This window comes from Plasmodium brasilianum, chromosome 13 (assembly GCF_023973825.1).
Source record: "Plasmodium brasilianum strain Bolivian I chromosome 13, whole genome shotgun sequence".
NCBI classification, from domain to species: domain Eukaryota; phylum Apicomplexa; class Aconoidasida; order Haemosporida; family Plasmodiidae; genus Plasmodium; species Plasmodium brasilianum.
Genome location: NC_090126.1, coordinates 1 through 50,620, shown reverse-complemented (window position 1 = coordinate 50,620; position 50,620 = coordinate 1). Strand labels below are relative to the sequence as shown.

Here is a 50,620-nt window from a genome sequence, read left to right as displayed (position 1 = left end):
GTTTTTTTTCTGATATAATAATATTTTTCAAAATATATATTTCTTTACATTTTTAAAAGAAGAAAAAAAAAAAAAAAAAAAAAAAGCTAATTTGTACATTTTTAAAATTTACACTAGATAAAAATAAATTTCATTTGGAATTAGATACAAATTTTACAATTGTAAAAATTATTATACAAAAATAGAATAATTATTATGGTACTTTTAAAAATATATACATAATTTCATAGACTTTTTAATAACTAAAAATTTTATTTTCTTAATATATAAAAATTTATATAAGAAAAAATTGTAGTTAAATAATAACGAATATACGATAAAATAAGAATATTTTTTCCTATCTTCATATTTTTTTTCTATTATTTTTACGGTAACAATAATCAATTTATTTAACTATAGAAGGTGAAGTAATACAAAAAAACATGTATAAAATAAGAATTATTTCTTAGAAGGAACACAGAAATTCATAATTATTGTATGAACATATATTAGTATATATTTTTTACGTACAGTTCTTTCTTTTGTATTAATGAAAAAATGTTATCACTGAATAAATAATGTTTGTTTTCATATCATCTTAATAATTTTCTTCGTATTATATTTTTTTTTTTTAAACTAATTTATAAAAAAAAATTTAATGTCTTTGCTATTAAATAATTAATTTAAATATTATGTACAATTATCATTTATTTTTATTCAATTCTATTTCTATAATAATCTATATTGAAATTGTTCTAAATTCTGAAATAATTTTGTGTTTGTGAAAAATAAATGAAGTATATATATAATAATTCATTTTATAAAATTTAAAATAAATTAAATAAATAAAAATAAAATATGAATGGCTTCTTTTATCATTTTCAATATATAAAACTATAGTTATTTTTTGTATTAGTTAATATATAATAAAAATAATAATGTATACAATGAAAAAAAATTTCAATTCCATCATTTTTATTAAAATCTTTATCTTTACTCTTTTATTTTGGATAATTCGTTATAACAATGATTTGGTATTATAATAATATTTCGCATAATACTTTATTTTTCGTTACTGATATTTTATTTTTAAAAATAACATTTTCATAGCATGGAAATATATGTTCTTATAAATAATATGTTTCCTTTTTTTTTTTTAGAAGAGCTGCAATGGGTTATTGGATGAGAAGTATAAGTTATATAGAGATTTATACTTAACAACTAATCGACAGTTAGCACATTATTCAGTGAATGGAAATATTGATGGACGATATAATAAAGTGCTAGATAAAGAACATATATCTAAAAATAAAAAAGACATATTATTACAAAGCAATGAATTAAAAGAAAGTGAACTAAATAGAGAAGAATGGCATAAAGTGCATAAAAGTAGTAATTCTTCGTTATCTAGTAGAGCGGATGTATTTTGTGAAAAAAAAATATTCAGCTTATTACATTCCATTGACAAAATAAAGAATAACGAAGAAATGAACGATTGGGAAAAGTATAAAGCCATAAATAGAAAGAAGATAAAATTATTATTAATTCCTGCCTCGTTTTTATTATTGGTATTATTAGTATATTCAAAATTAGGGACTATGTCAAAGGATATAGTTAATATGGGAAATACGTATTCTTATCTTGTCTTTATAATTTTTTTAGGATTTGCATTCGCAATATACTTATCTATTGTATTAGGCATTAATTATACCTGTAGAAAAATTAATAAATATAGAATTACAAAAAAATATAAGCAACAAATTTGTAATAATGGAACGGATAATTTATAAAAAAAACTTTTAAATTCTAAAAAATAGTTATGTAGCATTCTTAAGAATATTATGCTTACAAGAAGAGTATATGGAGTTAAATTATTTTTATAATACCACCTGAACATGCATATTTGTTTTTATATAAAATATAATAATGTGTATTCATAACCTTTATTGAATTTGATTGATTTATTTTATAAATTTGTATTTTAATATTTTCCTTGTATTTAATTTAATACATCGGCCATACGATATATATTATTTTAATTATATTTTTGTTTGTAAAATATATGTATGTTTCATAAAATTCATAAAGAAACTGCTTTTATTATAATTTTATTAATTTGGTAGGAAATTCATGTTATTACATTAGAATGTGCACTTATTTTGTTTCCATTTCCTTTATTCTTTTTAGTAAAATAGGATTATTTCGTCATTCAATTAAAAAAAGAATCTATGATATTTTTATAAATTAAATGTAGATGTCTTTTCTTAATAATATATAATAAATAAATAGTATTTATTTAATTTTTTAATAAAATTGTAATTTATATGTATTATAAAGTTTATTATGTTAAATATATTAATATATGTATTTGGAACAAAAAGTTTTTTAAAGTTTGTTTAAATTTTTTAAGGTTTTAAATTATTAGTTATAAATGTGTAACTGTATCATATTTTTTCAACGAATATGTTAGTTGTTTTTAGCAAATAATTTGCGGGAACATTAATAAACGTAACTAAATAAAAAATTAATATTCTAAATAATTTGATTCCATAAAATGTTATTTTAATTCAATGTATAAAAATTACTTGAATATATATTATAAAGAAGAATTATAAATATATATTCCCCTTCCATCTTTATTTTTTCTTAACTGCCACATATGAGAATACCAGTGAAAAAGGATTAAACGTTTATTAACTCTTCCTTTAGTAATGTATCTTATTTTGTTTCGTAATAATCATAATTTTTCTGTTTATGCTACTATGTAGTTTTGTATACAAGTGTGAAAAAAGTATTGTTATTAATGATTACATATATTTTAAAATGTGCAAAATTGAAGTTAAGTACTACTTACATTTTGGTACAAATGATTCTACTTTTTTTAATGGAATAAAAAGTAATAAATGTGAATGAACATAACTCTGATTTATACAAAAACGTGTCAATTAGTTATTATTAAATTGATACTTTATAATAGAATTGAATAAATGAAAAATGTATATATATAAAAGGTTTAATTAAAAAAGAGATAAATATAACATTTTGCATGCAGTGTATATATGAGTGCTTTAGGTGATTAGACGTAATATAACAATGTATCTCTTCATTAAATACAAATAAACGTAAAAGTTATATTTAGTACATTTTTGAGTTATTAGTTTTTTGTAGATTTATAACCTCATGTCCTATGAATTATATTTTATATATTGTTAAATTATTTATGTATGAATTTATGTGATAGAAAAAAGTGGAATTAACAAATGGATTATTGTGAATTGGAATATTTATATACATAATAATAAAATTTTAGATAAAGTAAGATTATTATATTTCCCCCTTAGTTAATATTAGACACCAGAGTATGCTATTAAAATATTTAATTTTATGCGTATAATGTATATATATTAATATGGTAAAATATAATATAAATTATTGTTTGTATCAGAAATAAGTATATTTAGCATAACGCATTTTTTCCAGGAATAATATTTGTGTTTATAGTTTTCATATGTATTTATTTTCAGCGGTCCAAAATATATTTGATAAAAGATAATAAATTGTAATATTTTGTTATCTGTTCTATTCCAAATATTTTATATTTTTATATATTGAAATATATAAAATAAATACATATTTGCAAATAAAATTGTATTTTTTTAATTTATTTTAAAGTATTTATTTTTAAAAAATATATTTATATATATTTTCTAGGAGTATTAAAAATTCCGCGTCCACTGTTTGTTTATCTAGTATGTAGACTTTCATTTTTAATTGTATATTATATATTTTAGTATTTTATCTATTTATACATTAACATGAATTTTTAAAGAATTAAAATTTGAACATCATTTTAAATTGTGTTATGGTAATTTAATATAATAATATTTATTGCTTCTGAGATTATAATAGTGGACATTTAATTTTGTGAATCCACTAATATATTTTTATATATCCTAGTAATAAATTAAAAAAAATAATATTATTTATGATAATAGTTATTGTGCATGCATCAGAATATAATACCATAAAAACTGATATACTTTTCTTATTATATTAAGAAATCAATAAAAATAGTTAATATACATAATGCACTTATTTTTTTATTGAATGTGGTGCATTATAAGAATGAATAACCATTGTATATTAATTTAGAACGCTTTTCTTTTTAGCATAATATCATATTTTTAAAAAAACAGAGTACTTGAAAAAAAAAATTAAAATATAATTAATTAAAATAAATAATGAATTAATTATAAAAGTATATGAACTAGCGCAATAATAGTAGACTATCGCAATCCCACATAATATATCGATATAATTACATTAAAGTACGTTTGAGAAATGGATTACTGGATTGAAGTTTCTGTTCGAACTTGTTACCTAGGGATTAATGTTTAGTAAAATATTTGATGAGGATGAAAATTACATGAACATAAAATGTTAAAAAATGTAAATACGTCAAATTAAAAAAAGGACAGGGCATAAACTATTGTAGTAGTACATATGGAAGTACTCGAAAATTCAAAAATGAGAAATTGGAATTTAAGTAAGGAAAATTATTAAAATTATACCTAGAAGTTACTGCAAAAGAGGAATTTTAAACGTATCTTAATTTAAGAAATGGTGAGTTAATAAATGAAAATATTAAAAGCAGCAATAACAATAAAAAAACAAAAAATTCGATGGAATAAATGAGTGGAAAGATATAAAAATTTTTCTGAAAAGTAGAAAAAAAACGTTGGTTATATAGTTTAAAAAATGTATGGAAAACAGAATATGCTTATATAAAAAACAATGAAAAATTAAAAGAGAATATCTTAGATGTAATTAGAAGTTTTCCATTCCTAGATGGGAAAAAAGCTTCTGGCATGCAATGGATATCAAATAAGGATATGATTGTGGAAAGATATTTGAAATAGGACTGATATAAGATATTGACAGAGGGATATCAAAATATGTTGGATAAAAATGAAAATGAAGAAAATAATGATGATTAACCATTAAAATATGTAAAAGAATTGTAGAATAAAGTAAGAGATGAAGAAATATATTAAAAAAAATTTAGAATAACTGTTTATATTTGTACATTTGATAGCACTAGAAGAATATGAAAAATAATATTATATAGAAAATAGTGTATTATACCTGAACAATTGCATGAATGAATCCTAGACAAAAGACAGCGTATATAAAGAATAACAGATAAAAGGAAATATTATTGGTTCTATTATTTACGCTTCGAAAAATAATAAAAACTAGGATATTCATTGTTATAAATATGAGATCTCTATTTATTAGGAAATAATAGATTCGATGGAATATTATACATATGTAAATTCTATATATATGGAGAATACCGTAGAGGAATCCTATAAAATATTAGAATAACACACAACAGTAATAGATAGGGAGTACATAAAATATTTTAGAATGCTATTAAAGAGAAATATGATTATACCCATAAGAAATATTTATTAAATATTATTACATAGGAATGGAATAAACAAAATTAATTACAAAATGAGTATTATAAAAGAAAAAAAAAGGTATAAAATATGAATATAAAAATTCATTTATTTAATATATTTATAATTATAAATAATTCTCTCTTTCAATAAGAACATGTATAAGAAAGTTTTAATAATACTTGTTTCAAAAGAATATACAAACATGATTATATATATATAAAATAACAAGTTAATATATATATATCAAACATTAAAATATTACTATATGAAATATTAAGCAATATATTTTGTTTTACTCCTTAATAAGGAATTTCTTTCAATGAAATCATACAATATAAATAAAGTATTACTAGTATTTTTAAAATGTATTTTTATTTTAATTTTTTTTTATACATGCTTTAGATTATTCGATAACATATTATTTGGTAGCGGACACCCACAATTATAAAGTTAAAATGTATATTAGGATTCTATATAAAAATTATTTTAATATATTTATGTTATTTATTAATATTATATTCGATTTTTTTTTTTATATATTTAATTTGTTTAAACATTATTTATTCAATTTAATATTTAAATATTTTAAATTCTATATATTTATATAAAAGAAAAAACATAAAACAAAATTTCAGATGTATCATCCATGAGTACGTTCTTTATTCTTAGAAGATAATATATATTCTTTTTTATTTCTAAATATATATTACCTAAATTGTGCGATAAAAATAATTTTGGGTAATTAGTATATATGATCATTATTTTAAATTATTTCTAAAAACATTTTTATGATATTATATGTCTTTAATTTGGATAATAATATATTCCTAGATCTATATATACAACTTTTTTATAGTAAGTACAACAGTCTATGTGAGAATTATAGAATATTAACTTATGATATATTGTTATTTTTCTGTAGTATATTATTATAGGTGTTAAAATATTTAAGTAATAAGATGTAAATCATATTTATACTGAAATTATTTATCTTATTTTTATTATTTTAATAAAATATTTTTGAAGCAATAAAATGTACTATTAAATTTCTCTACTTTTTTTTGTATTATATTATTATTTGTATTATGTTATATAGCTACTCGAGAAAAAAGGAAGAATATTCTGAAATTATTTTTTATAAATAAATATTTTAATTGTATAAAATAATAAATAATTTCAATGTAATTTTTCTCAAATTTTTTGTTATTTAACTTTATGATAGAACCATATGGTATCTTATTTTTGACAAGATAAAAATAGCAGTATTATTATTAATGTTTTCTAAAATAATATTGTACATATAAAATACATAAATATGAGCATTTTTTTAAGTTTTGTTTCATCCGTATTAGCGATTTATTTTAAAAAACGAAGGCTAAAAATTCATTAATCTCAAATAAAGTTAAATTTTATTGTTTTGCATTAAAGGATCTGACAGGAAAAAGATAATAAATATTATGTACAGTCATAAATATAGAAGTATTTTATATATTTAACAATTTTTCTTAAAAAAGTCGCATTAAAATGTTTTTTAAATACTAAAAAATTTTATTGTTTTTAAAAAGAAAAATATTTTAATAATACATAGCACACTTATTTTCATAAAGAAATTCGCAGAAATTCATAATATTTAAAATAAATATATGATAAGTGTATTTATTATAGAGTTTTACATATAAAAGTTATTTTCATTAAATTTTTATACATTTATCATCACATTTAATCATAGAATATTTTATACAATACATATATGCCTATATTTTTATGATATTTATTATATAATTAATATATATATATAATAAAAATGAAATGATGAAATATTTTATATATGGAGTGATATATATTTAAGCATCCAAATATAAAAATATTATTATTACAAAGCATATATATATATATATGTAAAAAAAGTTATTAAATATTACTACATTTAATATATTATTAACTTAATAAATATATAAGTAAAGAATTTACTTTCTAACTATCAATTTTTTATGTAGAAAAATTACATAATAAGCAAGAAATATATTCATAGCTCTTCAAGAATATAAGTAAATAATAGCATATGAATAAAAATTGCAAAAAATATAAAACTGTTTTAAAGCTATATTTAAAAATAATGTATATAATTTTAGTATTAATTCCTTTATTACATATAATGGGACATGTATTTATTCATTCTTATATTTCGATTAATCGTTTAAACATATCTATATGAAGCCATTTTCTCAACTTAATATATGTATGATATTATAAGGTAAAATGGCTAGCAATTGCGTCTTAAGTATTTTAAAGTGTCAATTAATTAATTATAAATATTGATTAATTTAGCATGTAATAATTATTTAATATTCATTGATTTTTTTTTTTTATTAATTATATTTTATTTTTTAATAGAACGATTATTAGAAAAGAATATCTGTCTGTTCAAGTATTCAGTTTTAATATTAATTTATAAACTGTTGAATTATTAAATATTTTCAATTAATATTAAAAGCCATGAAAGAAGTCAGAGAGCAAGAAAATTATGTCATATATATTATTAAAAAATTAAAAATTTAATTTATCTTATATGACAATAAAAGTAACCTCATTTAAATGTCGTATATTTCATATATATTAGACATTTAATCGTTTTTTCATAAAATATATAAAAAGCTGACATTGTTGATACTTCCGATTAATTAAATTCCATTAAATCATTGTTACGGTATATCTATATTTTTGTTCTAATTATTCTGCTTATAGCAAATTTTTTTAAAAATAATTTTTATAAGACATTAGTTAACTTAAAAAATTTTTTTATTATTTTATTCGTAACAAAGAAATTTAAAATAATATTTTTTAAAAGACGAATTTATGTATTTTATATTATATAATTTTATTATATTTTATCCAATAATCTAACTGAATTAACCAAACCATTTAAATAATATGAAAATAAAATATATGTAAATTTTTTCCAAGTAAATTATCTTTACAGCAAGTCTAATTGCAGTAATTATGTACCATTCAATGTTCTTTTAGAAACTATTCCATTTATATCATTTTAATATATTTACATAGAAAATTTACTAATTACATTTAAATTTTTTTTTCTCTTTATACATTTAATTATATGTTATAATTATATAATATATACAATTTATAAAATATATATGTGGCAGAAACAATAAAAAAGAATTATAATCTATCTTCTACTGAATATAAGGGATATTATTATATAAATAATAATTTTATTATCGAATAAGTTTTAGCGGAGGTAAATAATTTTGACATGATGATACAAGCTAACAAATTCTTTTTCTTCATTAAATTCTGCGCATTTTCCCTTCTAATATGGACATATCAGAATTTATATAAGGTAGGATAATTGCTATATTTAACAATTTCTATACTTTTTTTTGTAATCATACATTTTAATTTTAAAAATTAATATTTTATTCATGCAAAAATAGTTATATTTTTATTTAATATCAAATATTTGCTCATATTTTTAGACAAATACATATGGAATATCATATATTAAGAAAATTGATCTAAGTAATTCATTATATGTAAGATCAGACAGATTATTAAATGAAGAAAGAGGTTTACATTCCACCAATGGAAGCATACCTTTAAAAAAAATGTCTCAAAAAAACTTTAAAGTGTCATCTGATACATCAAATAATAATGATAACTATGAAGGACGGCATAGAAAATTAGAAGGAAAATCGTCAAAAAAGGAAAAAAACGTATCACCATCCATTATTAAACCTAAAAAAGGATTAGATGATACATATAATGTTAAAATGGTAAAAGCACTTGATAATGAAAACAAAGAAGTAAATAACCTTAAGTGTAAATTTGCGCAAAAGTTTCTAAGGCGTATTGTTATTATTCCAGTTATATTGTTCAGTATTGCTACATTGGTGTTAGTAATGCTAATAGGAAATCCGATTCCAGAAAATTATGCCAAATTATCCTTTCCAATATTTGTTTCAATATTTATTTTAACAGTATTAGTTACTTACTGTAAATTATTGAAAAATATGTACAAGGGTAATAATAAGTAAAATTACGTAAGAGCATTTCTAAACACATATAGAGAATAAAAAATAGGGTAATTCTTGTATATATATATATTGAATGCTTATATATTAGAATATAGTAATTTTATCTTTTTGATAATATATATATAAAAACTCTTAATAGTAATATGAGAATTATAGTATTTTTAACTTTAATCTAAATAAAATCTTTTAAAATTATTTATATTTTTCTTAATATGGATAGTTTGTTAATTTTTTTAGTGTTCGTCTTTATAATTTATTCTGTATAAGTGCTGTAAAAATATCTACATTTTTAATTTATTTATTTGTATGTGTATATAAATTACCAATAAACTATGTTTAAGTTATTATATTATATTTATATTATTATTACTTTTTTTACTGGGTTAGTAATTTAATATATTATTTTTTATTAGTTCATCTGTATCTCAATATGTATGTACATTATTTAGGTTATAACATTTTAGGTTTCATAATTTTTTTATATATGTGTATATATTTAGTGGACATTTATTGATGTTTGTCATATATTAATTAGAACGGCTATTTAGAGAAATATAACATGAAATTGCATAATATTTATAATTTCTTTAAATTCTAGTGAAAAGTTGATACTTTAAATACTTGTAAATTTTCATAAATTAAATGTATATAATATTATTATATTTATCTTGATGAATTTTATGTTTAATTTATTATAAAAATTTATTACTATAATAAAGCGAGGAAGATAATGTTTATTTCTTTGTGTTTTTTAAGGAATTTAATATATTTTATTAATTCACCTATTTTTTAAAATATTACAATTCTAAAATTATATAATTAATACAAAACAAATTGTGTACTAGTGTTTTTGCAATATTTTTTCTAACAAAACATTTAAGTTATGTTAAGCTATAAATTAATAAATTCCATATACAAATAAAAATGTAAAATAATTTGAATGGTAAACTAATTGGGTAATATCATTTACAGTTTAAATATATGTATACTAGAGGTATAGAAAAATTTGGATGAATAAAATTTTAAAATAATACATGATAGTAGGAGAAAAACACAATAGAATAATTCATTTCTTATTTTATATAATATTTTTATTATTATAAGTACATTTATATAATATATTTATAATTGCTTTGTTCCTTTCCATTTATGTTATAATAAATGTTAAATTAGAACACTCTGATTAACTATTAGTATATGTTTTTGGTTATCTAGAAATTATTACTAAAAAGAAAATATATATGCTTTATTATTATTATATGGTATCTAAGAAATATACTTCAAGTAAATTTATTAGAAAAAATAACATTTCACTGTAGGTGATATTCTAGTTAAATATTTATATAAAAAATTATTTATTCTTTAAGTTATAAATTATAAGTTGTTATAACAAAAACTATAAAAATATTAGATTTCCTAAAATTTTTATAACAAAAACTGTTTTGACTTGTTCCGATTATTAAATGAATATTATTAAAAATGTTATATCTATTTATTTCATTGTTAATATTTAATAAAAAATTATGTATTAATAAAAACTTTATATATTAATTTTTTGAACATTATAATAAAATATGTAAATATATATATGTTTTTAACATATAATTTAAATAAATATATAGGGGAATACTAAAATATCTTATTGCTTATATATTATCATTTAGTGGAATTTTTTAAAGATTGTTGTAAAATGCATTTATGTAACTAATTTACCTAATAATTTATACGAACTAATTTGAAAGTTATAATGAATATGTAATTTCTTTAAATTTTTAATATATTTTTATTGTCTTATTTTCATATTATTTTATTTTTTTACTTTTCAGAATTTAGGAGCAACTAAGAAAAAAAAAATAATTTGTATATTTGAACAAGATTATAAACTTGGTGGTACTACATAATAATTTGATTTATTAAACCCTTTAAAGGAAACACATATTAATATATATAATATTGGATATAAGCTTAATAATAATTGTAAACAGAGAAATATGATGCCTACATTAATTAGTTATAGTTTTAGTGATCATGAGTACCTTATTGTATTGAATGCATGGTTAAACGAAAAAATAAAAGGTTACATATATGCAGGATATAAATGTGAATATAAAATAAAATTATATGAGCTACACATTCAGATATTGTAGAAAAATTAGAAACGAATATAGATAGTGAGAAAAAGTGTACAAGAAGTGAAACTACTTATAACTGTTATATTTCAAATGAATTAGCAACTGCTTTTTCTGTTGGTTTTACTATACGGGGAATTCTTGTTATTACTTTTTTATTTTTTGTATAAGTTTATATAAGAATTATCGTTAATAAATATGAAACTTAAGAACAAAATTGCACTTTATTTTCATTAAAATATTATTGTTGTTATATATATATAAACATATTTCATTGCTTTTCGTTTTATATTATAATTCAGTCCCATGGGACACTGAATTCATAGTCACCTAAATAAAAAATAAAAAGAATAATAAAGGACATAATTCCCGAAGAATCACGTGAATTATTAAAAATATTTGCTGAAAATGGGATTTCACATTCAGAAGACGGAAGAATTAGGATAGGTTATCATTCTTCAGCAATTTAGTAATTTACTTGTAATGCTGAATTGGTAATTTATTTTTAAACTGATTTGAGAAAGGAAAAGATTAAATCTTGAAATATTTCATTAAGCTGTAAAATGAAAAATAAATAATATAATGAGAATATAAATAACACATAAATATTGAAAAAAGAATATTTACACTTATTAATATAAGACATTAATATTAATGATACATTGAACATAATATATTAGTAAAATTTATATTATATTATAGATTAAAAAAAAATATATGGTGAATATATCGTATATTATTTTATAAATTGAATATTTCCCTAACAAAGTGTTATAAGATGTAATTCTATTAATTATATTATTCTCTATAATATATAACTAATAAATTATAAGATAATTCTACTTACTTTAATTATAGGAAACACTATAATTTAAACTATCAGATGCCTTATTTGTTATTATAATTTTTTGATTCTAGCATTATTTCATTAAATATCAAAAGAAAAAATCATTTGTTGTAATAATTAATATGAACTGAAAATTCTATAATAATGTTTCTAAAATAATTTTAAATAAATAGGAAAAATATGTTATAAATCTTTATATTTCAGGATATATAATAATATAGTTACAAATTTAATTACAACATATATATTATATTACAAATATATGTACATAACATGTAATTTATTCTTTATAAATACAATAATTATTATAATAAATTATGTTGTATTTTTCAATTCTCTTTATATTTTACATATATTTCTTTCCTAAATAGTATTAATAAAAATAAGTAATAATATTTATATAAAGAAAGTATAAAAATGATAATGAATAATTCTGTTGCTTTCTTATAAATATTTTAAATGAACAAAATTTATTATCATTGTTGAAGTTATAAATTATATATACAACATAATGTTGTTGTTATTCCTTAATTATCTTAATATTTTTTAAATGTATAATTATAAATATTTTTATTTAGTCATATAGGGAACTGAAATTTTTACCAATATATTTGTGGAGAATAATATTTCATTACGTTTCAACTTGTACGAATACGTCATATTTATATATATATATATGATATACTTCAAAGAATGATATATATGAAATAGGCTAAAGAAAATAGAAAGGAAATATATATACAAAGAAAATTTATTATGTTATCCATTTGTTATAATATACATTTATTAATTATTTTTGAGGCATTAGTTTTAATTTTGTGCATTTCTTCTATATAATGAAACTGTACGTATATAGGAAATAAATTATGATGTTAGTGTTAACATTTCATTATTAATAAATCAGTTGTTACTTATATTACTTTAATTTTTATTTGTAGTATGTACTCATAGGAAAACACAAAACATATAATAATTATATAAATTTTATTGTAATAACAAAAAAATTTTATCCAAAATTATAGATGAATATTGTGTATTTATATACCTTATATTAATTAATTAAGTTTATTTAGTAAAAATAAATATATCCAAAAATTAGTTCTTTTTTTTAATATATAATATTTCAGATGAGATAAATTGTTAAGTATGAACAATAAACAAAAAAAAAGAAAAGAAATTAAATAAGAAAATAAAACATCTCATAATTGTTAAATATCTTGTGTATATTTAATGAAATAAAGAACTATATACAGATAGAAAAATAGGTAAACTTAAACAACTAGGAATTCATAGAATAGTCCGAGAATTTTGGACACATTTATAATATGAAAAATAAATATTGTTAAATATTGGTAAATAAAAATTACGTTAAAAAAGATTAAGTATAAAAATGGATAATAATGAAATTGATATAAAAAAGGAATACTGAAATTATAAATATGTCATATAATTTATAGATATTTAGAACACATGTAAGAATGAATAAAGAACTAATAGCAATTACTTATCTGCCTTATTTCCAAATACACATTATTATTTTTTTTGGATTTAAAAATATTAAATCAATTTTAGTTTTTTTTATCTTAAAAATAGTGAAAATATATATATAAATTATATTCTTAAGCGTAATTACCCTAAACTTGTTGTGTTAACAGGATATATAAATTTCTATGTTGATACACAATTTTTTAACTTGAGAACATTTAATAAATTTTAATATATTATATTAAAAATAAAAAATAACTTGAGTAATGAATGCTAAGTGATCTAAAAAATTATTAATTTTAAAAATTCAGAATAATAAAATCATATTATTATTAATAAAGGAAAAAAATTCCATATATTGTACAGAATATGCCCAACTATATTAAGTATTATACTTAGAATATATATAGCGTGTTTATTTTAAAAATATATTTAAAAAGGTAATATTTCAATGAAATAAATAATATAATTTAATTAATATTATCATAAATCACTATAAATTTATATTGTATATATATTTAATTTTTTTATTACTACAATATAGGAGGTAAAATATGTATATAACCCCTCATAAAAAAGTTATTGCTAGAAGCAAATATAAACCTTTTTCATTTCTTTACTCATTTTTTTTTCTTAACATTAAATACTATAATACTTTATTATAATCTATCCTTTCTGCAAAAAAGATTCTTATGAATATAAAAGTTTTATGCTTTAGGGTGTGGAATATTACTATGAAATAATCAAAATATTCTAGTGCAATATCAACTTCTAGAAGGAATTCTATGTAAAATATTAATATTATTATTTGTTATAATTATTTATTAATAAGAGAAAGAATATATATATATATAAATACTGTTCTATTATTCTTCTTTAGTCGTTTTTAAATAAATTCATTATATAAAAATTTATATTATATCTACGATACAATAAAACAAGAATAAATTATATGCCTATCATTATTAATTGAATAGAGATATAAATTATTGAACTAACGTTATTCCAATAATACTATATTTAATACTAGAATTCTTGTTTCTTTCTTTTTTTCTTTTTTTTATTATATTATATTAAAAAATTTTCTGATTACATATTTTTAATTAAAAAAAACGAAAACTGAGCTCTAATTGTTAAAAAACATTTCATTTACGAACAATATGAGTAAAGATTAGATATTATAATTTTCAAAAATTATACAGAAAAAAAAAAATAATAGTTTATTTACTTTTAAAATATATATGTTTTTATAGATTTGATAGGATGATATATATTATACTTTTTATATACATTATAGAAAATAAGAGAACAAAAGTAATATAATAAATGCATCAGAGAATAGTATTCAAAGTATCCTTTTTTTCATTAATCTTTTAACTTATTATATAATTATTAGAATTAATATTTTTTAACAATAATAACAAGTTTTGCCATAGCATTTTTAAAAAGTTAAAATTATTAATATAAAAATATCGTTAAAATTATATATTATCCTTTTGACATAGAGAATAATAAATTACCGATATTCTATATATTCTCTATAAACTCAATATATATAAATATTAATAAATTTTGTATTTTATTATTATTATTTTTTTCTTTAAAATAATTAATATAGAAATCATTTAATTATTATATTCAATAGTTAATTTGTTTATTTTGAATATTTATGAATAAATTCAAATTATTTTATTTTAATAAAAGTTTTTTAAAAATTAGATTAAGTTAAAAATTCCATAACATATTTTTATAGTTAAATTTCTTTTTGAACTTAGTAGAAAGCACTATAATTATTTACGTTTTACCACGTTATTATGAAAAAAAAAATAATAATAATTTATAAATTAAATATATTAACGTTTATCATTAGCTGCATATTATATTATTCTTAAAACTTTTCCTACTATATATGTTACAATTTTGAATGTATATATAATGAAACAAAGTGTTAAGTTACTTTTTTTTACTACAATTTCTCCCTTTATAATTTTAAGTTGGATATGTCATTTTTACAATTATATGGTGTGATAATATTGTTTATTGATGCTTGTATTATTTATATTTTTCATGTTTAATTTTTGCTAATGCTGATTTTTAGAATAATATTTTTTATTTATATGCATAATTTATATTTACCTTATGTTTTTAGAGTACTTTTAATAAATATTTAAATGAAAATTATAATCCCTACGAAAAAAAAGATATAAAAACTTATCGATTACTAGGAAAATGTAAACAGGATCATATATCGAGTATTGTAGGATTAAAAAGTGTTATACCAAATAACGAACATAAAGACAAAAAGAATATAAGTAATAGCCAAAAAAAGGATAAATATAAATATGTACAATTAGATGAAAGTTCGTTGAATAGTATGGGACACCAGAAACAAGCTAAGAAAAACAAATCATATATATTTGAAACAAAAGACTATTCTTATCTTGAAAAAAAAATATTCAAAGAACTAGATTTTTTGGATTTTCTTAAAAACAACAGAACGATTAGTGACAATCTGTACAAAAAAGTGGTACAAAAAAAATGCCAATTACGCATTTTTACACCTGTAATATTGTTAATTCTGTTATCAATATCACTTATATTAGATTTTTGCTGTGGTTATGGCTTAAGAAGGGGATTGTTTAAATTATTGAAATTTTCATTAGGTGATGAACCATTGGGTAAATTATACACATTTTTGAAGAACAATTTGGGTTCGTTTTTGAAGTTAACCACATCTTCAGGAAAGGAATTATATATAACACCCTTTTTTGAATTTATAATATACTTCTCATCGTTCGCTATATTGAGCATAACAGTAATATTTGGAATTTTTTATTACCATAAAAAAGTTAAAAAATATGAAAAAATTAAATATAAGAAAAGATAAAATGTATTTTAGTAAATATATTTTTTTATATAATGGAGTAATTAATAAAAGTTACGTCTGTATTACCTTTAGTTATACATGTATTAAGCATACTCTTAATTGCTTTTATTGCACACCTGAACATGTATATGTGGTATTTTTGATATAAAACAGCATAAATATATTTTCTGAGATTTTTTTTTGAATTTGAACATTTTAATGTTTGTAATTTTTATTGTAATATATTGTTTTGTCTTGCATAATTAACTTAGTTTTTTATACATATTTCTGTATTTAAAACGATATCCAAGAAAAATATTTGTCTATGTATGTTAAAATAAATATATGATAACACAATTTATATAGTACTATTGAATTGTAATAATTTACATTTTATATAAAATTTTTATTTTTTATTTTTTTATATTTTTCTAATCTAAAATGATCATTTTTTTTTGTTATTATAAAATATATTATTGGTTTTAAATTAGAAGTAAATATGTCTTTTTTTAGAATATAATGATTGGAGGGCAATATATTTTCTTGTAAGGATATATATATTTATTTACTTAAAATATAATATTTATTCTTTAATATAATTTTTTTTAGAAATGTATTTTGTAACATAATTTTAGGATAGAAATTTCTAACATATAATTTTTTTTTTTTTCAAGATATATATTTTAGGTTATTAATATATAATAAAGAAGTATACATAATAAATTTCTATTATTTTTAATCCTTTATGAATTTATATGTTCTATAACTTTAACTTTAAATTAATAGTTAAATTCATTATTTAATATTTTACTTAATTATTGTGTTAAATTCATTTAGGTAGTTTAATTTAAATATATATTATGATGAAAATTTGTAAGTAAATTAACTATTTATTTTTTTTAATTTACACATACATAAAAGATTAATATAATGAGTTAGAGTAAATCATATATTAAGAGATATTACATATTTCCTTTTTTCTTTATTTTTTTTATAATAATAACATTTTAAATATTTGATTATATCTATGAAAAGGTAAATTATCAATAAAGCAAATGAAAAAATAATTATTTTTTGTACATTAACATAATACTGTGTAGATATTACTTTTGAATATATTTCCTATTTTGTGCGTCCATATTTATATTAAGAGTTAATAGATTTTCAAAGGTGTACAGGTATATATAGTTTTTATTGACAGTTAATAGTTCATTTACATTTATAAGTTCATTGTTAGCACAAAATGGAAGTAAAAAAAAAGAACATGTTCGTTTCAAGAAATATATAAATAAATGATATTATATGTTTTATGAAATAAGTTTTAATAAGGCCTGTTTGATATGTTACATTATTTTTCGTAGATTAATTAAGTAAATAAATGTAATGTATAAGTATTAGTATACAAATGTTTTTCTCGTATGTTTATTTATCAAATTTTATTTTTCATGTTTCCAAGTTAAAGTTTTAGTTAAATATTAATATATGCTTAATTATCACAACTGCATATACTTAATAACGTATTGCTTATTCAGTAACATTATCCAGGAATATTAATTTTAATTTTTTTTTTTGGTAAAATATGCAAAAGATTTACATAAAATGAGACTAACATATATAGAAAAAACTTCACGAAAAGATGAAAACATGAGTAATAAATTTTTTAATAAAAGAGTTATGTATTTTTAGTATTTAATTTATTATTTTTTATTTAATACAATGTATTATTATAATTTCTTAAAATATGTTATTCCATGAAAAAAATACATATACGCTTGCATATATATATAAAATAATTATTTCATGATTATATGGTTTTCTTTTTTTCTAATTGAATTTCTATATTCAGAATAAATATTGTTAAAACAAAAGATAAAAGGATTGATGAACATAACTGTATTTTATTTATAAATAATACAATAACATAAATATAAAAATTATAATTTTCAAAAATAATTTCACAATAATAAAAAAACTAGTACTTCGCTTTCTTTAAATATATATTTTTTTGTAAATAAGATATTACATTGTATATTATATTTTTTTAATTATATTCAGAAAAAAAAAATTGTTTATAAATAAAAGAAAACTAAAATATGGGTTATAATTAACACAACACAAAATATTTTCTTTATTTTTTATTTTACGCTTTAAAAATTAATATTTATTAAGAATAAAATTTAGTTGTTCTAAAAAATGATGCTTGTAAAATTAGTATTACAAACAGGATAAATTCCTTAGTATCCTTAATAAACGTTTTAATATATAGAGGAGCGTATTATATATATATATTCTATACATTCTCTATTGCTTATAAAATGAATATTTCCATATAATAAAAAATATTTAATACTGCATTAAATAAAAAGTTAAATTATATATATTGTATATTTATGAATGAATTCAAATTCTTTTATTTTAATGATACAATTTGTTTTTATATAACATTTAGGTAAAAAATATATAATACATTATTATATATCTTTTTATATGTAGTTGTTTAATTGTACATTATAGTTGTATATATTTTATTAATATCTTACTAAAAAGCAAAAAGTATTAATAAAAAAAAATATTATGTTATTATTAATTTATTCATTAGTTTGTATTTTATAATATTATAGATATATAATATGGAACTAAAAATTAATCAAATCTTATTTATTATAATAACTACTTTTACTTTTTTTAAGAGGATTTTCCCTTTTAACCATGATAGGGTATGATAATATTAGTTATGTTATTGTATTATACATAATATCCGTGTTTTTTTTTTATTAATACAGTTTTTTAAAATTAAAATATTTGTTCATTTGAATAATAATCTTTTTTTTTAGTTAACGTTTAACAAAATTGTAGGTGAGAAATTTATGCAGTGTAGAATATTAGACAAAAGAAATTATCGATTACTAGCAAAATGTATAAAGGATAAAGATTCAAATAACATATATTTAAACGAATTTTTTCCAAATAATGATAAAAAAGAAAATAAATATATAACTAATAATAAAAAATGGAATAAAGAAAAAAACACGAAATCCAACAAAAGTTTATTAAATAAAGCTCAGTACTATACAGAAGTCATAGATTACAATAATGGAATATTTGATGGAAAACATTTTCATTTTGAAAAAAAATTAATAAGAAAAAAAGATTATGATGCTTTTCTAGAAAAAAAGAGGAGAATTAGAGATATATCTTTAAAAAAAATAAAATTTAAAAGTTACAGATTTGGAAGTGCCATATTTTTACTTTTTTTATTGTTGGGAATAGGTTTACCCATATTACAAGGATTTGAGCTATTAAAAAAAGCAGGAGAAGCAATTAAAGGTTTACCACTTATAAGTAGTGTGTGGTCACCTATAGAAACATGTTTAGGTTCGGCAAAAAATCATTTTTTTTTTATAGCATATAGCACAATTATCTTTATATTAGTTGTTATACTTGTAATAGTAATTCCTAAAATTTTAAGAAATAATGAAAAATATAACAGAATTAAGGCAATGTATGAGTAAAGTGCATAACATGAAACATGTTTTTTTATATGACTTATTTATATGAAACGTTATATGTAATATCTTTAGTTTATATACTTAATAAACATACATATTGTTTCTATAATTTTATTAATGTACATGGATTTATAACGTAATACTTATAATTAATACTCATAAATTATATTCTTTGTCTGTTGGTAAATTTGAATGCATTAATGATTGTCATTTTTTATTATAAATTATTGTTGAATCAAAATATAATAATATCATGTAATATATGTATTTGTGTATATAATTAGATTGTTATAAGAAACATATATATGTGAGTTAAAATTAATATATAATATTAATGAAGAAGTGTTAGAATTTCCGTTTTAAACGAAAAGTACTTCTATTGTATTTTATATTATTGAAGAATAATATAATTATCTGTAGACATACTTAAGAAATTATATGATGAACATTACATTAAAAATGAACATTTTTTTTTTGTATTTAATGTAATGTATATATTATGTTACAATGATTTATATATTTTTTACTCCAATGTAAACATTATATTTGCAATATAAATAATTTTTATTAGAAATATGGCATAACATATAAATTGTTATTAATAATTGTTGTAAGAAGTTTGATTTTGTTTAACGGTGTACTTAGGGAATTAGAAATGTATAATAAAATAATATTCTTATAAAATAATATTTCTTTGGTAATTAGGATTAATATTTTAATTTTGTCCAAGTTACTATTTTATTTTATTTAATAAGATTATGTATTCTATAAGTATATAATTAATTTATAAATAGAAAAAAGTGAACTTCATTATTTTAAGAATATGAAATATATTTTTATTCATATATAAAAAAAGAATATATGTTATAAGAAAAAAAAATTTTAATCTTTAACAAAATTTTTATTTTTTTAAATCCTATATTTTTATTATTTCATTGAAAGCAATTCTTTTGTTACTGAAATTATTTTTTTATAGAAAATAAATTATTGAAAATATGTTGAATTTGTAAGTGATCTGCGTAAATAGTTTATATAGATTAATTATGTTAAAAAAATTGCAAGATGACATTACATAAATTAATTAGGAACAAAATGTTACAATAATATTTTTATAATTTTATTAGTTATGTACATAATGATGTACAAAATGTATATATATATATATAATATATATGATATATGTAGTAAAATTAAAATCTATGATTAAATAAATATTATAAACTATATAGTATTTTTATATTTATTATAATCTGGAAGGGTCTGCTGAACTCTTTTTTCCGAATTAAATTTATGATTACTATAAAAAAATTGTTATGAAAAATAAAATTGAGTATCTCCTTATTGTAAAAATATTTTTATGTATTTTTTTAATATGAAAACTTTAATGTTTCTATAACGTGAAATAATTTCAACAATAAATATTGTTTGTTTAATTATTTTGAATGTGATATTACGCATAATCTGATAAATTCTATATTTAAAATAATAGCAAAAATGCAGATTTGTGGACAAATTTAAGATAACACACGGCTATGCAGAATCATTAAAATTAATACTTATTTTGAAATTACTAATATGATTATTAGAACTGAATCTGAAATTTTTACATGTAATAAAAAAAGAGTCTGATTTTTTAAAATTTAATACGTATAATAATTTATATATAATGAGTTCCATGGAGTTCAAAATAATGGAATTCTATTAGAAACTTGAATAAAAGTAGATTCCTGATCGATTTCTTTTTATACTTAACGTGCTATAATGTTACATGATATTAAATTTAAGGAAGTAATTGTTCTATTTTTTCCCTACAATAAAGTAAATAAAAATGAATTATATTAATATATATGAGATTTGTTACTTTTATAATTTACTTTAGAGTAAATTTTATAATTATATAATAAATTTATATATGTTTATTATTTATCATATACAGATTTGCTTACTACTTCGGATGTTATATGTATAAAATATATTAGAGGAGAAAAGGAAAATTAAGTATAATGCTTCGAAAGAATATATATATGAATTATAAACTAAATATTAATAGTTTTGCTATATAAATTAGAGATTGAGTAGAATAAATATCTCTTAACTACATATATAAATAACATTTTTACAATATTACATAGAATATATATAATACAAAAACAACAATACTAAAATTTTTACATATTTTAAATTTTTAATTCTGTTTATAGGCAACTAGATAAATGATAATGAAACTTTAAAGATATAAATAATATATATATATTCTTTTAAATTTTTGAATAATGTTTTTATTTTATAAATTTTTTTTTTTTATTTGCACAATAATATTACTGGTGTTTTTTTAAGGCTTCTGTTTCTTTTCTTTTCACATTAATACTACTTTAATAAACGCTTCTATATATTAATATGTGATAAAATCATTATTCATTTCACTACCTTGTGCTATATATTTATACACTAAAATTATGTGGTTTTTATTCTAATGAAAAATTCATATATAAGTGGACCTTTTTCTACTTACTTAAACAGTAATACTGTATTTATGTTAACCCTTTGTTTGAATAATTGCTGTGTTATTTTTTTTAATTTTTATGCGCTTGTATACATTTCTAATTTTTTTTATATCATTTATTAAGAAATATCCTCTTATATGTAACTTTTGCACCACTGAGTATTAGATTTTGTATTGCAAATAATATAAACTGTAGTTTTTATATCAAGTATCTCATTGTGGTTGATACCCTATACTATGAGAACTTCCTTTAAATTTTCTATCTAATACTTTATATATATTTTGTAAGGATTCTCTTTTTTCTTTAAGTTCAACTATTTTTTTCATAACTAAGCTATTATATAAGCATGATTTCAATAAACTATATGAAACATAACATGTATATATACCTAAATATATTAATGTTTTGTGCCTGTAAATTTTTGTAAAAATGGGCATACTCATTGTGTTAGAATATTCACGTTATTAACTATAATTTTTTTTTTACTTTATATAAAAAAAAAATAAAGAGAATGATGCTAGTAATACGACTGCTCTGGATAAACTGATAGCAAATATATATTTTACTTGCGTAGGTGATAAATATGTGGTAAACCAGTAAAAGGTATTACCATATGAATTTTATTATCAAATGCTTCTTTACAATTGATTAACTCCTTGAAAAAAGAATTTTAACAATTTTTTTGTTATTTTTCACAATTATTCTTGTAAAGGTTATAACATTTCTTAATATTACCACAAATTATATCACCAGAACCCTGTTTTTCACCATTAAATTTGCTAAAATCATTATAATAACCGTATATTTATTCAAGCTTTGTTAAAGGTTCAGTATTAATTTCTTTTATTACTTGTATGAATATACTATCTAATTTAGACGAAACATCTCTAAAGGGGTTAAACAGAATGTAACTATTATTCTTTTTATTTTTTTTTTCTGAATTTATCAGGTAATTCAAGTATTTACGATGTTTAAGATTATCAGAATAATATTTACCCTTAGTTTCAATTAAATATCTACCAATCTGTTGACATAATGTAATAAAATTAGTATTAGGAATATCTAAAGAATTATATTTAGTATTAGAACAATATTGCTCAGGACTTATACTACCACCCTTAATATTTTAACAAACCCCCTCATATTCCCTTTTATACTGAAGTTATAATTCCACGGAATTATTCTAAAAATAAAAAAAATAAAATAAAAAATACTACTCATAATAATAATATATGCTTGTAAAATCTTTAATAAATAAAAATATATATTTCATTTATATAACAACTAATTAATGAAATATTGTCATATATATAAATATTATAACAAAAAAATAAATATTATGTTTCCCTCTGGAATGTCGGGCGCCATTGTACAAGTATAAGTGAATGAAACAGCAAAAGTTAAATTAACGTCATATTGATATTTATCTAAGTAAAAAAATGTTACGCTTTATGTTTAAATGAGATGCATTCCTTTTTGTCATATATAGAATTTAAAAAAAAAATTCTTAATAAAATCACCACTTTAATTTTTGGTTAAAATTAATATAAGGATGTATAGTTTGTATAGTACAATATAAAAGCTTTAATTGTAAACATTATAATTTGAAAAACGTAATTTCTTTATTATATCTAGAATACAATTATAGTAATGAATATTCTTTTCTTTAATTTTTATTCGTGTGAAAAATATATAAATGTACTTATATGCTATAGAAAAAAATAAATTAACTTTAGAGTACTCTTATATAAATTGCCAATTATATTCGAGTATCTAATTAAAAATCTTTTTTTACCTTTTAAAATACTATAAATAGATAAATATTATTTATTTTATAGGTATAGAATTTTCCCTTTTATTTTTATTTTAGTGTTAGAATGGCACGTTTCAAATTATTTCAGTTAATATTAAAAATATGTTATAATAATATATAAGCTCTTTAGGAATCACAATTTCGTGATTTTTAGTGAAATTATAATTTTTCATAAATGAAAAATAAATTCAAGTTAAATAGGTTTATAATACATTAAAATAAGTACTATTTCGTTAAATTAAAAATATCTCGCTTAAAAATAATATTTTAAGTATGAATATATTATTCTAGAGATAAACATTATCATATTATTTAAAGCAATCTCTTATTTTTTTTCATACTATTACACAAGAAGCTAAAGTTTCAGTTTAATCTTTATAACATTTGATTTAGTATGATATATATGATTATATTTCAAATATAACAATTATATAAACAAAAATTACATATTATTACAAGGTAGATTAATTAAAATTATAAATTAAATAAAAAAAAAAAAAAATTTTATACCTAAAGCTTTTAGTAAAATATATTAGTGAATTTTATTTATACATGTGACTAATAAAAAATATAAATTAATATATTAACTAAAATTTATATTTACAGACAAAATATGACAAGCCCAATTAAAAAATAAATTTATGGCTTTTGTTCTACCTACCCAATATAGTAAAATAATTGATAAAAGAAATATCATAAAATTTTTCAATTTCACTTATTTCACTGCTATTTTATTTATCTTTATTATGTGTCTTATATGTTGTACTATATATAAACGTATATTTAAAAGATCTCAGAGAATAATAATAAATTATTTTTTTTTTTTTTTATATATCATATTATTGTAAAATATCTTAAGATCATACATTTAGTAAAATATATAAATCGTATATTATTATATTTTAATTGTACTAATATATTTAACATATAATTAAATATATTTAAAAAAAATATAAAATTACATAAAAACAAAAATTGTTTTTGTTATTAGTATATACGTAGAATGATTTCTCTTTTACTTTATGAACAAAGTAGCAATTAATATAGAAAGGTTATTATTATAATTGTTAAAATAAATATTTTTTAAATTTATTTTACGTAAGATATCCTATGTTATTTTATTTTTATATTTATAACAATAATATATCTTTTTTCTATTCTCATATATGAGTTTCGTTTAATAAAGTAGTTCTGTTGTCAAAATGCCTAATAAATTCCAAAGAATTACTGTTGTGCTGTTATGAGATTAATATTAATTAATAACTACATTTGTAGGTTTATGTTTGCCAATATTCTATTATTATCTTTAATATTCAATATAATTCTAGTATAATCACTATAGATTTAATAGACTAAAGTTATATTAAAAAAGTTATTAATTACCATATCATATATAAAAAATAAAATATAAAAGAAAACATAAATATTTATTATTGTGGTAATGTATAATTTGTATGAATAAATTATGCATGTAATATTTATATTTTATGATAATGTATAAAAATATCTAATGGAATGAATCTCATATAAATTAAAAGTATATACTTTAAAAGAATTATATATTTACTTCTGGTAAAACAAAAAGAAAAAATATAAACTCTATTGAATTTATTCAAAATTGTTGGAACAAAGACAATGCTAATATAATTATCTAAAAATAATTATTTTCCTAATAATATGTTATTAATATGTAATAATATATTTGTTTTATGTATTATAAGGTTATTACGATACAATGACGTATATATATTTCATTCAGCATTGTATTAACCTATGGTAATAATTATAATTAATTCGGATTAATATATTTTTTGCCATTTTATTTATTAATATTATTTATGTATTAATGATATTGTAAAATTCATAAATAAATTGATATTATTATGGGATTTACATAATATAAAACAGTAAATAATAATTTGTAATCTGCCTATTTTTTTGGTATATGATAGCAGTTAAAAATTGTTACATATATAAAATGGATTTTATATTTTCACAGATAAATCTAGTATTAGTTATTTTTATAAATATTAATATATAGAGAGATGATTTAAAAAATAATAACCATTAATCTTATTAGCTAAGTAGAAAAAAGAAAAATATTATTGCGTAATTACAAAAAATCAAAAAAAAATATAAAGATAAAAGTCAAAATTAACAAATACTTTTTATAATGTAAAAATATATCATATTTACTAAATTTACTATAAAATATTTATATTTTCTTTTATATCCTTCTGGTTTTAGAAAAGCGCTGAAATTCATTTAGTACTGTTTAATTTATACATTTTTATATTTAACTTTTATATCCTTTATTTTATAAAAATATTAATAAATAATAATGTAGATATTAAAGTAAAAAAAAATATAAGAATATTTTTTATTTAATTGTTTACATTTTTTTTAAAAGCGAATATAAATTACAAGTTAATATAAAAAACTATGTATTCAGAATAATTTCATTATTATCATGTTTTAGGCATTTTAATTAGTTCAATGATTTTTTAAATTTATAATTATAAAAGTTATACAATCAAAAATGATACTTGAATATCATAAATATCTATAAATATGTATAAAGTTTTTTCATTTAAGTTACACTATTTGTTGTATAAAAAAATTGAATTCTTTATAAAGGGACAGTACATTTAAATATGATTTTTTCTTTGTGAGAATATATATATAATTAAAAAAATATGTGTTTTAACGTATTTCTGTTTTTTTTATTAAATTTTTTTTTATATTAATTAAATCCTTAAACGATTAATTGATAGGAATTTTTTGAAAGATACAAATAAGCATCATTCTAAATATGGAAATAACCATATATATAGAAATAATGAAATAACATAGAATTCTAAAATTATAAGTAATTCTGATATATAAATTAAAAAAAAGTATTGCAATATTAATGTTTTTGCTTTTTTTTATTTTTTGATATATTAATTTTTTCCTACAAGTTTAGTATTTTTTGAATACATCACAATAATTTTTTTGTTTTTTATATATGTATATATATCTTGCTACTTATATTGAATCAAGTATTAATATAAAGTTCTGTTTAATACTCTTAAAGAAATAAAAAATAGTATATATAATTGAAATATATTTTATACATATTCAATTCAATTTTCATATTTTATTTTTCTTTTCTTACTTTTATTATATATTTTTTCAAATTATTCTTTTCATTGCTTCCGTAGTACTTCATAAAATTTATGAAATAAGATTCATATAGGCTACATGCTTACGTAGAATTATTATACTTATATATTAAGAATGTATATTATAAATTTTTAAAATGTATTTTTACATAATTCAGTAGTATTTGTCTGCAGTATTCTCCTTTTCCATAGAATTTTTATTTGTATTATCTTCTATTATCCAATTTTCTATTTCTTTCCTAAAGCTATCGTTTGTTGTATAATCAGGATTTTCCATATTTCCCAAAAAATTTCGGTTAAAGTCACTTAAGTTTTCTATAAATTCTTTTTTACTATCTAAATTTTCTTTTTCCTTAAATTCAATTATGTAATTATCCAAATGTGATTCATTATTTTCAATGTCCTGCTCTTTTTTGCATTCTTCTAATACTGACATAAGAACGAGGATACACAGTTTTGTTAATAATTTTTTTTTTATATATTTATATAATTCTTGGCAGTCTTCTTTGTTCGATAATTCTCCTATATTAATTAATAGCAAAGAATCTTTAATTTTTTCATTATCATGTTCATCTCGTATAATCTGGAGTTCATCAGTCAAATAGTTAAATAAGTGCTGTTTAATATATTGCTTAATAATTATACAATTTTCCAATATCCACTGTCTCCATATATCTTTTTCTCTTTGTGAAAATGAAATATTTTGAATTTCATCAGGATCATTTTTTAATTCTTCTCTTTTTTTTAAGTTATCTAGTTCTCTTTTCCAATCATTTTTTAAATTATTAAACCAATGTTCCTTTTTCAATTTGTCAGCAAGATTTTGATGTTTTTCTATCCATTTATTCCATAATATTTTTTGTTTTTCTTTTTGATTAATACTTTTTGTATTTCCCATTATGAGTTCGTCATTAGCCAAATAAGGGTATGTATTGTGTTCCCCTTTTGTTAACAATTCTAAGCATATTTCTAAAAATTCTCCTTTTATGTACTCGCATTCTTCATTTCTGTATTCTTCGAGTATTTGCATATGTACTTCTATGATAGTTTTGTATCTATGTTTGTTTTGCTTTGATGCGTTTATATTATTATTCTTGTTATGTTGAAGTATTTTTATTTTTTTTGTGATCTCTTCATCATTATATAATGGATATTCCATCTTATCATGTTTTACAAATTCGTTTTTTGCGCAAGAATATGAAGATGTTAGTATTTTCAGAAATTTCGCTTGTCTTCTTGTTCTTTTTTTTTTAGATCTTCCTATTAAATTGTACTAGAATAAAGTAAAAAGAAAATTATAAGAAAATTTATTACAGTAATAGTCTGTTTTTAATATTTTTAAACTTCTACATTTAGTTTACTTTAGTAAACAGGGAAAATACAATAATTATTACAAGACTTGTTAAAATTGTTGATATTTTTATAACATATTGATTTTTTACTTGACCTGTAATTGTAATTTAAATGTATATTTAATGTATTTACTTTAAAAATAGAAAATCAATTAGTATGAGAGTTACGTGGAATTTTAGATGGTATAATAACAATAGGAAATTGTGTATCATTATTTGTTTTACCAGATGAAGGAGATACAATTTGAAAATCTTGGGTTTCTCGCGAGATATCAGATTTTGTAGATACTACAGATTCAGGAGAACATTCTGAATCTGAAGGAACTAAACATTTAGAGTCTTGTAATACTTCAACTTGCGTAAATTGTGCACCATTATAACCAAATTCATTTTCCTTTGGTGTATATTCAGGTGTTAATGTTGTTTGAGGTTGAATGTGAGGTTCATTTTGCGATATTTTTTCGGGATTAGTTTGCAGTTGAGATTGAATTTGAGAATTAGGTTGAGTTTCAGTTTCTTGTATAGCTTTTTTGCTTTGAACTTGACTTGTAAATTCACTATTATGTGTATTTTCACCTAGTAGTGAATCTTTACTTTCTTTTTTAGATGGACTTTTTTCAGATGTTACTAAATGAAAGGATCTGCATACAGACTGTTTATTAAAAGTGTTAGGATCCATTATATTGCATATATTTCTTTTACCTTGTTGTTTTTCGTTTATTTTGTAACACGATTCAATAGGTTTTTTTTTTGTCCTAAAATACATATCTCTATTTTCAATCCATATATTATATTCGTTGCATTTCTGTGAATAAGTGCTATCATAACTAGTTTTTTGATTTAACTGTTTTAAATCATTTAGGTAACTATTTCTTTTTTTACAAAAATCATCTATGTCATATTTTAATTCTAAAATCTCTAAATGTTTTTTATCCATAATCAAAGGACATCCTCCTAGTTCATCTAACTTTTTATAATCAGGACTTAACCATTCGTATAGTACATTTTTCCATAATTCTTTTTGTGTTATATAATAAGGAGGTGGAGTACTATGGTCTATGAGATATTTAGCCAAATATAGACAATTATTCCTTAGTGCTTCTTTATCGTTCTTAGAACTAATGTCCTTAATATAGTCCTTAATATGAAGTACAACTTTTATAAAAAGTGGTTCCCATTGGTACCTGAAATAAGTGTAGCCATAGACCCTAGAATACTAAATTCAAGGGATTTATTAAGAATTATTTAACAACATATATTCATTTTTGTTTTCTTATCACTTATATTATGGTAACGACAATTTACAAGTAAATTTTTATATATTAAAAAACAATGAATATTACCGTAGGTAAACATTTTTCCATTGTGAATATATATTAATGCCTTATTGAATTGTAAATAAAAATATGAAAGAAAAATAAAAATATGAAAGCAAAATAAAAATATGAAAGCAAAATAAAAATATATATGTTTTTATTTATTAGCATGAAAATTTTAAATTAATATACATCAATAAAAAGAAATTATAAAATTACCATTTATTTAAGAATTTATATTTGAATTATAAAATGGTTGAATATATTCATATTTTATTTGTTTGTTATGCTCTATTACATTAAATAAATATAATATAACGTCCGATATATATTAATAATATTTGAACGTTATATTACAGTTAGATATATATCTGCATATAAAATTTATATTCTCCTTATAATGTAAAATGCAAATAACTAACAGTAAAAAATTACATATATGTAACATTAATGAGTAATATAAAATTTACGATGTACAATTATTGTTAATGCGTATTTAGTATCCTTTATTTTGGTTTTTTAATACAGGATATATAAATATTATTGTATGCATTAAGGTAAATAACACTTTTTATTCTTTTTTTAATAAAAAAAATAATCTATATACCTAATCATTAATTTTACTAATAGTATGCTTTTTTTTTATTGCGTTATTTTTCTTTTTATTTTTCACATTAACCATTATAGTGATATAATAATTTTGTTAATACCTTTTTATATTTATGTTATCATGTAGAAAGACAATAATTAATAATAAATAAATTGTATTAAATATTTTATAAGATACATTAAAGTACAATCAACTAAAAGGTTTCCATAATACTTAATATTATATATATATATATATATATTACCTGAAAATTAATTATTTATAATATATGTTTTGCCATTTCATAATATTAAAATAGTATAATTTAATATACATATATATGTTCTCATTTTACTTCTATTACAACACTGGGATATAGATGATTTATTATGGATAATTTTTTAACTAATAGAATATAAATTTAGGCAAATTAATGAAAATAAGTTTGACAACTTGTTTTAAATATTAAAAATTATTAGATATACTTATGACAAAAAAATTATAGTATATACTTAAAAAATAATAAAAATTAAAATCTTATGCTAAAAAACAGTAATATTATAATTACATGAAAATAGAATAATATATTACATTAAATAATAAAAAGGTATTGAAGTATAATAATTATATTTCGATAATTATTAATACGTATGTTAGAATAAATAGATTAAAAATTTTTAATTAATATTTTGGTTTCTACTGAATTTGAAAACTGAATGCAAATATTATTTTATCACAGCAGTTAAATATTTATTTAATATGCAAAATAAAATAGCTTATGTATTATTCTATAATTCTTTTTGTGATTTAAGTATTTAAATAGAATTACAAGACAATTCAAAATTATTTGTTACAATATATGTTGTTGTGTTATAATGTATATATATTATTTCTAATTTTAATTCATTAGTAGGAAATATTTTATGAAGATGTAGAATGGTTAGAAAATTAAAAAAATATATATATTAAATGATAATAATATTTTGTAATTAGTTCAAATAATTGTTTAATTTATTAGAGTTATGTTTAATAAATCAAAATTTATATAAAAAATTAATTTTGTTTATATATATTTAATTTTTAATTTTGGATTTATACAAATTTTTTATTTTATGCATACTTTTTTTTTTAATTCTTTCAATATGATCGCATTATGCTTAAATCTATTTTAATTAATAACAATATACGTTGAAATGTTTTAAATATAATTTTTAAATTTTTAAAATATTATATGTTCATATTTTGTATTTGAATAAATTATATATATATAAAACATAGTACATATTTAACATGTAATAGTGGAAAATTATGTAGAAAAAAAAAAGGAAATATAATTTTCTCAAATACCTGAAAGCATATAGGAAGAATAGATTGGTAATTGTTTTAAAATATACATATATAATATTTTTTTCCCTTTTACTCTTTTATAAATTTAGAAACAAATTTTTTTTTTGTTGATGTATTTTTTATTATTGTGTTTTATTAAATAATCAAAATTATTGTATGTTTCTGAAGTTTATTCATGACATATAATTTAAAATAATAAAAAATTAACAAATATTCATAAAAATTATTGAATATTTCTTTTTATTACTATGATTATTTTATTTATATAATTAAAAAATAATAATTATTTTTGAAATAGATATTTTGAATATATAATCTTTTTAAATCAAAAACGCTTATTAAATTGAAATATATATACACTTAGCAAAACATATTGATGAATATAGAAATAAATGTAGTACTTTATAAAATACTTTATTGACTTTAAATAATATATTAGAACTTTTTTTTTTTTTTAATTTATATGAGTATATTATGCAGTCACTAGAATATAAATTATTATAAAAATTGTATGCGAATTTAAAATTATATTTTATATTATTTTATAGTATATTTTATAACTGTCCGTGTATTTTAATAATGAAAATAGTTTTAAACTGCAATATAAATGAAAACTATAATATAAAAATTTATATTATGGTATAAATAATGTAATATATTGTATATTCTTTTATTTATATATATATAGATTTACAATGTACAATACATGGAATTTCTTTTTTATGTACTTCTAATAATAACGAAATAAACTAGATTTATTCACATCATCACAGTATATAATATTATTATTTGATTTTAATTAATATTGTTTAAAACTAATGAGTAACACATTTTTGTTTATATGTATTTTGTTTAATTTAGAATGCTGAGGTTATAGAATTGACATTTCAAATATTATGTTCCATAATTTAATGCGTTCTAATTATTTATTTGTGAGAGGATATATGTTGTTATTTATGTTTAATTATATTTTGAAGGATAAGTTATTCATGATATTACGAATTTTTATTTACCTTATTGATAATTCTGTTTATACATTTAATCTATTGTATACGTTACCATTATTTAATCATTAATTTATCTTTTTTCTTAGATATCCGTTTATGAATATTATATATATTTACTGTTTATAAGAAATTCTGTTTATTCTAATAGCATTCATTATGTGTCTTAACATGGAAAACAGAAATCCAATTAAAATTATTGCTTTTTTATATTTCATAACTATATGAATTATAAAATTGGATAATATATTTGTATCTTAATTTGATAATTTTTTCCACCTTGTTAAATTTGTAATTACGTAGTTTTTATTGTTCTTCTAGTTTTACTCTCACTTGTATACTTTTACTTTTCTAATATTATTATTAAAGAAAAATATTATTATCTTTTTTGTTTGTATTTTTAACATTACGCTACAATTATATTATTCTAGAGCTTCTTTTATATTCACATAAACTATCATTATAGAGCATTGTGACAAAAGAATTTTTTACAGTACTATACTTTATATAAAACATATAGTCACCTGAATAAAGTGATCATTTTTTGAACCAGGATTTTTTGATTGATGACTGTATTCCTATGTATGTACTAAAATACGTATAATTTTTTTTTTTTTGTTAATACCCTGAAAAAGTTCAAATAGTATGTAATATTATTAAAAAATATTAATTGTAAATACAATATTACGACAGTAATATATTAGATGATGTGTAGTATAGTATGCACATTTTTGAGTAGAGTAATTTATAGTTTTAGACAAAAAATCTATGGAAATTATTACAATAAACGCTAATATAATGTTCGGAAGCAATGATATACATTTATATGCAGTAAAAACATAAGGTTCTATTGGTGAAGTTAGACCTATGTATTAGTAATTTATTGAAGCTGACTATCATTGAGATTCATTAATTTTATGAGGTTTATTAATATATTTTATGTTATTAACAATTTTATACTTAGCTATAATATACTTACTAAGACCGTGTTAATTTTTAAGCTTTTACGATTTCTTATAAAAACTATTTGTATTTTGTATAGCACATATACTCATATGATAATATATATTAAGTCAATTTTTTTAGAATAGATAAAAGTACAATATTTATTAACTGAAATGTGTAAATTTAGGTAAAATAGAAAGAAAGTAAATTTTATTAAATATGTAAAAATTAGGAAAGTTTCAAACAATATATCTTTATAACAAAAAAGAAGGAATATATCTATTTAAGGTAATAACACTAGAAACCATATAAATATTACAATAAATTTGATAAAAAATGAAAACCTAAATGAATACATAATTTTTTATAAATTTTGAAATATATAATTATTATAAATATGAAAAAATATTTTGCAAGTTGTAATTTAATATTATATTATATTTATCTTCTCTTATATGTATCTATTAAATATTAATAATATTATATGTTAAATATAAAAAAGACATAATAAAAAGAACGTGTAAACTTTACTCATACGAATATATACACAGTAGGCGTAATATATATGTACTTACTAAGAAAATAATGAAATATTTTCCAGTAAATTAAAGAACTTGTGTATAAATTCTTAGTTTAGATAACATAAATAATTTATACGAATACAGATTTATTCTTTAAAAAAAAAAAATGAAAAAAAACATAGGAACAACAAATATTCCTAAAACCGAAAGGATTTATTTATAGTAAATATTTAGAAGAACTTTATTTTATAGTACAATTAGCATTTATATTTTATTTCACAATATATATACATAGAATATTATTAAAATTTTTAATGGTTTAAAGAGCATTATATGAGGAAACGTAGGCTAATATAAAAAATGGGAGATGTTCATATTTTGTGATAACATAGAACAAAATAAACAAGGATTTTTATAAATGTTATAACCGAATGTTTATGTACGTTTAGACAATAAAAGTATCATAATGTTAATTTTAATAAAAAAAATTTTATTTATATATATATATCAATTTATATTCATGTTCTTGTAAAATATTTATCTGGCATTATATAATTTTAAACGATTATATAGAAAATAATAGATTCCTTCTAACATTATAAATATAAAAATTACTAAATCATGTGTAATAGATATATGTATTGTTATGATTTCTAATTAGTTATGTACATAGTATATTCTATATATCATTTGTATATATATTTCTTCTGACATATTTTTAAATTAATGAAATTTTTTACTATATTTCTATACAACCATTACCTTCAAAAACTTTTTTGTTTTTCGCAATGTCAATATTTTTTTCTAAATATATATAATTAATAAAAAAATATTTTTTTAATTTAGCGTATGAATACAAATATTTTTCATTTAAATTAAAGGTGTAAATTATTCTTAAATGAAAAATATAATTTTTTCAAACTATAATACAAAATTAAAACATAGCTTTCAATTTAAATTTAATATATATATTTTACTCAAAAAAAATGCATTAAGTTAGGAATTCGATTTCTTAAAAATATATTTTACACTATAAAAGCAAGCATGTGTTATAATTGGCAAAACTTGAAAATTTTCACAAAATATATATTTTTTTAATTTATTAATAATTTTCTTTATTTTTGCAAATTCTAACATCTTTTTTATTAATAAAAAAAAACATATATGAAATAAAATATTTATAAATTTAGAATAATTATTAAGAAAACGTAAAAGTAGTAATTATACTTGAAATACCTAGAACAAGCACATATATCTATATTTTATACATTGTATATTGTAAATAAATTAAAACTCTACAAGCAATGAAAAAACATAAAAACAAATTTGTTTAATTATTCCAATATGTAATTAAACTATAAGTTGTGAACACATATGAACGAACTGGAATTGCGTAATTTTACTTAAAGTTAATTTTTTATAAATAATGTTAATTATGAATATTTATAGAATTATTTTTTTAAGTATTTTTTTTTTTATCTATGTAGTAAAATATGCTATATATGTAAATTTTTTAAGAAATAATATTAGAAAAAATAAAAGAGTTTTTTATGTATTGTTGAAAGTATATAACTTAATGTTAATTTTTTCTTTATTTATATATTACAGTATTAGATATCTATAGCATGGAACAAAGTATTAAATTTATATTTTGTGTAAAAATTTCTATAGTTATATTTTTAAATGTTTTATGTCATTTTTATAGTGACATGGTATGATAAAACTTTTTGAAAGCATTTGTATTATTCGTATTTTTATTGTTTATTTTTATTAATATATTTTCTTCAAATGCGAATATTTATTTATTTATATAAAAAATCTTTTTTTTTCTTTTTCAGAGAAGGTTTGGTAAATTTTTGGATGAAAAATCTGAGTTTGGAAGAAAATTAGATACACGAATTTATCGATTATTAGGAATTTATATAGAGGATATTCATCCATATGTTGGAGACTTAGAATTAAAGATACCATGTAATACAAAAAAAAAGAACGAAAAATTACTTAAAACTGATAATGAAAAGTGGGACAAAGAAAAAAAAGAAAAATTATATAGAAGCTTATTATATAAGGAACAATTGATTAAGAAACTTATGAAAAATAAATGTACCATGCTTCATGGATCATATTCTCATTATGAAAAAAAAGTAATGAATGGACTAAATGATAATGCTTTTTTTGAAAAAATGATGTTAATTAATGATAAGGATTACAACAAATTAAAGCGTAAAAAATACAAATTTGGACTTCGTTTACTTTTATTATTGTTCTTATTGATATTAATATTACCTATATTAGATTTATCACTAGGAAAATTTAAAACTACAGGTAGCTTATTACTTGAATTATGCAAGTTATCAGGGTATGGTTCAACAAATAGTCCACAGAGTGTACCTACTGCGGATGTTTTGCCTGCTTTATGGATAAATACATGTCAAGCGAAAAGTTACATAGGATTTAAGATATTTATTATTTTAATTTATTGTTTACCTATCTTAATAATGGGTATTATACTTATACGGGGAATTTTTTATTATTATAAAAATGTCATAAAACATAAAAAAATTAAGTTCTTGGAAGAGTTCTATGAGTGGTAACATATATGTATATTTGAATAAAGAAGATTTTAATGTTATTTACTACCTAAAATATTCTTAATTATATATTTAATATAAGAATGATCGCTTAGATTTTATATATGAACCTACGTATGCTTAATTATATTGATGAGAAAATGTAAAAAATATATGTTTATATTTTTTTGTGAATTTGAATGTTTGAAAGTCCTTTAATTTTTAATTTAATGTATTCTTTCTTCTGAATTAATTATTACGTCCTAATATATACTTATTTTTCTTTATATATAAATTTCAATGAAAAATATATGCTGTACGTTATAATAAATACATAAGAGAACAATTAATATTATTTTATTGAATTCATTTGTAAATTTATATTTTGACTGTAATATTTTTGCTATATATCTTATATCATTTTCTAGAATAAAATATTTATTTTCTAAGGTTACTAATAAATCGAATTATTAATTTTATATTAACAATTAATGTGACTTGTTTTGTGTATAATGAAAAGAAGTTATATTTATTGTATTGATATATATATATATATTTTAACTATAATTTAAAATTTTAAATTTTATTTTTTTTTCTTTGTTGTTAATTTCTCAATTTATTTCACAAAAAAATAATATTTTTTAAAGAAAAAATAAAATAAAATAAAATAGAATAAAATTTTATTTAGAATTTTATTTAGAATTTTTGCAGTAATTTTCTACTAATATTATAAGTTTATAATTGTCATTGTTTCGTTTACACCACATATGTGAAGGAAATTAATAAAAATATAATATTTTTTGTTATAAGTATTATTAAAAATAAGAATTTACATTTAATTATATCAATTGTTTATTCTATTCTACAAAATTATATATCTGACAAAAGTTTTTTGTAAAATACCAAAAAAGAACTAAAATATTAGTTCTAAAATTGTAGCTGAAAAAATTACTAAATAATGTATGTTGGCAAATCATAAAGTTAAACTTAATTAATTTAGATCTACACATAATAACCCGTATATTAAACTTATATGAAAATTTATATTATTTCGTATATTTTCAATTCTGATAGTTGTATGTAACATTCACATACGTATTATACAGTGCTCCTTTTTTTATTCTTTTTAATATATTAATAGTTTCTCATATATATGTGGGTAAAATATAAAAACATTAGGGGGATTATTTTAAAAAATCTCCATTTAGAAATATTTGTCTAAATAAAATTTAACTAAAAATTAAATTTTTTAAAAAAATGACAAAAATATAAAAAATAAGTCTTTATTCGCTTTTAAAGTAAATATAATTTTTTATAGATTGAATAGTACTTTATAAATTGAACTTTCTAAATATATAGTAAATCATAAATTAAAGTATCTGTTTATGTGACAACTAAAAAATGTGTTATATTTTACAAAACAAAGAATGTTGTACAATTTATTGACTACTTCATTATTTATTACAATTATTTTATAGTTATAATAATTAATATTTTATAAAATAAATAACACGTTTTTTTAAAGTGTAATATCTTAGAAATTAGAATTAATAATGGAAAACATCATTAAAATTAGAAATTACTATCCTAATATATAAAATATAGCAATAGATCTATATTCTATACTTTTTATTCTGTAAATTAAATTATTATTTCTTAATATTAATATATAATATATTTTTATTTTACTTTGAATATTTTCTATAAAAGAAAATTGTGATTAATTGACCATATTAAATAATTATCATATATATATTGAATATTTATGAATGAATTAAAATTATAGTAATTTATTTAGAGTTATTTTTTTATTCATAGGTTAAATATTAAAAGTTTGTTATACATTTTTAAAGGTGTTTTATTTAGTTTTGCGACGTAAAGTGCACTTTATGTATATATATATTATTATATATCTATGAAATAATAATAAACAAAAATTAAAAAAACACATGTAGTACGATTTGTTATTGAATGTATAATATATTTTAATAAATATAATTCTTTTTGATTATACTACAGTTTTGGAAAGCTATATGATGGAACAAAAAATAATGTTCTTATTTATTAAAACTTCACTGTTTATACTTATACCTTGGGTACGTTATATATACAAGGATTTGTTATGATAGTATTATTCAAAGGGATTTGAATTATTTATATTTTATGTGTTCATTTTTATTAATGCTTTTCTTTATGATGAGAATATTTTACAATTTAATTAAGAAATATTTACATTTTTAATTTATTTTTAGAGTTCTTTAAATAAAAACTTGGTTGAAAAATGCAATCTTTGTAGAAAATTAAATTCTAGGAATTATCGACTTTTAGAAAAATATAAACAGCATAAGGATTCAAGTGTAATAGATTTTAGAGCAGAAATGCCAAATAATATAGTGAAAAATAAAAAGTATATATATAATAATATTAGTAATAAAGGAACAAAAAGAAAGCATAAACACTCATGTAAAAGTTCAATAAGTACTGAGGAATACGGTAAAAATGTTAAGACAAATAAATGTGGTAAACCTAAAACAAAAGAATATTTCAATTTTGAAGAAAAAATATTTAAAAAACTTGATTATGAAGATTACGTTAAAAATATCAAGACTATCGAATATAAGGAATATAAAAAACTATCATGTAAAAAACGAAAAGTACGAATTTCCTTACTTTTGTTAGTTATCCTGGTATTAATACTACCCATATTAGATCTTTCATTAGAAAAATTTATAGATGGTGGTTTGTTGGGTTTATTAGAGTTGTTATCGCCAGTTGTAGCTCAAGAAGGTGGTGTTGCGTCTGGGGTAGAGGGTGCTTTGAACACTTTGTTAAGCAAAAGCAGTTGGGGTATGTTAGAGAAAATATCTGCGTCAACTATTTTCTTTTACTGTGTACCTTTCGTTATATTTGTTGTCATATTTATATTTGGAATGATTTATTACTATAGAAAAGTTCTAAAATATGAAAATATTAAGTTCAGAAAAAGATCAAATAAGAAGTAATATGTGGTTCCCTGTAAGTATTAATTTAACATTTATAGTTATATCTTTAGTGTTATACATTCCAACGATAATTATTTTTATATTATAAACACTATACATATTTATTGGTGTTTTTATTGGGAGACAGTAAAAAAGTATGTTCTTAGTTCTTTTGTTAATCTGTATTTTTGACTGTTTATATAATATTCAATTTGTATTGTATGGAATGACCTTATCTTAATTAAATATATAGTCTCCTTATATATATCGGTATATTAAAATAAATTTCATGAATAATATATATATGTAAACTCAAATTAATACGTAATGGAATAAATCATATAATTATATTATGGTGTGTTATTTTCTGCTTAACTACAGTTTTTTACCTGGACTTTGTAAAAAATGATTATTCGTTTAGGTTATTTAAGAAAATTTATTATTATTTTTATGTTAATGGAAAATACGTCTTTTTTTGCATTTGATGTATGGTTATGAAACATTTTTGATGTATTGATACGTATATATTTTTTTTTTCCACAAAAAAAAAATCTTAATATTTATTTTATAAAATTGTGTTATGTGAAATATTTTATAAAAGGTACTAATGGTAAATATCTTTTTCACAGATTTAATTTTTTGCGTAGTTTAAATGTGAAATTATGAATATATCATAAAATAATATACTTTTTAATTATTGATAATTTATAACTGATTACAAAGATGGAGATTCTAAATCATTATAAATAAGTGAATTTTTTAAGCTAATCATTATATGATATTTCCATATAATTATAGTGTTTACTTAATGTTTAATAAATTATTTGAATATTCATTATAATGAAAGTTTATATTTAAATAAACTATATATTTTATTTAATCTTTATATCATTAAAATATTAAATTATTGGACAAAAATTAAGAAAATATTAATACATAATTTGTTTGATTTCTATCTAATTTTTTTGGGATTAAATAATGGAAAGGTCATATTTTATTTCTTAATATAATATGTGCTATTTTTTAGGCGTAGTAATAATAATTATATTACATTTAACGAATTAGCTTAATATTATATAAAATATTAGGGTTATATAATAGTGTAAGATATTTTAGGTTACTTAAACAAATTAATATTAAATTCTCAGTAGATTATTATCATTTATTTTGTATACCATAATTATATTATAATTTTTATTTATATTCAAAGTAGATTAAAAAAGCACAAATATACATATATAATATATATAAATTATAGCAAGAAAGTATATAAATTCATTTTAAGAATCAATGTTAAAAATTAAGTTGAATCAATATTCAGAATTAACAGGAAAATATTTATGTATTACGAAAATACTCTTTGTAATTATACGAATTTTAAAGTAAATATATAAAAATTATGTGAAGTATATCAATGGAATTATAAAAGATATATACATTAATGTTAATTTTATAATAAATTTCGTTTTTTAATATAATAAAACTTTCTTAATAATAAGATTTTAGAATAAATAAAAAATAAAACAATATACCGGTTATATTAATTGTTACATAACACTATAAAAATATATATAATAATATAAAAAAGTATTTAATAAAGAATATTTTTAAAGAGATGCTAATACATACATAAAGGAAATTTGATATTAAATTAATATGTATATACTATTAAATATGCTTCATATATTAAATACATTTTTACTCTTATAATTAACGAAAATACGTTAAATGGAATATTTTAATGTTCTTAGAATAAACACATCTGTAAATTAATTTTTGTTTTTTTTTTAAAAATTACATATAATGAAAAATATGATCAAAAAAATTGAATTCTTTAAAAAAGATAATGTAATTATATTTGAGGATTAACAGATTATTTCAGTCATATTCTAATAATGCACTGTTATGTATATACATAATTAAAATGGTATATAAATATGAATTACTTATATCCTTATTTTACTATTTAAACAAAATTATTATAATAACATAGGAAGTAAATGATAGAAAAAAGGTTATCTTCGTTATAAAATGTAAATGAAAATAAGCATATATTTATTTTAAATATATGTAATTTCAATATAAAAAATATGAATTTTTATAGATACATATCTTTAATATATATTATATTTTTCTTATTTTATTGTAATAATACTAAATTTTATTTTTGAAGATAAATTGATCAAGTTCATAAAAAGGTAATTATGTAAAAAAAAAAAAAAAAAAAAAAAGTAACTTATAAGATTTTTTAAAAAATATTCTTTTTAAATATAATTTGTAAAAATTACATTTTACATATCAGTTTATTTATTACTAAAATGGGTAGTCACTATAATTTCATTGTTTTTAATATTTTTTGTTATTCATTATAGATATACAATTAAGTAAAAATATATGTAATATTATAGTAATATATATAATAATACTTTATATAAGTAAATGTTGTCAAGATGCTTAATTTTATTTTTGATAGAAACAATATATACATATAAATTAAATTGAGAGTTCATTGTGGACATAAAGAAATCATATGAAAATAATATTTTATATATTAATTAACATTGTATATTAATATATCATATATATCCTATTTTGAAAAAGGAAAAAAATATCCTTTTATACTTATAATGCTTTTTTGTTTACTAATATTTTACGAAATATAACAGGAGATTGCGTTATATTCATTATCTTTTTAATATAAAGTGGAAAATCTAGATATTCAATATGTGTAAACTTTCGTTGGTTAAATTCATATAATGTTATTAATTTTATCTTAATATATTTTATGTTTGATTTATTATAAAAATATATAACGATAATAAGAAGAGGGAGAAAATTTTCACTTATTTCTGATTTTTATGGAATATAATAAACTTTATTTTTTCTTCTGTTTTTTACAACTTTAAAGTTATTTTTATTCTAAGATTATATAATTAATCCGAAACAATATTTTCATTTGTTTTTCTGAAATTTTTACTAAAAAATCTTTTATATTATTATATTAATCTCTAAATATATGAGCGAATGTTATATGCATATATAATAAAGTAAAGAAATTTAAATGGTAAAATGATACAGTAATAGCTTTTATAGCTAAAATATACGCATAATAGATACGTAGAAAAGTTTGGACAAATATCCTTTTTGAGTTATACATAATTATAGATAAAAATATTTATAGAATTATTAAATCGTTATTTTATATTATATATATTTCATTATATGTAGGTTTATGTAATATATATATAAATGCTTTTTGTTACTTCTCAGTTATGCCATAATGAATGATAAATAAATGTACTTAGGTCTACTATTAATATATATTTTTCGTTATCTATGAATTTTTATTAAATAAAAAAAAGTATTCTTTTTATTATTATAATAAATAAATTATATTTAATAAATGAACATTAAATCAGTTTATTGGAAAAATACTATATTAGACTGCAAACAATATTTTACTTAAATTTTTACATAAATATTAAATTATTCTTTAAGTAATATATTTTGAGTAGTTAATAAAAGAACAATATAAAAATATCAACTTTCCTAAAATTTTTTTAGTAAAAATAATTTTGACTCGTTTAACTTATTAAAAAAAGTATTATTATAAAATTGATGTCTATTTATTTCGTTGTTAATAGTTAGTAAAAAATTATATACTAGTAAAAACTTTATATTTTAATTTCTTAAATATTATAAGAAGTAATATAAATTTTGATTTGATTTTTACATGAAATATAAAAAACTGTATATGGGAATATTAAATTTTATTATTGTTCATTTAGTCACATTTATTAGAATTTTTTAAGGATGGTTGTAAGTGTATAATTATACATTTAATTTACGTAATAATTTTTATGAACTATATTGTATATTATAATATACATATTATTTAGTATTAATTTCTTAAAATTCTTAATATATTTATATGTTGTTAATTTAATTTTTATTTTTATTTTTTATTTTTGAGAAATTAGAGAAAGGTAAGAAAGATATAATTTTTGCAGTTTTTGAAGAAGATAATGGGATTAGGGTTTCTGCATCATCTGAATTATTAACTCCTATAATGTACCATAAAGATTTATATAATATTGGTTATATGATTCATAAAAATTTAAAAATGAGAAGTATATTACACACATTAGTTAGTGTTAGTGAAGATATTATTACACAGGAATTCTGTGGTTTATTGAATTAATTTTTAAACACCAAAAAAATTGAATACGTATCTGGAAAGCCTAGTTATGAAAGTAACACATAATTAAGGAAAGGAAAGTTTGAGTAATTGTGGCAAAATTTAAAGGAGGACGTAAGTGAAAGTAATTGGTGCAATAGAAATAAAACCACCTAAAATTGTTCTGTTTCACTTGAATTAAAAACTGCTTTGTCTGTGGGTTTTAAACTTGTAGGAACATTTCTTATTACTTGTTTTTTATTGTATAATATATTATGAGTATTACCGTTATAAATTGTAAAAGTTCAGTATAAGATTGCATTTATCTTTTATTAAAATATTATTTTTGTTATATATATATAATATAATTAATTCTTTTTCATTTTATATAATTGTTTAGTTCCTTTGTACCCCGGATCTATAATTGTTTAAATAATAAAAAAAAAGGAATAATATATAACATAGTTCCAGTAGAAACATTTGAATTATTAGAAACTTCTGTATATGGGATTTTATAATCTGAAATTGGAAGAATTAGTATGGGTTATCATTCTGTATAAAATTAGTAATTTACGTATAAAAATAGCTAAGCGGCCTATTTATATTTGTATATAAAGTATGAAAAGTTTAATAAGTGGAAGATTCTATTATACAGTAAAAAGAACTATAAATAGTGTAATGATTATTTAAGTAATGCATAGAAGTACTGTGAGCATTATTTTACGCTTATAACTATAAGTCAATGTTAATTCTATTTAGAATATAATATATTAGAAACATTTCTAATATATTACAGATTATTAAAAAATATATATGATCAATATATGATATTTTATTGAAGAACATATATAATTCCTTAATAAAATATGATTATATAAAAAAAATTTATAACACATTATAAAAATCTTTTTATATATATAATATGTAAAATTTGTACATGACATAACGAAAAAAAAAAAAGAAAAATTTATATAGTTATATTTAACAAAATAAACTATGAAGTTTTTATTGATTTAGAGAGCAAATATTTAAAGTATAAATAAATTAAAAATTGAACCTATGTAAATACTCATATTTAATAATATAATATAAATTTATTTTATTATGTTCGTTACATAATAAAAGTAGACTTAATCTGTTATGTTCTTTTACCGGAACCCTTATACGTGTGAAATTTTTTTTTTTTTATTATTCCACGTGAACAGTGAAACGTATTAAGGAATATGGAAAAAAAAAAAAATTTCTTTAATTAATTCATCTTTATGTAAAATTTTTTTTTTTTAAAATAATTTCTATAATTAATGTGTAATTAATAATATAGAAATGTTTATCCTATGTGTTTACAACGCATAGTGGATGGGGGAAACAAAACAAATTATATAGTATAATTATATATTATTCAAAATTTACAGATTTTGTTTAAATAAAAAATTTATATGAAGTATTAGGAGGAATATATAACAAATAAAAAATTCAATAGAATAAAATGTCTAAAGTTAACCTTGGTAAGTTAACTAAAATAAGGAAAAAACAAATACTTTCCAAATATATGAGGAGAAAATGATACATATATAAAAAGGAATAGTTTTTAAAAGCACATATATTGTAATCATTATATATAATTATTTATATAAAAATTTAGTAAATAAATGATAAAGTATGTTAGGGAAAATATAAAATAATATTAATATTATATGTTTAGATAAATAGTTGGAAAGAAAATTAAAACAATTTATATATTACAGAAATATTAGATAATTATACATACATAAATGTAAATTCAAGCTGTTAAATATTAACAGTTTTAAGGTTATTTAAATTATAATGTATTACCTTTAAAGATTTCTAAAAATAAATTTTTATAATATTTATTTATCCATTAAAGCCTTTTTATGACATTCATATGCTGCACAACGTTTAAGCGTTCTATGGCATTTGAAATATCTTGTCAAAACAAATATCACTGATGCAATAATTGATGCAAATGAGAACAAAACGTATGGTGAAGCATGCGCAATGGGACTAATTAAAATAGATCCCAAAGTGGTGGTCCAAATTGGGGATGTAGCCTTAAGCAAACCCTTATTATAAGGAATTCCCATAATTGTTCCCATTTGTTTATTATTTTTTGACATTGCACTTATTAATGCAGATTCATAGTTTGCATTTTTTTTTCTTAAGTACTTAACTATCTTTGATGAACCTTCTTTTTCTTTTGGTGTATATAGCACAATTTCATTATTTTTTGATGGTACTCTTCCACGTCTTTTATCATAAGAATCATTATATTTTTGTGCATAAATTGGTGTTACTTCATTTCTTTCTTCTTCTATTTCTTCGTCATTATCATAATATTTATATGTTTCATTATGGTGTTTTCTAGAAGTTCCATGATCATTTGAATTATTGGACGTAATTACATAATAAGTATTACCTCTTGAAGTATTAGGCATAATGCCACTGTTTATTTTATTCAATATTTTATTAAAATCTCTCTGAAATGTTTCATCTTGCATGTTTGAATTATATTGTTCTTCAAAATGGTTATCATATGGACCTGCTAAATTCACTAAATTTTGATTGAAATTTTTATAATTTTTTGAAGCTCTTTCATTTCCCTGTAATAATCTGCTAAATCTGACACTTCGATTTTTATTTTTGGGGAAAATTTCCTTACCCAATGATTTATCAAAGACAGTTGACTAAGAATTAAGACAAATATATAAATTTAAAAATAAAAATGATTTATTTTTCAATATATTAAAAAATATATAGTTTGTAATCTGAAGAAATAAAATAACATAAAAACATAGAAATTTTTATGCAAAAAAAAAAAACAATTAACTCACGTCATTAGAGCTCTGAGATGTTAATATTAAAACGGTAATTATAGAAATTTTAATAAAGAAAGAGAATTTATTTGACTTTTCTTTCATTGGTAATATTTTTGTTTTATAAATTTTCTTTAATAATATATTACAAATTATATAATGTATAATTGTTAGGTATATACGATTTTGTATATAATTATCTATTAGTTGTTTTAGCGTAAATTTTGTTCATAGTTTTACATTTTTTTAAAATTTTAAATACTCTTTTTATTCTATATAAATAAAACGAATTAAAACCTAACTATAAATGTATATTGAAAGTGTGAAATTGAAAAAAGCTACATACTATATATATATATATATATATATATATTCTGTTAATTATTTTATATATAAAAATATTTAAAAAGATGCTACTAATATAATTAAAAATAAAAATAAAATTCATGAAATTTTAAATATCAAAAACACAGAATAAGTCTCTATGCAAAAAAGTTGCAACTAAAATAACCTATCTCAAAAAAAAAGAGAAAAAATAATTTGTTCTCATAAAACATAATAACAGAAGAAATTGCAGCTGATTTGGTTAAAATTATGAATTAAATTAAAATAAAAAAAACTTGTAACATAATAAAAATAAATTATATTGAATATATATTTATTATTATAAAACTCAATAATACTAACGTTAAAACGAACGATAATTCTTTTAGAAGTTAAATCTTGTCTCAAGGATATACAAATGGCTATTGATATATTTTGTTCTAACCAAGGTATTGAATAAACAAGTATAAAATATGAAAAAAAAAATTAGAAACTTCATGTGCAAGGAAAGATTAAAAAATAAAGTATACATATAATAAAACTATAAAACAATCAATATTTATTAAGCATTAAATTTAAATTATAAATTTTTTATTTGTTATTATATTTATTTGGTGGTTTATTGCATTTATATTTTTTATAAATAATTTAAAAAAACATTATAACATATCATTGTATTGGGCCAAGCATATACATGTAAATAAAATAGTTCATTTGTTCATAAAATATTATAAGAAAAAATATTAAAACATATAGCAATTGGCGTGTTAAATTATTATATTATGCATCTTTGGTTATTCTGGAAGAAGAAAATGTAAATACTGAATATAAATATAAAAAAAAGATAAAGAAAATAAAGATTGAATAGTAATAATTATAATAAAACTAGGCGCAAAGTTAAAAGCTATACTCATTGATAAAAGGTTAAATTATAATTGGTATTCTTCATAAAATAAAATAAAAAAAATTAATTAAAAAATTAAAAATGTATATTTATGATAAAATTAATTACAATAACTGTGTTGTTATACAAGAAGCATAATTTTTTTTTTTAAAGAATTCCAAATTTCTGTTTTTTTTATTATTACTAACGTAATATCATAATATATTAAACATAAACGTTTCTGACATATTATATAATGGAAATACTGTAGTAAAAAATGATAGAAAAGTTTACGTTAGGGTTCTATTACTACATAGTGCCATATATATATATTGTGTTTTTTTTGTTATTGCTGTGCTATATTTTTTCTAATGGAATAATGCAGAAGGCTAAATAACATAAGCTGCTATACGCAATAAGCAAAATATTCTAATAAATTTTTTTTTTTTAAATTATATATATATAAATAAAATATTATATTTTCATAAGGTTATTTGTATTTTTTTTCTTTTTTATTGCTTTAACCAAGTAGCTTTTGAAAGAGGAAACATCTTTTCTAGTTTTGTTATTGCTTCCACATTGAAATGTTAGTACTTAAATAATCCACACACAAATATATATTATACATTTTGAAAGAGAAAATTTATTAAGAAATGTATATTTTTATTTCATTTCCCCGGCTAAATATGACAATAACAGTTTAATATTCTTAATATATTACAAATAACAATTAGAATTCCCTCTTTGGAATTGTTACACTGAAATTTGATAATTTTATGTTATTCCTTTTTTTCTTTTCATTATTTCACTTCAATTTTTTTTTTTTGCAACAATTACATTCCTATAATAAAAAGAAAAATGTTTAATTAAATATTTTATTTTTCATTAGCAAACAGTGCATACATGAAGTTTTTAATATAAAAATTCTTCTTAAGATTTTTTTTTTTATAATAAATATATAAATTTGAAAAAATCACTTATTTAAAATGTGATGACTTTCTGAAAAAATATATAAAAATATATTTTTAATGAGACATTCCTTCTTTTTGTTAGTATAGCATCGTTGCTTATTATCCATTAATTATAAAAGGCAGCAATTTTAACAAAGGATTATTTTTATTCTATCTATATAAAAGTTATTTAATGAGTATAATTTATAATATTTCAGCTCTTTTATTTCAAAAATAATAGTGCATAGTTTTATAATATTAATTTAAGATTTAATAAGTACATAATATATATTGTAATAGAAAAAAAAAAAATTATTTTTTAATTATAAAAATGTTCCAAATTTTTATGTTAAATAAATATTATGTTTTTTCGTTTAAATTTGATTTTAATTTCATGTGTATAAATTTTAATATCGACTGCTTCTTTTAGGAGATAAAGAAAAAAATATGAAAAAAAGTATTGTTAATTTTTTAAAAACATATTTAGGGAATTAATAAAAAAAATATATGAAATTACAATTGTTAATAAATAATTGGTAAAATAATTGTAGTTAAGGTTATGAATAATACTGTTTACTATTTGTGGAATTTAAAAGAATATTAAAAATTAAATGTTTTATTATATTGTTATTACTTTCATTTTTAAATAAAAAATTTGAAGTATATTTATTACATATATATGTAGCATATAGTCAAACGCTTTTTTAATTAATAGTGTTTGTCCAACTCTTATTCGTATTTCTTGAAAAAACATTATTAATTATATTATTAACCCTTGCAAATTCCCTAATTATTGCTATTTTTATATAGAAAAAAATTATTTCTTTTAAAAAAAAAAAATCTCAAATGTCTGACATTAGCAGTAAAATTAGTAACGAATGTAGGCGTAAAGCATCATATGTTACTGATTGTATCATTATTTTTGAGAAATACAACCATAGAAGGAAAATAAATATATTAAACTTCTTTATTAAAAATGTTCTATTTTTTATTTTAATTGAGATAATGCAT

At 18.6% G+C, this 50,620-nt stretch overlaps 9 protein-coding genes across 9 annotated transcripts; 6 read left to right on the top strand and 3 right to left on the bottom strand.

Annotated features, from left to right (window-relative positions):
* Positions 1 to 926: 926 nt before the first annotated feature.
* Positions 927 to 1,769, top strand: MKS88_004729 (uncharacterized protein; the record flags this gene model as incomplete). The annotated part of the gene is made up of 2 exons (XM_067217929.1): positions 927 to 1,013; positions 1,140 to 1,769. 2 exons carry the CDS (start codon positions 927 to 929, stop codon positions 1,767 to 1,769), a joined length of 717 nt encoding a protein of 238 aa, XP_067071112.1.
* A 6,952-nt stretch (positions 1,770 to 8,721) lies between these two features.
* MKS88_004728 (uncharacterized protein) lies at positions 8,722 to 9,502 on the top strand (the record flags this gene model as incomplete). Its single annotated transcript, XM_067217928.1, has 2 exons — positions 8,722 to 8,808; positions 8,945 to 9,502. 2 exons carry the CDS (start codon positions 8,722 to 8,724, stop codon positions 9,500 to 9,502), a joined length of 645 nt encoding a protein of 214 aa, XP_067071111.1.
* A 6,396-nt stretch (positions 9,503 to 15,898) lies between these two features.
* MKS88_004727 (fam-l protein) lies at positions 15,899 to 16,850 on the top strand (the record flags this gene model as incomplete). The annotated part of the gene is made up of 2 exons (XM_067217927.1): positions 15,899 to 15,985; positions 16,113 to 16,850. The coding sequence occupies 2 exons, from the start codon at positions 15,899 to 15,901 to the stop codon at positions 16,848 to 16,850; spliced, it is 825 nt and encodes a 274-aa protein (XP_067071110.1).
* Positions 16,851 to 19,459: 2,609 nt separating this feature from the next.
* On the top strand, positions 19,460 to 20,341 carry MKS88_004726 (uncharacterized protein; the record flags this gene model as incomplete). Its single annotated transcript, XM_067217926.1, has 2 exons — positions 19,460 to 19,546; positions 19,664 to 20,341. The coding sequence occupies 2 exons, from the start codon at positions 19,460 to 19,462 to the stop codon at positions 20,339 to 20,341; spliced, it is 765 nt and encodes a 254-aa protein (XP_067071109.1).
* Positions 20,342 to 23,054: 2,713 nt separating this feature from the next.
* On the bottom strand, positions 23,055 to 23,985 carry MKS88_004725 (uncharacterized protein; the record flags this gene model as incomplete). The annotated part of the gene is made up of 4 exons (XM_067217925.1): positions 23,055 to 23,253; positions 23,409 to 23,497; positions 23,693 to 23,866; positions 23,956 to 23,985. 4 exons carry the CDS (start codon positions 23,983 to 23,985, stop codon positions 23,055 to 23,057), a joined length of 492 nt encoding a protein of 163 aa, XP_067071108.1.
* A 3,988-nt stretch (positions 23,986 to 27,973) lies between these two features.
* Positions 27,974 to 30,535, bottom strand: MKS88_004724 (uncharacterized protein; the record flags this gene model as incomplete). The annotated part of the gene is made up of 3 exons (XM_067217924.1): positions 27,974 to 29,079; positions 29,340 to 30,387; positions 30,515 to 30,535. 3 exons carry the CDS (start codon positions 30,533 to 30,535, stop codon positions 27,974 to 27,976), a joined length of 2,175 nt encoding a protein of 724 aa, XP_067071107.1.
* Positions 30,536 to 36,518: 5,983 nt separating this feature from the next.
* MKS88_004723 (uncharacterized protein) lies at positions 36,519 to 37,487 on the top strand (the record flags this gene model as incomplete). The annotated part of the gene is made up of 2 exons (XM_067217923.1): positions 36,519 to 36,605; positions 36,732 to 37,487. 2 exons carry the CDS (start codon positions 36,519 to 36,521, stop codon positions 37,485 to 37,487), a joined length of 843 nt encoding a protein of 280 aa, XP_067071106.1.
* Positions 37,488 to 39,499: 2,012 nt separating this feature from the next.
* MKS88_004722 (uncharacterized protein) lies at positions 39,500 to 40,465 on the top strand (the record flags this gene model as incomplete). The annotated part of the gene is made up of 2 exons (XM_067217921.1): positions 39,500 to 39,559; positions 39,716 to 40,465. 2 exons carry the CDS (start codon positions 39,500 to 39,502, stop codon positions 40,463 to 40,465), a joined length of 810 nt encoding a protein of 269 aa, XP_067071105.1.
* A 6,024-nt stretch (positions 40,466 to 46,489) lies between these two features.
* On the bottom strand, positions 46,490 to 47,557 carry MKS88_004721 (uncharacterized protein; the record flags this gene model as incomplete). The annotated part of the gene is made up of 2 exons (XM_067217920.1): positions 46,490 to 47,323; positions 47,471 to 47,557. 2 exons carry the CDS (start codon positions 47,555 to 47,557, stop codon positions 46,490 to 46,492), a joined length of 921 nt encoding a protein of 306 aa, XP_067071104.1.
* Positions 47,558 to 50,620: the final 3,063 nt, after the last annotated feature.